The 69,346-nt window shown below is 52.8% G+C and overlaps 3 protein-coding genes across 7 annotated transcripts; all 3 read right to left on the bottom strand.

Moving 5' to 3' along the window:
• Nucleotides 1–10,913: 10,913 nt before the first annotated feature.
• CHST14 (carbohydrate sulfotransferase 14) lies at nt 10,914–13,259 on the bottom strand. Its single transcript, XM_069597813.1, has one exon. It carries the CDS (start codon nt 12,845–12,847, stop codon nt 11,717–11,719), a length of 1,131 nt encoding a protein of 376 aa, XP_069453914.1. The 5' UTR covers nt 12,848–13,259; the 3' UTR covers nt 10,914–11,716.
• Nucleotides 13,260–15,519: 2,260 nt separating this feature from the next.
• BAHD1 (bromo adjacent homology domain containing 1) lies at nt 15,520–38,841 on the bottom strand. 4 transcript variants are annotated; one of them, XM_069597812.2, is made up of 7 exons: nt 38,502–38,841; nt 22,897–24,336; nt 20,580–20,962; nt 19,478–19,637; nt 19,004–19,080; nt 18,153–18,253; nt 15,520–17,683 (listed from the first exon to the last, which is right to left on the bottom strand). In XM_069597812.2, the coding sequence occupies exons 2-7, from the start codon at nt 24,320–24,322 to the stop codon at nt 17,494–17,496; spliced, it is 2,337 nt and encodes a 778-aa protein (XP_069453913.1). In that variant the 5' UTR covers nt 24,323–24,336; nt 38,502–38,841; the 3' UTR covers nt 15,520–17,493. The 4 variants fall into 4 exon arrangements, with proteins under 4 accessions (XP_069453913.1, XP_069453911.1, XP_069453910.1 ...); XM_069597810.1 differs by having other exon boundaries at nt 18,153–18,244; nt 38,502–38,830; XM_069597809.1 differs by having other exon boundaries at nt 20,580–20,959; nt 38,502–38,641.
• A 17,026-nt stretch (nt 38,842–55,867) lies between these two features.
• Nucleotides 55,868–67,722, bottom strand: IVD (isovaleryl-CoA dehydrogenase). 2 transcript variants are annotated; one of them, XM_069597806.1, is made up of 12 exons: nt 67,474–67,722; nt 65,875–65,964; nt 65,584–65,635; nt 64,096–64,265; nt 63,414–63,507; nt 62,276–62,412; nt 60,904–61,000; nt 59,808–59,901; nt 59,261–59,342; nt 58,574–58,678; nt 58,397–58,469; nt 55,868–57,754 (listed from the first exon to the last, which is right to left on the bottom strand). In XM_069597806.1, exons 1-12 carry the CDS (start codon nt 67,624–67,626, stop codon nt 57,621–57,623), a joined length of 1,281 nt encoding a protein of 426 aa, XP_069453907.1. In that variant the 5' UTR covers nt 67,627–67,722; the 3' UTR covers nt 55,868–57,620. The 2 variants fall into 2 exon arrangements, with proteins under 2 accessions (XP_069453907.1, XP_069453909.1); XM_069597808.1 differs by lacking the exon at nt 58,574–58,678 and having other exon boundaries at nt 67,474–67,720.
• Between the last annotated feature and the right edge of the window lie 1,624 nt (nt 67,723–69,346).

Genomic DNA, 69,346 nt, shown 5'->3' with positions numbered 1-69,346 from the left:
ACTATGGAACTACAGAAAACATAACTTAAATGCCTTGCAAAGTAGATTAGGAAAGAAGGGCTATTTCACACATACCATATGCTCAGCCTGGCCTTTCTCCTTGACTTCATGAGAGTAAGGCACCTCCTGCCCTCTCCCCACCCCCCCACCACCCCTCCCCCCCCCCCGACCCCTTGCCACAGTGATTATTGCTCACATCATGAGGAAGCCATATCCTGGGAAAGTCATAACAGTCCAAAGCATTCCCCGGAATAAATGCACCTATACACTTCAGTCCTCACAATGTAGTCGTTTTGGATGAATCAAGGAATCACACATTTGACATTTCCAGAAATTACTAGGCAATTTGCTGTTTAATCCTGTATCTGGAAAGCCTTTGAAATTGAGTCACTCTAATGCTTGAGACCCTAACTCAGTTATTCTTCAAAAGGAAAAGGGTTAAGTTAGAGAGGGAAATGTGAAGAGTTACCAGTAAGTGCCAGGGCCCAGCATTTCACACTCTTGAGGAGCATACACCCAATTAAAAGAGAAAAAAAATTGCCCAGCTCTCTGGCATCCACTTGTTACTCAAGTAAGTATAAAACTAAGTAGATTTATGGAAATACTTATTATATTACTATAAAAAAAACACAAAATTACAGGTTCAAAGAAAATCACAGCTAAAAATCATTCAAATTAAAATCATTTATTTTATGTGATAAATGATGCTGTTATACTGAATTCTGTCCATCCGACTATGGTGCCAACTGCAAAGATGCAGGTTCTCTGAGTTCAGCTTGCTTCCTTCTACCAATTTCCACACCATTTTTTTGTCCTATCATCAGGGAAGAGCTCTGGTAGAGTTGCTTGCACCACCTCTGTTGTAAATGCAAACTTGGAAGCGGAGATGACACAGAAGCACTGGATTATAAGGTAGTGCTTCAAACCATCAGGAATATTATACGATAATTTGCTTAGGTCACCATCAAAGAACATTCAAAATTATAAGACTCCCCAGAACACATCTTTAGGTCATAGTCTGACAAAAATTTCCAAAGCCCAAACCTGAGGTACCTTTTCTGTACCACAGATCCCTTTGGTGGTCTGGTGAAGCTTCAGAATTGCATGTTGCATAAAAAAAAAAATCATAGGATTGCAAAGGAAACCAATTATATTGAAATTTAGCTATCAATATATTAAAAAATGAAAATGTGGTATTAATACATGCTTCTTTATGAATATATTATTCACAGGATCTAGTGGCAGGTCTGATAACATAATTTCTAAGTAGTAATGAGTATAATTGATAGTTTGTGATATCTTCAATGATGGTAAAGTGATATTAAAAATATCTGTGATGTCTTTAAATGTCAAAGTCACCAATTTTACTGATATTTCATAAAACTATGAATTTATAATATCTCATATATTTCAGAAGAGGTTAGAGAAAATAAAGATACAACTTTTCCCAAGATTAGCAACCTTTTGAAATCTGTCCTCAGACCTCTCAGGGGTCCCAAGGACTCTAGACAAGGACCTTGGTCTAAATCTTACCCAAATAAAATGGTTAAAATTATATACATGTATTCAAGATTAAAGGCAAGCTTGGATGATTAAGGAGCTGCCCTGGCCCAGACCCAAACCCAGCGCTCCTGGCCAGCAGATCCCTGAGCCATGGTGGCAACACACCATGAAGAGCTGAACTGTCCTGGCATGAGAAGGCTCTTACTTCGATCTTCTCCTTTACCTTTTTCTCTTCAAAGATTCACTGCAGGGTGAGGTATGTATCCGCCCCTTAGCCTTCAGGAACTCCTCCCTGGGAGGAGCCCAGCATTTTACAGTGCACTTGTATGGATCCCAAGTCAGGAAGAAAGGCCCTAAAGAGATTCTGCTCATTTCCTATGAGGGAGGGGGTAACTACATAGAGTACAGGGACCTCCTGGTTGTTAGGCAATGGGTCATGAGGAAGTGGGGGCCAGAAGACCTCCAGAGCAAGAGACACCCAGTCAGTCACCTGATTGTCCTCTCTACCCACCCTCTGGCTGGGAAGGGCTGAAATGCCCTAGGATTGCTAGGCAACAAGATAGAATTCACTGATGATGGTACCCAGAAATCTGTTACACCCTTGGTAGTCTGGCACGTGGTGTGTGTGTATGACGTGACCCATCCCTTCCATAGAGGTCTAGAAAAGGGCAGAAAAAGTCAAATTTCTAAAAGAACTTAAAGGGGAGTTTGGGGTTCCAACAAGGCTGACAATGAAGATTAGGCTTCATTGTAGTATGTTGAAGCCACCACTTCCCTCATCCCTTTGGGGTGTCCCTCTCCTTCCCACACTATTTTGACATCCTATCAAAATCTGCTCTCCAATCATGGTCAAGATGCTAAAAGTGACTAGTAAACAAATCCATTGTAAGAATCCAAGTGATAAGACTTCCCAGCTGCTTCCATCAGTGTGGAGAACAGGCAGACTGTGAAACAAGCTCTCTGCATCAACCCCGGGTCAGCCTCTCAGTAACTGTGTAACAGCCCTCTCTGACCCTCAGTCTCCATTTCTGTAACATAAAGAGGTAAATCCCATCAGAGAGTCACCAGGAGCACCAGACCTGCCAACCTGAATCTAACCAGGAGGAGCCCATCCGAAAATCTAAATTGAGGGACTTTCTGCAAACAACTGATTTGAATGCTTCAAAATGTCAACAGCATGAAAGACCAAAAAGGCGGGGGGTGGGGTGGGGGAGTGGGAGATTGTTTTAGATGAAAGCATACTAAGAAGTCATGATATGACTAAATACAGGGTGTGAGCCTTGATTTAAGAAATAAAAAGTCAAAACACGTTATCCAGTCTAATGGGAAAATTTGAATACGGACTTAATACTGTTGTATAAATGTAAAATGACCTAGACCCATTGATTGTAGTATGGGATTACCTGGCTGAATGTCCTTTTCCTCAGGAGATATATGCTGAAATACTTTGAGAGTGAAGCATTATGATGTCTGTAATCCATCCTGAAATGGTTCAGGAAAACATACACAGAGAGATAAAATAAATGTGGCAAAATGTGAACTGATGAATCCAGGTCTATGGGTGTTAACTGTATTAATTTGACAACTTTTATGTAGGTTTGTACATTTTCAAAATAAGAGGAGAAAAGGTGTACAGACATCTCTTCACACAGGGCCTGGTACAAGGAAGTAATTAATAAACTATGACTGACCTTTGCACCTACAAAGGAATGATTTCATAAACCAAAAAAATGACCATAGAAAATGGAATGACAGGCTCTCGCGCTGGATGGTGGCGGGACTTGGAGCGCTGGGGCCTCCCCGCTGTGCCGGCCCCCAAGGGGTGAGGACAGCGTCCCCGATACAGGCAAGGGCTCCTTCTCTCACCTCTGGGAGGAGGACGTCCCAGCCAGCCCAACCCAGGCCATTGGCTGTGTTTACAGCCTGGCCTTGAGACTTCTCCTCTAGGCAGGATAAGAGATTAGACCTGGAAACAACACTCTTAATCCCAGGCTTGACAGCTGTGGCCCCCTAGATGCAGAGCGGATGATACTTTTGTGAGAGTGAAAAACAGGTGCTCTTCCTCTGGGAGATCCAGCCTGCGTCCAGGCACCAGCCATGTGATTGCACACAGCAGCCCTGATTAATCCCTTCTATATAACCCTGAATATTCATTGAAAGGACTGGTGCTGAAGCTGAAGCTCCAACATTTTGGCCACCTGATGCAAAGAGCCTACTCATTGGAAAAGACCCCAGTGCTGGGAAAGATTGAGGGCAGGAGCAGAAGGGGGTGACAGAGGATGAGATGGTTGGATGTCATCACTGACTCAGTGGACATTGAGAAAACTCCAGGAGATGGTGAAGGACAAGGAAGCCTGGTGTGCGGCAGTTCATGGGTCGCAGAGTCGGACATGACTGAACGACTGAATAATGACAGTGTAATATTAGCTTTCATTTATTGAATGCCAGGCATGTTCTGTGACTTATTTTGAAACCTCACAACAACCCTTCAGGACAGATATCATTTTGCTCATTTCACTTGTGGGGGAAATGGTTCAGAGGCTGGTTTGATTGACCTAGCTAGTGAGTGTCTGAGCAAGAGGGCAAGCATCTGAAGCCAGGACTGCCTGACTCCTGAGCTCTCACCCCATGGATGACCACTCTCCAGCCTTCTGTTGGTACAGATTTATGCCGCGTCAAACTCCTTTCCTTGTGTGGTCTGCAAGTCCCCATAACTCCACAAAGTAGAGAAGATGACAAGTGAGCAAAGTGAGCCTTAGAGAAAGGCTTGCTCCAGATCATCAGAGGTGTGTGGCAGAATGTGGGCTGGAATTCAGGAATCCGGTCACTCTGTCCTCAGTACCCTAACTGTGTACGAGCATGCTCTGTCACGTCTGACTCTCTGCAGCCCCATGGACTGTAGCTTGCCAGTCTCCTCTGTCCATGCAATTCCCTAGGCAAGAACCCTGGAGTGGGTTGCCATTTCCTCCTCCAGGGGTACTCCAAGGTACTCCCTCCCTATTAACCCCTCGAGACTCCTACCTACCTCTTCTGGAAGCTTGGCTGGATTAGGAACAAACGAACAGGGCCTCCTTTCACCTCTGCTTTAGGGAAGCCATTCGACTGTTGAAAGTTTCTCCCTTTGGGGAGTTCACATGGTCACACTTCAACTCCCAGGCTTCTCTCAGTTTTACTTTTCATGACATCTGTCTCTTATCTATTTGCCTGCCAATCCTGGTAGCACTACTTTCCATCCTGCATCTCAGCAAACCTAGGGCCGAATCCTGGACTGCTTGCTCCATCTCACAAACCTCTGCCATCTCTTCCTTAGTGCAATATCTCTCCTTCCTTCTAGTTCTCTCCTTTTAAGAAGCAATATGCTAGCCACCAGGTAGATGTTCATTGCGATTCTTGATTTCTCCTCCTACAGAAGTTCCTCTATTCTCCTTGATGCTGTTTATCCATCCATCCATCCACGTACCCATCCATCCATTCATCCCGCCATCCACCCAATTACTTATCCATTTAGCCATTCATCCTCCCATTCAGAATGTACACACACACCTATCCATCCATCCATCTATCCATTCATCCATTTATTCACGTACTTATCCATTTATTCTGCTGACCTTCCACTTATTCAGCCTTTATTGAGCACCTACTATGTGCTACAAATACAAAGAGCAACAAAGTCTGACTCTTGCCTTTGAGAAACTCCCAGGCTATAGGGCAGGGGCAGACAAGTAACACCATGGGTAGAAAGCTCTCCTAGAAGTATGTACTAGGGACCATGGGACTTCAGAGGAGGAAGGGACTAACTAGTCAGTAGTTGAGAAAAGCTTCAGGGAGGGCCAGGTATCCGAGCTTTGACTCTGAGTCTTCTTCTTTGTTCTATCCTTCCTCTGAGCCCATTGTCCCACTGTCCTCCATCCATTTATTCTGTTATCTGTGTGCTTGGGCTGAGGGCAGTCCCCAAAAGCAAAAGACTCCTCCCCAAAAGTTGCACAGGGGCTGGGTTTAACCTCCTGGCTTTCTTGCTTTAGTTAGGCCAGCCTTCTCTTTCATCTCTCAGAAGAGCTCTCTTTTTATCACTGGACACTTGCAAACACTTGCACTCAGGCAGCAGGAGTTACCCCCACCTTCAGAGAACCAGCCTACTACTGCTGCTTTCCCAGTAGTTTCTGGGGAAGAGGTTCCTTACGGCTTCTCACTAGGTGGGTGATAGGAGGGGGGACGTGGGCTGGGTGTGTGTGTGTGTGTGATAGAGGCATGTCTGCGTTTCCAGGGATCAGTTGACTCCCAGTTTGGCTTAACTCCTCATTCAGAAAGCTTTGCCTCATTCCCCTCAACTAGCCAAACCAGCGTTCTTGGGCCTGCTTCCAGTGTGTTCCTCCAGGCAGCCCAAGGCCCTCAGCAGCAGTGTGCTCAGGGCCAGCCTGAAACTCGGTTCCCATGGACTCCTCTGCCCTGATGGTCCGTCTGACCACAGTGCTTGGACTCCTGGGACTCTGCTAGGGCTCTGGTGGGGGGTCTCAGATGCAGCTCAGCTCTCCAGGGCTGAGGACAGAGAAACGGTCCAGTGGAGGCTTCATGACTTCCCGGCTCCTAGGCTGCTGTGAGATGGATGGCTCCCTCCATCTGCAAATCGTCCCTGAGGTGGTGGCCCAGCAGATCCGGGGGCGGGCACTGCAGGGCCAGTGGAAGAAGTAACATAACAGGCACCTCCTCCCTAAGTTCCTCAAGCCCCTCATGTGTTTCTGTCTCCCAAGCCCTACCCAAAGGCTGAGGCCGGCAAAGTTTTCCTGCTGGAGGGTTGAGGAGCAGAAGACCAGGCCCAAATTTGGTCCTCCTGATCTCCCCACAAGGGCACCATCAGGATTAACACTGTGATTCTCTTTGTCTCCATGGGGACTCCTCTACAGAGGGGTCTGGGGCCAGGCAGTACAAAGAGCTCGGTAGAGGAGTCTACAGAGTACCTGGTACTCCTGGGCATGCGGGTCCCTAGAAGTTCTCTTTAGGGGAATTTGCTTCCCTCTCAAGCTGTCCTGCAGCTTAAGTCCATCTGGATGAGCCTATTGGGAGAAAATCTAAACTGTATGCCCTGGAGATCTGGGGCTCCATCACCCAGACTCAATCTCTGGGTGATTCTGCTCTCAGCTGAAAGGGTGAGCCTATGAGACATGAAAGCTAAGCAAAGATAATCATCAATATCCACCCAATCAATGATGAAGATGCAAAACAAAGATAACCCAAGCCTGCAGTGAGTTGGGTAAGTTTCAGAGAAAACATCATGAAAATTACAGTACAGGCACTTGGGAACAGTGATAGCACACATCTTCCAACACCCAGAGTTAGAGCAGGGGCAGTAGTCCTGCTATAAAGCCACGGAATGACCATGGGGAACAGTTTACTTCAAGATGCCCGACACCTGGAGGCTCTTGCTAGGCTAACAGCCGTTTTCTATTTGTGAAAAAGGTCGTTGTGTCAACAGAACCTATGGAGACCAGTGCCCACAGATTGGAGTAACCAGGTCTGTGTGGCAGCCGTGGAAGTGCCTGGCTCACATCTCCTTTCAAGAGAACCTGCTGTGAGAAGAGAATTGGCTGATAGGTCCCAGCTGCTGCACCTCAATCTGCTACGATGTTCGTGTCCCCCCATTTCTGTTCAGTGGAGGACTCTTCCAAAAAGCAGTCTTGGCCTGGGACTTCCCACTAGCCTTGCTGAGGCTTTCTTAGAGGGGCACTGTAATCTGAGACTCTTCCCACCCCATTTTTCCTTCCTGCTCTCCTTTCTCAAGGGTCAGGAGACACTGCCTGCCTATTTCTGCTCCTGTTCCTGCTCCCTTCCCCCTTCACAGCTGTTTTCTCCTATTAATCTCTTGCACATCTAATTCTGTCTTGGTATCTACTTCTCAGAAGACCCAAACTGAAAATCTACTATATTCAGTCTGGATCTACTGGAAAGTAGATTCTCAGGGTGGGCAATTCTGGACAGTTTTATAATAGCTGGAGAGGCCTGCAAACAGAATTGCTTGGGGAATGTTGGAAGGAGATTTGGAGGAAAAGGGCTCAAAAATTAGAGAAAATGAACACGATGCTTTGCAGCAAATCCAATGAGCTGGGTAACTTGTGATGCATGTTCACCTATGGAGGTTCAAACACTTGATGGGGCTGGGTTTTCATCTCAGCCCCACCACCTCTTTGGGTAACTCGTTTAGTCCTACTTTCTGGATCTATAAAATGGGAATACATTTACTTGTTGGGTGGTTGTTAAGAAGGGAAAGGATGATGAGTTAAAGTACTCCATTGTGCGGCTGGCACAGGTACTCTCAGTTCAGAGTAGCCATTGTGAATTCTTATTTCCCTTTAAGAAGAGAAAGAATGTCTTTTCTCTTGTTTGAGGCCAGGCAGGGACTGGCTCAATAAATAAATAAAAGCACTGGATTCACCTTGGGAGGGGGCCAGCAGGCTTGCTCTCCTTTTGGCCCCTGGGAAAGGTGAGGGCTCTGTATCCCCTGGGTCAGTGGTTCCACTTGGACTTCAGAGTTTCCTGCAGAGGGTCTGTGTGGTGGGTGGGACAGAGGTGGGAAGCGGAGGGGAAAGGACTTTAGAATTTAAGGTGACATGGTTTCTAGGCAATAGCTTCAGACGGTTGAAAGATGGATCAGAACTGAATCCTGGAGGTGAAGCCAGGACCCAGACCCAGAAGGCCAGGTCCCTTTGGGTTCCCCCTCTTTCCTTTGTTCATAACCCTCAGCTGAGAGAAGTTAAGCTGCCAATATCATGCTCTTGTGCCCAAGAGGACTCAGTGGTAGGGATGCAGTAAGTTTTAAAGGGGGCTTTGCCTTCAGGGTGGCTCAGAGGTTAAAGTGTCTGCCTGGAATGTGGGAGACCTGCGTTCAATCCCTGAGTCGGGAAGATCCCCTGGAGAAGGAAATGGCAACCCACTCCAGTACTCTTGCATGGAGAATCCCATGGAGGGAGGAGCCTGGTAGGCTACAGGCCATGGGGTCACAAAGAGTCGGACACAACTGAGCGACTTCACTCACTTGTCTTCAGAGTCACCAGGCAGTGGCGTAGGGCTTGGTTCCATGTGGGGATGAGGATGGACCCAGTGAAAGGGGGAATCCTGAGTAGACAGAGGCCAGGTGTCTAGACCCGAGAAGGCCCTCGGCCCCACCCTGATGACTCACAGCTCACCACACACCTCCAGCTCTGGCCTGGGTACCCAGTATAAGGCAAGCCCCACTAGGACTGGCCGCACCCACACAACTCTCTGCCACCACCATGGCAGCTTCTTTGAGGAAGTCCATTTTACTGAAAGGAAAGGTAGATCCCCAGTGAAGTTCCTCGCGGGCTGATTCTAGGCAGAAAAAGGACAGAAAGTGGCAGTTTATCTAAGCAGGACCTCTTTTACCTCAAACCCTCCTCCCACACTACAAGGTGTCTGGTTCTGGCTGTCAGGATGCTCTGCGGCCTGGCACCCTCCTCTGTCTAGTCAATAGTAGCCAATAAGCTAATCACATCAAGGACAGCATCTCCTCCAGGGCAGGGAATGGCAAATGTCAGCTGGGCTGAATTGGGTTCTCTGCAAATGAAGGAATGAAAGAACTGCGCAGGTAGAATGTGTGTGAATGCCCCTAGAGCCGCTCACATCCCCACCCCCACCCCTCCTTCATCTTCCTTAACCTTTCCAGCCCCTCTTCTCTCTACACCCTCACCTTCTACCATCTCTCCCTTTGTCACTCTGCACACTCATGCCCCTACAGTTTGGGAGGTCCAAATTAGAGGGGCTTCACCCAGGATACTTAACTCTCTCTGTGCCAGGTTCTGCATCTGTAGAACAGGCTAAAACCTGTAGCACCCGGCTGTTGTGGGGTTGAAAGGAGACAAGGCAAACACAGCAGCTGGGCTCGATGCTGCCAGGGCCTTGGGAGGAAGACTGAGGAGCTGCCTTGGATCTGGGGCTGCAGTTCCCAGCCAAGGAGCAAGACACTGGGGACAGAGTGGGGATGAGGGTGGGGGTAGGGGTGGGAGGTCCTGAAGGGCCGGAAGCTCAGAGAAGATCTGACCGGTTGGCAGAGGAAGTGAGTGGACACAGTGTCCTGGGTTCTCCTTGTCCCCATAGGCCTCCAAGGGATCAGGTGTTCAATTAGCATTTCAGAGAACATCTATCAAACCAGGTGCTGGGTTGGGCCTTTGACTCATTTTGTCTTCATTACTCCTCACAGCGATCTACGTGTAAGATAAGCATTATTATTCCCATGATACAGAGGAACATATGGACGGTCAGAGAGATGGTTGGGCAGCTGGTGAGGAGCAGAGGTGGGACTCAATCAATCAATCTAGGTGACTGCAAGCACAGTACTCTCTGTCCTGCGTCAAGATGACCACCTTGGTTCTGCTAAGGCCATCTACCTCCTGCTGGTCCCTTGGGCTAGGTCCTGGGAATGTCATGTGAACCCAGGAAATATTCAGTCTCACCTTCATGCAATTCACATTCTCCGTGGGAGAGACTGACAAGTAACTGGGCAGATATGGTGAGCACGGTAGGAGCTATCTGAGGTGGAACCTCCAGGAGCTGAGGATCCCACACAGGGGATCAGTTAAGGCCTCCTGCTGAGTCATGGCAAAGAAACATGAGTGCCCAAAGAAGCCCCTTCCCCCAAATGTGGTTAGTTTACTTCTCCAGTCAGGCCAGTAGCAAGGCCAGGTAAAAGTGACATCTGCAAGGAGGCCCTTCCCACCTCCCTCCCTCCCTCAGGCATCACCTCTCACCACAGCCCCAGGTCCCTGAAGCACAGCAGTTCCCATGTGGGACTTATGAACTAGGACTAGGGCCAGCTCTGGCCGTGACTCTCTCGCAGGGGCTTGGCAGGCCCTGCCACCTGTTCTTCAGGTCTGGGGGTCTCTGGAGAGAAGCTGAATGAGTCACACTGAGGCCTGTCCTCTACTACCCTGATAGTACTCCTCCCACATTGCTCACAACCTCCTCTGAATCTAAGTCAGCAAAAGCTGGCCCCTCCACTCAACCTTCCTTATAATTCTCCTCCTTGCCTTCCTTATAATTCTCAATGCCAGGAATAACCTCCCCCAGCTCATGCAATGATCCCCCTTTTCAACTGAGGGCCTCCTCAGTCAAGAAGTGTTCCTGCCTAAGAGGAGAAATATCTTTACTTACCTTCAGGGAATAATCATGTAGATGTGCTCTAAGCCTGGGGCCTTTCTTAATGGTGGCGCCCCAGAAACTGAGTCAGTGATTGGTATGGCCTATAGGAAGCTCTCAAAGGCTCCATGGTATGATGACGGCCCACTGCACTAGCCCTAGCAAGTGACAACTTTCTCTACCTGCAAGCTCTCTCTCCTGTTCTGGGGAGAGGGACATCAAGGTGGACACACAGGAGCTCAGAGGGAGAATCAGAGATACTGACCTTGTATACAAAATGGCTTTATTAAAAAATTCAGCTATTAGGAAAACAAAGCCTTCTCAAAGGTTCTATAAAAAAGTACAAATTTTAAATAAATGCATCAGAAAAGTGGCAGCCACATACATCAGCCACAGTCACAACCCTGGGGGATGGGAGAAAGTGCCCAGAGTCCCAAGAAGAGGCTGGGCACAGGGGTCTTTGGATGCTGTAGGGCCAGGTACTGGAGCTATCAGGCAGGGGCCCTTTCAGTTTTCCTTTCCTTGGAAAAAATGGAAAGAACCTGGCAAGCATAGGAAATTGTGTCTGAAGCAGAACGATACAGAAGTCATTTATAAGGCACAACTGACTCCAGCCCTAAGGCACAGGAAGTGGATGAACGGGAGATCAGAGCCACATGGCCCCTAGCTCTGGTCATGCTCCTGGTTGGCACCACCTCTGGGCTTGGCTACAGGTTAAATTAAGGTTGATCAAGTGGACAGTAAAATCCCTGCAGGCAGGGCCATGGAGCCGGTCTTGAGAAGAGATGTATTGCCTCACTAGAAAAACTGGCATCTTGCCCTGCCAGGGCAAGAAGGATCACACTGGCTCCCAAGAAACGCCCCTATGGAGAGCACCAGGCCACCTGTCCAACCTTGTCGTCTGAGCCACTGTGGGCACCCGCCCTGGACAAGGAACTTCCAAGGGCAGTCCTTTCCAGCTAGGCATTTAGACAAAGAGAAACGCTGGAGCCCGGGTTTCACTGTACGGCAACACAGAAGCTGGCATTGTCAAAACCAGTCCCCAACAACTGCTGGCCCACACCCATGGTCACTGGTGACAGGCCTCTCTGGTGACATTAGGCAATGGGTAGGCGAAGAGGGAGAAGTCCAGGATATACTTGGGCAGGACGTCCTGCAGCAGGGCCCGTGGGGCACTGCACAGGTGGTAGTGCAGGCTTTCAGGGCTGGCTGGCCTGTACCAGGCCTGGCGAGCTGGGAATCGGACATGGGGCGGTGCCCGCACCCACTCCAGCACCTGGTTGGCATCTGCCTCCAGCCGCTCATAGGAGCCCACAAAGTCATAGCGCACCGCACAAGGCTGGCACAGGTGGTACACGGGCATCCAATGCTCGTTCATGCGCTCGGGGTCCTCATCCGCCAGGTATCTCAGGAACTCGGGGAAGGTGACATCGTCCCCCGCAGGGCTGGGCCCCGCTCCAGCCCTGTACCGCTTCACGATCTCAACTCCGTAGCGCTGCTGGTACTCTCGGATCTCGCCAAACTTGTTGCGGTAGGCAGAGAGAAGGCGCTCCAAGGGGTCCCGCACAAACAGGAACTTGAAGTAGTGCTGGAGGCGGTAGCGAATCTCGTCAGGCCGCAGGTCGGCCAGGAACACCAGGTCGCTGCGGTGGTCCATCTTGAGGCGGACGTCCACGTTGTCCAGGACGCCCGCCAGCACCTTCAGAACCCGCTTCCAGTTGGAGCAGGCCACCTTGGGCACGTAGCAGTAAAGGAAGCGGTAGCGGTCACTCACTAGGATGTGGCGCAGCAGGGTGCGCCGCTGCCCCACCGGCAAGTCCCAGGGGTCCCGGGGCATGCCCGGTTGTCCACACACTGCCCGCAAGGTCCGGTTCCGGACGTCCTGCCTCACCTGCAGGTCCGAGTCCCCCGCATCCAGGGACAGCCTCCCAGGCCTGGGGATCGTCCCGCGCCAGACCGCATCCTCGCGGTTGGGAGGGTGCAGGGGAAGGGGCTTCATCTCGGCCAGGATGCCCCGCTCGATCATGAGCAGCAGCCCGCTGGAAGCCACGATCACCGCGAACATCAGCATGGACGGCAGCAGCAGGGGCGGACCGCCCAGCCCAGCCCGGGCCCTGCCCAGGGGCGCCCGCCTCAGCGCCCGGCCCAGGGGCTCGGCGCCATTTGGGGCCGCCAGCGGGGTCAGCGGGCGGGGGAACATCGTGCTCCCGGGGCGGGGGCCTGCGTGGGCCAGGCTGATCCGAGGGCTGTCTGGGAGGCGGGCTCGGGCTGGGGGCGGGCCCGGGGGCTTGGACCCGCGGAGCCCGGAAGGGATCGGGGAGAGCTACGCTGGCTGGAGGCCCCCGGCGCGCGCGGGGTGGCCCACTCCCGGGATGCGGCGCCGAAGCGGTCGGCGGGCAGCGGGCAGCGCGCGGGCGCGGCGAGGGACCTGGGCCGGATGTCCCGCCCGGCCGCTCTCCTCCCCCGGCCCCGCGGTGACACAGGCGCGGGGGCGGGCCCAGGCCAGGGGCGGGGAGAGGGGCGGGCCCCCCTGCAGTGAGCGGGCTGGAAGGGCGCGTGCGGACCCCTACCCTGGAAAGGACTGCCTGAGCAGGGTCGCTCTGGTCCTCTGGCCTTCGGGCACAAGAGCTGCCGAGGCCCCAAAGGCAGAAAACACCGAGGCCGCGGTTCCCTCTCCCGCGCAGCGCGTGCCCAGGAAGCTGGACAGAACCTGCACGCAATGCTTGGCCGCCGCACCCTATGACCTGGCAGAGCCCTTACTCCAACAGGTCTGGAGGCAAGGGGCCGCTGCACTCTTCTCCCAAATTTCTGGAGGTCCCAGTGTGCTCCCCTATCTGCTGTGTCGGGCTACTCCAACTAGACTGTCAGGCAGTGACCCTTGGGATTTAAAACAGCACCTGGTTAGTGTTTATCCATTTATCCAAGGGATGTCTTGAAATGGAATCTCCTGTCTTCCCTCCTCCAGGCCTGAAGAGCTGGGACACTCTCTTGTGAGGGGCCAGTGACAAGTTGGTACCTCATGACTACTGGTGTGATCAGCACACATTTGAAGGGTGAGGAGCTGGGGCCACTGAGTAGCAACTTCCTTGCCTGGAGCCAAACTGTGTTCAACCCCACCAGGCTAGCCATGTAGACTAGAGGCAGAGACAGGGAAAGACTTGGATGTCAGTGGACAGTTTGTATTGATCTGAACTGTATCCACACTTCACTCTTACAAGTAGGCAGCCAGCGAGGCTCTGAAACAGAGCGGGGTCCACAGTTGTTGAGACGGGTGTCGTCAGTGTTTTGTATTCATTATCTCTAGTTGTCACAGCCATGCTGCGCATTCCCATTGAGTAGCTCAAGAAACAAGAGAGGCTCAGGGAAGCTGAGACTCTACATGGATTGGTCTGATTCTCAAACCTAAATTCCCAATCACAATCCTGAGATTAATGGAGCACAAATGTGGAGGGAGAAAGCAGCTGACCCCAGAACACACAGTACTGAGGGGGCAATGGCAAAGAAGATGCCAGAGGCTCTGAGTTTAGTGAGTGATGAAAACAATTCAGAGGAGGAGGAGTCCTCAGGAATGGGAAGCCTGGAGGCCTTCAGCTCCTCAGAGCAGACTCACTACTCCCAGTCTGAATGCTAGAGTGTGTCTCAGGCTGCACCATTCACTGATTTAGAAGTTTGCATCACTAAACTCCTCCTTGTTTCCAAGAGCACCGAAGGTAGATTTATGGTAGTGGGTTTATTTCTACTGAAGTCTTTTTAAAAAAAGAAGCAAACAGTTAAGTACATCTTTTACGGGCTTTCCAGGTGGCTCAGTGGTAAAGAATCTGCCTGCCAACGCAGGAGACGCAGGTTCGATCTCTGGGTTGGGAACATCCACTGGAGAAGGAAATGGCAACCCACTCCGGTAGTCTTGTCTAGGAAATCCCATGGACAGAGGAGCCTGGCGGGCTAGTCTACGCGGTCGCAAAAGTCAGACACGACTAAAGTGACTGAACAACATCTTTTATACCAGGAGAGGAGAAAACAACTTTGAGAAAGTTTTTGCTAAATGGGTCACATGAGTTCATTTCTCTGAGCAGTTTTCTGTTAGCAGTCACAGTGAGGCAGTCTGAATACAGGAACAGCCACTTACTCTAAAGGAGTCTCTAGACAAAATACTTGTCTCCACACCAGTTTCCTGTCTGTAAAATGATAGGATACCACCCATCTCACGGGACTCTCGTGGGCAGCACACTGATGTCAGTGCTACAGTACATCCATGGTGGTGTTTGTGTCACCAGTAACCCCTATGGAAATGCACCTACCCAGACGTGCTTCCAAAATGCAGGGGACAGCTGAGCAGCATTAACTGCCTCCAAGGAACACCCCCAGCCTTAGACGACGTCCCACCTTGGACACAGTCAACACTGAGGCTTTGGGGCGAGGGCTGGATTGACTGAACCAATGGTCCAGGTTTGAGTCCCTGCCTCATGATGTGGCCTTCAATTCCTCGTGAGTGACAGGTGCAAGATGCCAAGGCCCTCCGTTTCTGTTGACCAGTTCTCCAGGGGCATGACCGAAGGTGATGAAATAGTATCTTCGCCATGCAACCAATTGGAGGCGAGTTCCCAGGTCACCAGCCAGGTAAGAACTGGTGACCCGAGGATTTCCCTCAGCCCAGGCAGGTGGCTTCAGCTACCGCGATGCGAAGAAATCAACTCCAAGTTGCCATTCCCTCTGTGTCCTCTCCTGCTGCTGCTCTCCACCCGCCCTCCTCTTTGCTGTGCTCTTGGCTTACTGGCCTCAGTGAGTCCTTGCACTGCAATAGTTAAGGAGCCCCTCCAAAATAAAGAGGTGTGAGCCCACACACAAAAAGATGACAGGACACGCAGAAAATGGTCCTTTTCTAAATCAATACAATTTCTCAAATTTATTTTTTTCTTAAAGAAGTACTTCTAATCTCTGTCAAAAGGGAGGTGAGGAAAGGCCCTCCCTCCCTTGTAAACACTGAAATACAGATCTGAGAAACCAGGGTCGACACACACAAAAAGTGCATTTTACAAAATATCAACTAAAATATATTTTACATGAATTATGCTTCCACTGAAATTCTACCAGCTGCATTTTCAGGTTCAAAAAATATTTCCACATCTAAGAGATTTCAAAAGCATTTAAGTTCTGGGCAATGGACCCCACCTCCCTGGAGGAGGCCTGACCTCCTCCTGCTGGGTGAGGCTGGGCTCCTTAGCAGCTCTCACTCTGCCACCCTCTTACTGCCCCACCCTCCTTGACTGATGTCTTCCTCCAAACAGCTTATTCAGTAAGAAGGGACCCAAGTTTCTTCCCTTGGGGTTTGAGATTGGGTTTCCCATGTGTGAATTCACCTCTGAATGGTCCAGGAGGAGCCGTCTGCGCAGGGACAGGGCAGGGCTGGGGACTGCTGGGTGTGCCCTCAGGATTTGCTTCCACCTGCCTCTCCAGCTCCTGCCCAACTGTCCTCACCCACTGCAACCTCCTCAGCCTGTGGGGTCTGTCTGCCCCTCTCTAGGGGAGGGGGACCCAGTCCTGCCCTGCTTGGCTCCTGTCCCCAAGGTGGTACCCTGCAGAATTGCTGAGCATGCGCCCAGCACCAGGCCCAAGCCACACTCCCTCTTCCCGTCAGGCTCCTCTTTGGTACAAATAGGAAAGAACCAGGCTGCTCCAGCCCCACAGAGTGCCCCAGGGCCAGGGCCTACTCCTGGCAAGGACAGCAGGGGGCTGAGCCTCCTAATCTACTCTGGGGAGTGGCATGAGGTGACAACAGGGCCCCTTGGCAACAGGAACAAACTAAAAGCGCAGGTCCTTAGCTCCTAGAGTGAGTGGCTGCAGCTCAGCAGGTCTGTGGACTGATACAGTGTTGATTCTTGCTGGGATGTAAATTAGTGCAATCTACAAAAGACTAGGGAAAGGGGTGTCAGGGGCAAAGAGAGCCACAGCACTCCTTTGGTTTGATTTCAGGTGGGTGTGGCTTGAAGAGTCATGTGTGAAGTTCTGCAAGAGGTTTCCTAGAACCTCCAAGTGTAAGGCAAGAGGAGAAGTCTTCAATAAATCAGGTAGCAATTTTCCTTGCCCCCTGCCCCCACCCCCTCCCAGCTCTCTTCTGCTCTCCCAGACATAACAAAGCCCGTGTTAATCAGTTAACTTCTGGGAAGCCAGACCTGCTGGGTGGCCTTCACCAGGAGGTGGACAGGAAGCTGACTCCCACGAGGGGGCCACACCCATGACTGTGAGGGCTGGTAACTTGTCCCAGCACCAAGGGCTACTGCAAGGGCAAAGGAGGAATGCCAGAGAAAGGCCCCAAGTCCAGGAAGAGAAAGTCAATGCTCTGGGAGCCAGACACTGGCTCTCCAGGCCTCAAAGGAATGGGCTCCGAGCTGTGCTAGAATCTGGGAGAGCCTGGTCCCAGGCTAATGGGGAGGCAGCGGGTCACAGTGGGTGAGGTAAAGCTGGCTCCCATGCCCCCTTGAAGGGCCCAGGGGAGGATCAAGAAGGGCATGGTTCCTGAAGGACCTTCCCCCAGTCCCTCCAGGGCCCATGCCCCTCAGGCTTGGCCCAGCCTCAGGGAAGACTGCTTCTTTAGGAGCCTCTGCCCATGGACCCCAGAGAGGCACCCTGGGCCAAGCTGAGGGTTCTGATGCTTTTGTTATACCCTGACCTCCCCTTCCCTCCCATGGGGCCCAATCCCACAGGGGCCCCTGCCCTCCCCCACAAGAGAACCACAGGCCAGCCACCTTGAGCTCCTGTGGCCCCTTAACCAAGTGCTGTGCTTCAAGCAGTGCCCCCTGCCGTGAGCCCCATTTGCCCGTGGGCAGCCCCAGCATGGGTGTGAGGAGGCTACTGGGGGTTCTTGAGGATGCGGCCATGGCGGAAGTCATAAACATGGCGGCAAAGAAACACCAGCTCAGGGTCCGTGTCCTCGGGCACTGTGCGGTGTGGCGGGGTGGAGTAGTCCGCAGATGGGGGCACCAGTGCTGTCTTTCGGCTGGGAAGCCCCTCGCCCCGGCGCTTGGCCATGGCACAGAATCTGCAGTGACACACCATTCACAGCTGTCTTAGCAGGAAGACCAGTTCCTTCCCCACCCTGCCCAGAGAGCTGGACATCCCCTCCAGCCTCCCCAAGGGCAGCTGCTGCCTCCATTCCTGTCCTGGGGCTTATGCCCTCTCTGCCAACCACCACTCCATCTTCTTGGTCCCTGGGGACCCACACCTACTGAACCTCCCTACCAAACACCTGCCAGTTCTCCTTGATTGCCTTCTGACAGCAGTACTGTAACCATCCCCAACCCTGAAACTCTGTCCCAATTCACTCTGCCTCAAAAGGGGAACAATTTTATTTTTTTTCCTATAAAAATCAGATGATGGAAGCAGACTGGAAAAAAGTTCTAGGAGGTCAGGTCCAATGAGTCAAATCCCCTTGGGGATCACAGGCAACCCACGAATAGTCTGGGGAGTCTGAGGGGAGAGGCAAGCCAGGGGTACAGGGCGCCACCCACCTGCAGTACTCGGCAAAGGTCAGCACGTAGCACTTCTCTTCGATGCAGGCTACACTGTTCTGGTCTTGATGTCGCGATGCAAAAACTTCATTCTGCAAAGGCTCAAGGGGAGACAGAAGGAGGTTGGCTACCAGGGTGGGAAGCACCTAACTCCAAGAGCAAGATGGACATGAACTCTGCTGGGACTCCTGACCCAAAATAGATTAACTCCAGCTAGCGCCCAGGAAGCCAAGGAGCTTTCCTGGAATTTCAGCCTAACTGATCCCATCAAACAGCCCAGGGCATTCCTCCTAGGTCCTGTCCTTCTCAGGAGGAGCCAGGTGCCTGCTCCAGCCCCTGACTAAGATCAGCCTCCTGACCCCCACCCCAGCCCAGGGGAGAAGAGAGGAGCTGGTGCACATCCTCCCGGTTAGAGGAAAAAGGTCCCAGCAAGGGGAAAAAGAGCAAAAGGGAGTCCAGTCTGGGGGTGGAGCAACCACACCCAGATGGCATCACCTCTCCGAGTGCAGAGCTTGGGAGATACCCGGGTGTGTCAGGAGAGTCTTTCCTCCCCTCCCTCTCACATCGCATGACACTAAAGGTGTGCATTCCCCCTTCTTGTCACCAGGAGGATGCATATACTTGTTCCCATTCTGGCACCCCCTGCCTTAGGGGCCCCTTTCTGCCCCGCCTTTTAGGGCAAAAGACCCACTGACACACGAACTGGGCAGTCTTAGGAAAAGAGGCTACAACTCTGGCCCCTCCCCAGGTTCTCTGGTGTCCCAGGTGACAAGTCCAGGGACCAGACCAGCCAGGCTGCTGCCCCACTCCATGCTCTCCATGCCCCTGCCTCCCGCCGCCAGGCAGCTCACCTCGTGCATGCTGGGACTACGGCCACCCTGTAAGTGCTCTGGTCTGTAATACCACAAGAGGCTCATCATCAGCTCTCCTGAGGGAAACAGAAGCAATCAGGGCTTGAGCTAGCAACTCCAGAATGACTGAGATGGGCAGGTGGGCTAGCCACCTGCCCTGGAGACTCATCCAACTTCAAAGCCTGGGCCAATCCTGCGAGCTCCGGCCACCCCATCCCCTGCCTTGGGCCAAGTCTGGTAACTCAGCGGCCGAGAATGCTGTTAGGTGGGGAGGAAGAAGGAGAAAAAGGCACTGACAGGTGAGGCAGGGTGATGGGTGCCCAGTCCCTGATAGCCGGAAAGATTAATGAGCTGATCCAAGCCCAGCCCAAGGCTGTCTCCCTGAGCAACAGACAAGACGCTGGCTTAGAGGGAGGCAGACTCTGCTAAGAACGCGGGACACTAGTGCCCAGCTGGACTCTAGGCAGGGGGTACCTGATTCGGGGTTCTCCCAGAGGGCAGAGATCTTGGCCACATAAGGTGTGGACGTCTTTCGAGGGCCTGACTTGAGCAGGACAGTGTCCCGGACTCGGATGGTCTCTCCATGCCGCTCCACTGCCTGGTAGCTCTTTCGAATGGCTGGTTCCGGTTCATCCTGAGCAACAAACCAGTGACACAAACAAGGCTTGTGGGGCCACACTCAGCATGGGGAGGGAGTGATGCTGTTTCCCTCTGTGATCTCCTCAGAGCAGTCAAACCACTGTGGACAGCAGACTACAAAAGCAGTGAGCACTCTGTCCCCTCCTCCCTGAGCCTGGCTTTTGGGGCATAGTGGGAGGAAGGGCGATAAACGAGAGCAGAGCTAAGAGAGTGACTCAAAACTTCTGGGGCTGTGTCTAAACACCTCACCCCTGATAGCCGGCTTTCACACTCCAAGCCCCCAGCACCGGGCAGTCCTCAAGTTTCCTAATGGACAGTCTGATTTTGACTCTTAAACCACCACGGTAAGTGGCGAAGCCTTGGGCAAATTACTTAATCTACTGCTAAGCCTGTCTTCAAATGAGGGTAGTTACAGGACCACAGGGTGCGGCGTAGCTCACAGGGCAGTGGCGGGGATGAAAGCAGATAATGCATGCAAAAATTTCACTCAGTTCTGGCCCCTCAGAAGTGCTCGATACATTTTAGCCAACATTCTTCTCATCATCCCAGACATTCCTGTGTCACTAATTTCCTATGCTTATCCCCATTTCCCATGTACATATTTATCCAAAAAGTCTCCAGGGAAGTCCTCTACTTTATAATCCAGGATGAGAGGTGAAGACTCATCAGGAGGCCTGAGAGTCAGCGATGGAGATGGCAGCCACCAGCTGTGACTGTGTATTCCCTGACTCCCCAAGGCACAGGACACCGGATCAGGAGGGGCTGGGGGAGCGGGCTGGGGCAGCGTGATCACCTCCCCAGGGTAAAACTGAGCTGGAACCCCTTGTCACCTCTCAAGAGTGGCCAGAGATGGGGTTCCTGGGATCCACCTCGCTGCAGGTCCTGTGTCCCTGCCACCACCCTCCCTTCTCCCCATCGGCTGGGAGCTGGCGCTCACCAAGACATAGACGGCCTTCTCGCAGGCAGCCCCGACGGGCACCCAGCCATTAGTGCGGCGGCGGCGACGGCGGCGGGGGCGTGGGCGCTGGACACGAGGCTGTTTAGGGTGGCTGGGCCTGCGGGCGGCCTTGCTCCGCGCAGTGTGCCTACAGCTGGAGCCTGTGCGCAGACCTGACTTGGAGCCACTAGGAGGCTTGGCGCTCTGAGGGCACGCGCGGGCTACTGTCTGGGGCTCCGAGGTGGGTGTCTGAAGATGGGGGACGGGCTCTGCTGCAGGTGGCACGCTGGGCACAGGGCACCCCAGGAGGGGGTGGGCAGGCGAGGCAGGGTGGCCGGCTGCCGGGAGAGGAAATTCCAGCTGGCCCAGGGATCTGCAGCCTTCTGGGAAAATGAGAGAGGGAATCAAGGCACGTAAGGACAAGCAGTGAATCCCCAGCACGTCTGCTTTCAGAGTCTGAAAGTGAAAGTCGCTCAGTAGTGTCCGACTCTGCGACCCCATGGACCATACAGTCCGTGGAATTCCCCAGGCCAGAATACTGGAGTGGATAGCCTTTCCCTTCTCCAGGGGATCTTCCCAACCCAGGGACTGAACCCAGGTCTCCTGCATTGCAGGCAGATTCTTTACCAGCTGAGCTATCAGGGAAACCTGCTTCCATCTTAATTCTAAGTGTGAACCCAAAGGTCAATGCAGTGGCGGGTGGGGTCAGAGGCCCTTGAGGTAGATGATCAGTGACTGCCAAGGGTGTTCCTTGACCTTGGGAGACTGGCCCACAGACATCTCCACCTCCTCTTCTAGCCTGAAAGAAGGAGAATGGGAACAGCATCTCTAGCTCTGACTTAATATTCCTTTTCTAAAGGCCTCCACAGTGCTTGGGAGCAGGGGATCTGAAGCTAGATGAGGATCTGAGTCCCTGATCTGCCACTCGCCAGCTGTGTGACCTCAGGCAAGTCCCTTTAACTCTCAGTGCCTTGCCACAGAAGCAGTAGTTTCGAGTATCATGTAGTATGTCCTAAGTATTTTTCTATCAATTCATCTCATCCTTACCACAAGCCCATGAGGTGGGTACCACTACTCTCATTTTACAATTAAGGAAACTGAGACCCAGAGCGCTTACTGGTTTGTCACACAATCAATCACATGGTTGGGGAGAACACTTCAGTCTGGCCACAGACTCTGTGCTCAATTAACATGCTGTATGGCCTCCCATATATAAAGCACCAAGAACAAGCACCTGGCACATGGTGCTTACTGGTGTCCCAGGGCAAAGGGCTAAGGGTCTAGGGTCCCACGGGTTAGGTGACTAAACTTAGGGAGTGGTACAGAAGAGAAATAAAAGCCTGTTCTCATTTCTCCAGAGCTACTCACGCCAGAACCTGAAACAACAAGTCTGGCGAGAGTCAAGCGGTCTATTAAGTTGTTTTATAGACCCCTTAGAGAAAGGCTGTGGAGAAGGCAGAAAGCCCTGAGAAGGCATGGCCCCTCACTTCACCAGCAGCACGGCAGACGTGCTGGCCAGCATGGCTCTGGTTGTGTCATTTCCGCCCGGAAGGGAGCCTGGAGAGGCATGTGAAGACACTCCTGCCAGTGTGGGGGCAGAGAGATCACTTAGGGCTGTCTCATCAGCTACAGCATGAGACTCTCAGGTGTCTGATCTTGCTGGGAAGGTATACACCAAAGCCACAGGCCCCAACAGCAGCCTGTCTGTTCTCCGGGTGTGCCCACCTGGTCCACATCTAGCAAGGCGATGCTAAGTGTGAGCATTACTTCTCCTTCAAGGCCTGTAGAGCCAGGATGAAACTGTCCTGATACAGCTGGCACCTCCTACCAGGCCTGGTATCCACCATCCCTCCCATGGATACTGCACTTGGTGGGCAAGCAGATGGTCTGGGTTCCTGGGAAGTAAGGAATTCTAGTTTTCCTCAAGGAAGGCAAAAGGGACATGGGAACAACATGGCACAAGCACTAATTTCAACATCTAACTTGCTACTCAAAGTCTAAGAATGGGTATCCCAGAGGAGAGGCAGGAGAGACTGTCCTTGCCCTTTCTACCACCACAGTGCTGCCAACTGCCAAGTCTAGAAACCTCTACAGACAGCAGGGACACAGCAGGGCTGCTGAGAACTAAACATGGGCCTCTTTCCTGGAATTTCCTAGGCTGATCACACAAAATCAGGGGAATCCGCCCTTCTCAAAACCCCTAGCCTTCCCATGCAGTTGTAGATGCCAAGGCACCCCACCCCAGTCCATGGCCCACCCTCCTGGGACACCGCATCTCAGAGATGCCCTGGGAAACCCCACCTCTAGGAAGGCATACCTGCTGCAAAAGGCATTTTGTAGGGGCAGCCGCCACAGGTAGTGCCGAAGTGGGTAAGAGACGTGGACAACATTTCACAGATGCTGTAGCCATTCGCTCCAGTATCCTCATCGGAGCAATAGCGAGAACCCCATGGAGGGTGCTGGAAAGGGGTGCCTGCAGGCACTGAGCTTGGAGCCAAGAGAAGCCCCTCATTAGGTGCAGCCACTGGGGACAGCTTGCCCTCGGGGAGCATGGGGCAGGAAGAGTAGCCCCCACACTGCAGCCCGTCTTGGCTGCAGTACAGATAGAAGTTGCCCAATGCGGTGAGCTCAGGCCGACCATACAGGCCATTGTAGTCAGCAGGGTTGCCAGGCATCGGGAGCGGGGAGAGTTGTGGTGTGGGGAACGAGGGCTGGTGCAGTTCCTGCTTGGGGGCAGGTGACTCCTCCCCTGGGCGCCCAGGCTCCGGCTTCAGGGCTGCCTGGCCCCCCATCAGCAGGGGCAGCTGTGGCCGCAGCCCCAAGGGGCTCTCCAGAGCCTTGCTCAGGGGCTGGTAAGGTGGCTGGCTGGCTGGCCCACGATGGGGAGCAGATGGCCAAGGCTCCTCGGGGCACCCTTGCCAGCTAGGTGGGCCTGCAGCCTCCCCAGAGCCAGCCCCTTGTCGGGCCTTGGGATAGTTCTTGCCATTGACCTTGGCCCACTTAGGCCTCAGGCCCTTGGGTGCTGGTGGCTCCGCAGAGTGCCCATCTGCTTCAGGGTGGGCACGAGGCGGGCGCAGGGGGAGCTCCCGCTCCTGGCTCAGCTTCAGGAAGGCAGCTGCATTCAGGCTGGCCAGTCTCTTGGGAGTTGGATCACCATCTCTGCGGGCCCCTTCATCTGGTGCCAGCTCTGGAGACAGGTCCCGACTTCCTTCTCCGAGGTTCCCAAGCCGGGGCCGCTTCTTAGAGGAGGCCCAGCCTCCAGCGGCCCGGTCACGGTCCCGGCTGCGGTGGGGGTCTCCCCCTCGGCTGCGGCGGGTGCCCACCAGGCTGCTGGTCTCCTCCCGCTCCAGCAGCAGGTTATTGAGGGCCTCGGCGTTGAGGGAGGCCAGGCGCCGCTTGCGGGGCTGTGAGAGGCCAGTGTCCTCGCTGGATGGGGTTGGGCTAGGGGGCTTGGGCAGGTCGGGGGGCAGCTCATCAGCCTCATCTGCACTCTGTGGACCGGCTACGTTCTCCAGGCGGGTCAGCAGCACTTTGCAGGCCTTGGGCTTCTCGGGAACTAACGGGCGCTTCCGCAGTGGGTAGTTCTTGCGGCGCCCTGTAAGGTGCTCTGTGCTCTCAGGAGGACCGGGCTCCACGCCCTCTCCCTGCTGCTCCACACTGCTGCCTTCCATTTGCAGGGGCTCCTGGCGGCCTGTGGGGCCTGAACTCAGCATGGGCAGAGACTTCCTCCGAGTGTGTGTCATGGAGTATCTCCAACCTGCAGGACGGAAGCAGGCAATGAGAAAAGTCTGTCCTGGTCTGCCTTCTCCCCAGCTGGAGCCCTTCCAGCACCTGCTACAATAACTCTGGCCTACCCTCACTTTATTTCCAGCCTGGATTTTCTTAGGACCCCTCTTCCAGAGTGCAAAAGTCTAGTGGGGTTAGGCTACCAGCAGCTGTGCGTGGACTGGCTACCCCACACTCCTCTGAACCGAGCACCTGGGGAGCCTATGGCGCAATGCAAACCCAGAATCAGAAGACAGAAAAGGCTGGGGACAAAATTTGCAGCTGTTCCCACCTGTTTTTCTCCCACTGGATATTCATCACAGGACAGGAAGAGACTCTGAGAACACTGAGGCAGGATAGGGGCTTGGGTGGTGGGAGTCCATTTAGTCCCTCAAAGACATGATCAATCCTCCCCTTTCCTGGGGCCTCTGAGATTGGCCAAGGAGGACAAGGAGATGGACAGTGAGAAGCTGAGATGAGGAACCTGCCTGCTGGGCTGTGGAGAAGGCCAAGTCTAGTCTGTGGGGACACCTGCCTGGCAAGTACAGTGGACAGCCATAACCTGGGTATTGCTGCAAAGCCCCCTGAAGGATGAAGGCCTGGCTGTGAGGAGCCCGTGATGGGACGTATCACCCAGCCCCTGGAGCCAGCCCCACCTTAGTTCAGATTCCAAACAGCCCAGTACCTGGGGGAGGGATGGCAGTAAGGTTGGGGCCAGTGTTCCCAGGTAGGAGACCCACGGACCACACTCTAGACCTGTGGTACAGCTTTAAAAGTCCACCAGCCACCAAGAGCTGGGAAAAGAAAGTACCAAAGGGAAGAACTGATTCGGGACAAAGCTGCTTTTAGTCCAGCCCTTTTTACCAGGACTCCCTCCAGGTAGGCAAGATGCCAGAAAGGGGCAGGATGGAGGAGAGAATCACAGGAAACCTAGAGCCCCAGGACAATGCCCATGACCAGACATCACCCCCTAAATGTACATGGCAGATACCCCTACCTCCCACATACCTGGGGGCCCCTGAGTCTCCCCCTAAATGAAAAAGGCCAAAGTAGGCTGTGTGCAGGAAGGTGGCATGGCATAGGCAATGAAGAATTGAGGGGCGGGGTGGGAGGCGCCCTTCCCCGGGTGGTGGTCTGTTCATTTTCTACCTATACTCCAACAAAGCAAGGTGATGCCAAGTAAGATGTCAGACTGGGCTCTGCCCTCGCCAGCATTCTGCGACCCCCTTCTGGCTTTTCAATTTAATTTCCCTACTGCTATTGTTATTCACTCTCACTCCACAAGAGGAGCTGGGAGCAGTCCCTGCAGGGCCAGGATTTAACCCTGAAAGTCCCAAGCCTGAGGGCTCCCAGGGAGTCCAGAGCCCTTCCAGTAGCTCCTGTGGCCTTGGGCCAATGTCTGGGATCACTGGGTCTCTTCTCTCCAGAGATAAACCAGACTAGGTGAGAAACAGTGCTTCAAAAACCAGGCTGAGGGCAGCGTGGGTTTCCCTCAGCCCTGAGAAAGAACTTGGAAAACTGGAAAAGGGAGGCAGCATGCCAGGCATTGCTCTGGCCACGTGCGGGGACCTGCATATCCAGAGACCAGGCCCCAGGCAGGACAGAGAGTCACAGAAGGCAAATCCATTCATTCCTGAAGCACAGACTGCAGTGCTCCTGAAAAATTCCAGGCATCTGCTAGGCTCCCTAAGACTCTTTCTTGCTTCTCATCAGGGGGACCACCCATCCCTGATTGCTCAGCACGCTTATTAGCAATGCCTCATTTCACCTTCAAAAGCATCCCAGGTGCTTACAACCCCAGGCCCTTCCCTCACTGGCAGGGCACCCCTGTGCCGGAGGTGAAGGAGCAAGGACAAGGAGAAGGACTCCTGTATTTCCTGGGGAAGTCTGCACCCAGGCCTCCTCCACTCCCAGAAGGCCTGGAGAACAGTGAACAGACCACACAGCTGAGCAGGGGCCAGAGCCCCTCAACAGGCCCCAAGTGACTACAGCAATCAGCCTGGGAATGGCTGGTGGCCAAGGCTGAGGTCACCTGGCCTTTAAGGACATGGACACCAAGTGTAGAATAAGGAGGGGTAGATGGGAAATGGAAAGCCAACAGAGGGAGGTGTTTTCAAGTCCGGTCAATGAAGAATTCTTAGACCGAGGAAGGACTTGGTCTGTTCACCACCCCTAGTTGGCTGGTAGACCGGCCACATGCGTGGATGGCCCAGGGATTCTGGGATACTTGGTCCCACTCAGTCTTCCCCTCTCAACATGGAAGATTAGGAGAGGAGCCTTCCACTTTCTGGAGCTGTCCCCAGAACCTGAGAACTTGTTTCCTGCAGAGGATCTCACTCTTGCATCTCCCTCTCAGCCCTCCAGTCCCTCAGGGACACTCACTATCCCTGAGGCTAACGCTCCAGGGAAGCCTAGTAAATCACAGGGTGCAAGTCACATTTCCAAATCAAGCATAAAGGCCTCCTGCGAGCCTCCCCTGAATCTGCCAAATCTCGTCACCCACAGAACAACTCCCAGCTCTCATGTGGTGCCTAAGGCAGCCACGGCACCCCCCCCCCAACAACCCCCCAGAAGAGGCTGGGGTCTCTGCTGCCTACCGCACTCACTCCAGGCTGAAGAGAGTGAGTCATGCTTTGAAGCCAGATGGACGTGTGAGAACTTTGGCAGCAACTTTTCCCTGGGGTGGGGCTGGGTGGAGGGGGCACCCAGCCTGCCAGGGCCCCTCTAACCTGCAGGGGGGCCTAGCTTAATGGGGGAAGATCCCATTGAACCAGGAAAGCTTGGTTTCCCTTCCAGCTCTGCCAAGCTCCCCTGTCTGTCTCTCCCACTTACAGACTAGCTCAACCAGGAACTTCTTACCACTGCCAACACACCACCAGGGTGCCTAGGTTCTCGGACTACCTTCCTTTTCTTTGGGAAGCCCTGTCCTCCCAGGGACAGGTAGTCTGGGCCCCCTTGGGAGACGGTTCCTAGGAGAGACTCCCCAGGGCATATTACAGCTTGCCGAGACCATGTCAAGCACGCTCTTACTGAAGAAAACCAGTCTGACAGCTGCCTTGAAGCATAGTGGCTGTTTGGTGGTCTTCAGAGCTGAAGACCCATTGAATCACAAGCTGAATCCAAAATCACAAGTCTGCCTGGCTGTGTGAAGTTATCTCCACAGAAACAGAAAAAGGAGAGTTTATCCTCAAACTGTAGAAGCACCTTGTACCCAGCCCCCACCACCCACCAGGCCAGGTGGAGCACACCCCAAGGTACTGTGTGTGAGAGCAGGTCAAAGGCCTGGAGGAGATGGGCCACGGGCACCAGAGGGGAAAGGAGCGGGGTGGGGGCCTGAGTGAGCAGGTCAAGTCTGCTTCACTCCTGCAGAGGCTGCACTAGGCTGGAAAGCGGCCCTTAGCCCTGCCAGGGGGTCTCCCTACATTACCCGGCTCTAGACCATGCCCCCACCTCACCCTTAGGGGTTCAGGACCCATGCCCCACCCCACCCCACCCCACCCCCGCCCCAATGCTCTTCCTGAAACTTCTCTTACCACTGCACTTTAAATTCTGGCTTTTTAGTTTATTCTTAATGGGAGGGAGTACTTGGAGGGGGTGTCTTAGTTAGGCAAGAGCTGACCCAGGTGGCCCCTTGGGTGAGGGTCAAGAAAGGCCCTGTCCCAAGCCACCTCCCTACAATTACACCTAAAGCCAGGCAGCTGGCACAGAGCTAAGCACTGCCCACCTCTGCAATCTCTTTTGGAATAATCCCCACCTCTCAAAGAAGTAATACTTTTTCATGGACACTGAGTTTCTTGAAGCTTCTATCAGAGAAGAAGAGCAGCAAGAGCACAAAGGCAAGCTACTGTTCTTTTAAACTCAGTTGCTATTACTTCATGGAAAAACAGAAAGGTGAAGCTGCCGAAATTCTTGTGATAAAGCCAAATAAAGATGCGGCTGTTATCTCTTGAATCCCCCAGAGCTGGTAAAATGGAAAAAACCAAAGCTTTAAGTCAGGCAGACCTGGATTTAAACGCCAAGTCTGCCCATCATGAATAACTTACTTAAATTTGCTGAACGTCAGATTCCTCATCCCAAAGAGACACATCAGAAGGAAGCTTACTTAAGAGTGGTGGTGAGAATGATACTAGTCACCATGCAGGAGCCAAGCAGGCCAACATCCCGGGGATCCCCCTCTTTCAGATCCACAGACAGGCGAGGGCAGCCCAACCGTGGCCCTCAAATCCCCACACTAGGAGGCCAGAGCCAGCGGGGGTGGTGAGAACTCTGAAAACGGAGCCTGCATCTGAACCCTGCCCTGCAACTGTTCCACTGAAAACACCCTAGAGTCCACCCCGGGGAACTCGGCAGCGCCACTGCTTTCCCGAGAGGGACCCAGTGCGAGGTGACGGTGAGGGGCTCCGTTTACAATGCAGCCAGAGGGCAGGGGCAGAAACTGTATCCCACAGACCCTGAACAACAGCTCCAGGCCTCCAAGAAACAAGAAAGGCGAGATCTTCAGATGCTCAAGACCCGGGGGATGGGTCAGAGAGCATGCACTGCCTGCTGCCACCATCTGACTGTGGCTTCAGCACAGGCACCCAGAGAGAGCAGGAGTCTTAGCTCTGGCAGCGCAGAGCTCAAGCCCCAGGGTTCTGTCCCTGAGGAGAGAAGGCCTCCCTGGTGCCCATTCAGCCTCACTTGCTGTGGGTACTCGATTCACTCTGCAGTCAGGCTGGGCTCCTACAAACTCCTGGGCAGGAAGCACCGTGGCCGACCAAAGAGAACTGGCCTGCCCCGTCTGGATGCGGCTGGTTTTACAGGCTGCCCCGGGGTCTGGCGGCCATCTGAGGAGCTGGGTTCGCCTGCCCTGGAGGCACCAAGCCTATCTCTTGTCTGTCAGACCACCTGCTCCTCACACTTCACACTGGGGGCTCCCAAAAGCCCAGCGAGGTGGGAGCAGTGGTACAGGAAAGGTCCACCCCTACCCGACACAAGGTCCAGGGTGCCAACCAGCCCAGTCCCACAGCCCCAGCGTTGGCTACTCCTGTCCACTCTGACCCTCCCTGCAGGAGCGCCCAGACACACAGGTGTCTAGAACCTCCATGAACTTCTGGCTCTGGACACAAAGTCAGATGTCATGCACATGTGTGCTAAGTTGATCTGTATCCGACTGGTAAAGAACCCGCCTGTCAATGCAGGATATGTAAGAGACGATGGTTCAACCCATGGGTTGGGATGATTTCCCTGGAGGAGAGTATGGCAACCCATTCCAGTGTTCTTGCCTGGAGAATCCCATGGGCAGAGAAGCCTGGCAGGCTACAGTCCATAGGGTTTCAAAAGAGTCAGACGTGACTGAGAGATTTAGCATGCACACACAATACAGGAACAGTAGAATAGGTGGAATCTCCTCCTTCTCACTGGAAACAGTCAGTTCCTAGTCTCAGGGCAAGGCCCCTCCTGCAGGGAGGAGGCTGAGAGTAAGGCAGACAAGACCTACCCCTTGGATCTAGAATCAATCTATACACACAGCCCCCTGAGCTGGGACAGTGGGCAGAGAGCATTGTATTTTAGTCATATTGCAGTGCTCTGCTCTAAGAAACTCAAATCTGACAAATTAGGAGGTAATCACATGCAATACAAAACTAGTCTTTAGAGGCTTTCTTTTAAAGGCACAAGTCCTTGCCAAAGGCGACTTGCCTCCCCTAGTTTCTTTCAGGGGCCCTGCTCCAGTGTGCACCAGGCAGACCTCTCAGGGCAGGCGTCGGTCTAGCTAAGCCAGAGTGCCCGCCACTCACGCCCGGGCACACGGCACCTCTTGTGACCTTTGCTCATTCGGCCAACATTTTGCTGGCCCCTCGCCACAACACAGCGAGGTGAGACCCACACAGGGCTGGAAGCCACTTTATGTTGCCACTAATCCCAAGTGGGCTCGATCAACGAACAGCTTGAACTTCCTGAACCTTGGTTTCCTGATCGACACAGCAGAGTTGTGAGCACCCGGTTAAATAAGAATGGTATACAACAGGCGATCAACACAAGCTCATTCTTGCCCCCTACATATCAAGTTATCAGGCTAAGAGCTGAGGGAAAGTGCAAAACAGACTGGGCAACTGGAACTTGAGCTGTTAGGAAGATAGAGGACAAGAGTCTGTGAGAGGGCTGTGGCAGAGTGCTCAGAGCTTGGCGGAGAGAACTTAGCTCCAAAGCAGCTTCCCAGAGGGCACACCCGAGCCACGACTTCCAGCTTCTTCCTGAGGGTCTACTTCATGCCAGGTGTACCAAGCCCAGTGGGAAATGGGTAGCACCCTAGAAAATTTGCTTCACAAACATTTGGAAAGAGCAGGAGACGAAGGCAACTTTCCCCAGACTGCCCACCACTGGCTCCATACAGAATTGCTCCAGGCTGAGGGACAGTGGAGCTCTGGGCTAAGTCTCCGGCAGACCCTCCCCTTCTCAGACTCCACAGTGCCCAGACCAAAAGCAAATCTCCCGCTGGGGCAGGACCTATTTGTTCCTGGCAGTGAAAGTGTGGAAGAGATACAGCAGGAACAGGGCCACGGAGCCTCAAGGCTCAGCAACAGGCCCACCAGGAGGAAGCCTCAAGGACTGATGCCCCGTTCTCCAAAAAACACATCAGCTCACCAGCCTGCTCCAGGCACTTGCCAAAGAATGGCAAAGGGTATGTGGCTGGTTCAACCACCAGGACACTCCAGAAACCAATAACTTAGATGTCTAAGATGGCTTGCCAAGACCAGAGGTGCTATCTAGTGTCTTGAATGAAGAAACTGGCCAGCCAGGCCAACATGGGAGCTCTGCCCTCGGCCTTCCCAGCGAAGTGCTGACCTCCCTGAATGAAACAGCCATGGGGAACAAGACCCAAGACCAGGCCTTCCCAACATTCCGCCAGCGCAAACAGAACCACAGGCAGCCCCTACTAGAGTTACAGGCACCTAACCTGAACATCTCACTAATTAACTAAGTGTTTAGTGCCACTCCCATTATGCAAGCTCTACCAGGGCAGGCGGGGTCTGCCTTCCTTACCAGTAAATCTCATCCACAGGGCTTACGAAGAGCTTGCTGAACAAATGAAGATCTGGCTGCCCACCTGCTCCCCTTCATATAACATTTCTACCCTAGGCTGATGGCACCACTTGGAGCCGAGGACAAGAAACTCTGACCTCAAAGCTCTCCCTCATCCCTAGGAGTCCACCATGCCTCTTTAGTGTAATCCACAGTTCAATGGGCTACTTTAGGAATTCTCTCATGTTATACAGCACAACCTTCTTCCACTACCATCCTTCTCCCTCCCAACCTGCCCAGCTATCTCAGGAGAATATTTCTCTCATTCCATATCTTACAGTCACCATCACTCTCATTCATCCTTGCCACTCCCCACCCCCTGGGGGCTGTTATCATCTCATCCTAACAAGGAGAAAACAGAAGCACAGAGAGGTAAGAGAACTTGCCCACACTCCCGCACCATCAAGGGCGGAGGCAGGGCAGCTGCTGTCAGTCCCCAAGTCCACGCCCCGAACCGCAACACAGGATGGCTGCTGGCTGAGTCACAGGCCAATAATCCTGCATGTGCGATTTTGCTTTTCTGAGCTGTTTTTAAGTATTGGCATTAACACATTATTAGTTTTTCTTGATTTTCCACCACAAAGGAATTGAAGATGTACTACGATTAAATGGCATCTATGTACTGGCCAGGGAACATATACATAGTTTTACAGACTGTTTCTACAGAAGAGTCTACTCAAAGTTCCCAGTATGTTCTTAGATGTACTTCTAAAACAAACCCATTTTATATCTTTGAAAAGGGTAGGGGCTGCAAAGACAGGTTTTCTTGATTTTACAGTAAATCTAGGAAAAGAATCCACTCCCCGCCCCCCGCCATCCTAACCACGTCTCTTGAATCAGATGAAATCTCCAGCACGAACTGCAATGAAGACTGAAATTCGGTCAACACACTCCAATCAGTCATCTTAATATTCAAAGACATATTACCTGACCTCTTGGCTACCTCTTTGGGCTGAATAAATTCAAGTCCTTCCAATTCTCCCTGATGATCATCTCTTGCAGTCATTTTATCCATTTTACAATTTTTTCTACACTCTGTCCAAACTGTGTGAACCCCTCCAGGCAGAGAACAGCTCTGCCCCCAATACTGAGACAGGCTTGCCAAACCTGACTCCATCTTCCATTCTGACATACACATCACAATATCCTGGCATCAAGCAGCACCCTAATACCTTTCCTGTGATATCTACAAAGGTCCTCTAAAAACTAATAATTCAACTCTAGGGCATTCCCTGGCAGTCCAGCAGTTAGGATGTGATGCTTCCACTGCAGGGCTGGGGTTCAAATCCTGGTTGGAGGACTAAAGTCACATGGCATGGCCAATAACAATACACCTCTAAACCATCTGACCAGATGAAAACGTGATTAACAAACTGAATTTTCTCCAGACACTTTTAGACATGCAGCTGCAGTTGGAGAAGGGCTTGAGTGTGGGCCACCCCTCTCCTCTTCAGGCAGGAAACTGAAAGAGCTGCATCTAAGGAGGGTGAAGGCTTGAACAGGCATTGAGAATGGAAGGGACAGTGGAGCTCTGGGCTAAGTCTCCCACAGACCCTCCCCTTCTCAGACTCCACAGTGCCCAGGCCAGAAGCAAATCTCCCGCTGGGGCCATCACCACTCCAGATGAGGCCTGGGGGTCACAAGAGACAGCAACACACCAAAAAACATAGGCCCTGAGTGTCTGCCTGGCTTGATCCTGTTAACTAAGACGAGTTACTGTGATTTTTTTGTCCTGGTAACTTGGTTATTATGGTGTCTCAGAAATAAGTTCCCGTTTCAAAACCTCAGGGAGGCTGAGAGAAAAAGCCATTCTTTTACTCCTGATGCTTGCAGAGGATCTATCTCAAGGGTATTATTATTATTATTATTATTTGGTGGGAGGCTGAGTCAGGTTAATAACCACCCAACTTTGCAGGTGTTTCTCACTGGGAAAAATGGAATCTGGATGAAAATCCTTCCTAGGACATGACACAAAGTCCTGGACATGACTTTGCCCTGAGGCCTGCTCACCAAACCCACAATCCTCAGACCCTCAGCTTCCAGACCAAGTTGCCTAGGGCAGGACAGCAATCCCTCCGTTGGAACCCCAGGGCCAGGCTAGTGCTCAGCCGCTCTGCAAAGCCAGCTCAGTGGAGCGAAGGGCACTTGTCTGGCCCTGAGCAGGCAGCCTGCAGCACCCCCGACTGCTGCTGCTCTTCGTCCCTTCTCCCTATTAGCTGGTTTACTGCTCATTAGTGGCAGAACCAGGAGGTGGGCAGGGGAAACAAAGGAGCTGAAATTCAAACCAGTCTATTTTACTCCAGTTAGGTGCCTCCCATAAAACCGGGCAGGATTTCATCACCAGGACCTCCCTGTCCCTTGTTCCTTGGAGGTCGAAGCAGCCTGAAGGTGAAGCGGGAACCTGCAGAATCTCAGGACCCCAGGCCCCAGGAGCCTACGCTTCTAATCACTACAGGCTCTTGACTCCATCTTCTCAGGGTGAGCTGGCCCATCAAGGCTGGGGACCCGCAGAGCAGAGTGCTGGGGCTGCCCTCTGTGTCCAAGCGCACTCTTCTTGTCCCTCCAAAGTCCCCAGCACAATGGCAAGTTCACAAAGGAAGTGAGTCCTGCCAGACTATGCTAGCAAATTCCCATAAATGCTTGGGCCAGGGTAGTACTGCTTATGTAAAATGCTTCCCCATTGAGAGATGCTGCTTTATTTACATTCCTCACAACCCATTCATAAAACGGAGGCCCTTTAATGTTGGGGCTGTTCGTATAATGCTCCATAAACCCGGCAGCTTCAACTGGCAGCCTTAGTTCGACACAGGCTGCCTCTTAACTTTTTCCCCTTAAGATTTTTTTTTCCCCTCTTTAATGACTCACCTTGCGACAGGGCGCTCAGGCCAGATGTTGCCGGAGCAAGGCCAAGAGGAGTAAGAACAGATAAAAATGAAAACACACAAGTCCTCCTGAGTGCTGGGACAGAGAGGTGGGGAGGAATGAAAATAAATCGAAAATCCCCATAGAACTCCAATGTGAACTACTCATGTTGAAGGTTGAATCCCTTCCAGGTTTACTGAAACTTCCTTTAAGGATGTCAGAATGCTCCCGAACTTAAGCCTCTACAAACTAGAGATGGTGTGGAGGGACTGTTTTTTTTTAACCCCAAAGGAAAAGATAGAAGAAGATTCTTTGTGGTTTTTAATCTACATTGTGGATGAATAAAAAGGCAGAAAATTTCTCTGCTTCTTTGTAACAGTGTTCCATGGGCTGCTGGATCTAAGAGGGGCACGATTTGTTCAGAGTGAAGAAACTCAGACGAACCTCAGAAAAGAGGAAGGGCTGTGTTTTAGGACACACAGAGAAAACAGCCTGGGCAGCTGAGAAGAGAGGCCAGGATATTCATTCAGAGGTAGCCTGTCTCCTGCTACTGTAGAAGCAAGGAGGAGAGAACTAGTACAGATTTTTTTTTTTAATTGACGGGGGAGCGGTCTGCATTGCCATGGCAACTGTGAGGGGTGGCTTTCCCGCTTAGAAGGGAAATGCTGGTCCATTAATCATCAAACTGGGGCACAAAGGGGAGGTTTGGGGGAAAGGGGGTGGATGCAGAATTTATTTTTTCCACTGTTTAGACTCAAACCAGTCACCAGCCCTCTCTCCCATCTCCCCATGGTCCAGGGTTGGTAGTAAACAAAAAATGGAAGTTCTGAGAGAGCTGGGATCATAAGCTGTCCTTTCTAATGGGTCCAGTGTGGGGCTGATCATGCCTCCCATGTCAGCGATGCCCCTATAAACATCTCCTCCAACATCAGTCCCCAAAGCCCCATTCACAGGCCAGAACAGGAATCTTTCTCTTCTGCTCTCAGCACCCCATTTTCTCCCATATTTACACCCAGGATTGAGAAGAGATAAAACATATGGATTCATTTAGCACGGACAACAAGGAAAATTGCATAAGAGCAGCAAAGCCGGGTGGGGAGAATGGCCTGGTGAGGTAGGAGGAAAACAGGATTACAGCCCTTTTCCAATTCATGTCTATATGGTGTCATGTGAGCAATCCACAGGACAGACTCTTCACCAGCTGGAAAATCAGAAGCAATCATTTGCTCCCCACGCTAAAGCACCCCAAACACGCCCTATGTATGTGCCTTAGGCAGAAAAGGTCGGAAACCACCGAGGACTCCATATTATCTGGAGTTCTGGTGAAACAGAAGGGCAGGTTTCCCCTCTGCTCCCACTCAACTAAGCAGTCAACTGCTTTTATTCATTCAATAAAAATGACATGCACAGCACTGTATCACAAATCCTGGAATACTCATGCACACACAGGTTTAATACTCATACTGTCCTTATCCTTAAGAAACTTCCAAAGAACAAAAGCACTCAAGAGGATGCCATGTTATAAAACCCAGGGTCACAATCTCAGAGGCAAGCAACGCTGGCCTGGAGTGGTCTGAAATGAAGAATGAGTAGGGTTCAGGCAGGAGAAGGAGGCGGCAAGGGACTCTTAACTGGGGACAACTGGGGAAGTCAAGAGGAGCAAAGAGGCAGGGTGATAAACCTGTTCAGCACATCGGGGCTAGGGGAAAACCTTAAGGGACACTGTCCAGGATGAGACTGCAGGAAACAGGGAGTCACTGTAAGTTTGTGGGGAGGGGAGTGACATAGGGGAAGGAGCGCTTTATGAAGAATGATCTAGCAGCTGTGTATGGAAATGGATCAGAAGGGCCAGTACAAACAAGAGGGAAAGGAAGGCCATGACAACAACATAGGCCTGACATGGGAACAGCAGGGCAACAGAAAGGAAGAAAGAGAGGGAGATAGAAAGAAGAGAAACTCTTCACTGGCTAAACTCTACAGAGCAAACTCTTAACTACTTGATCTGACTTGCATGAGTCTCCTGCCAGGTGAGAGCCAAAGAGGGAACCATTGTTTTGGCCATTCTCCTTTCAGTTCTGGTGGCCAGACCAGGTCACCCCCTTCTGATGCCCCCAAAAGAATCACATGCACACTGGGTAGCCCTGCAGAAGACACAAAGACCTTGAGATGCTTCATCATTCTCTGGACCTTAGACATACAATTAAATTCCCTCAGAAAAAAACTTTAAGTCTCCTGCATGAGGTAATACCTCCCTTTCTTTCCCACAAGCCTCAACTCCACCCAGGCTGGGGTCTAGACCCTCCTGGGGAGAGGGACAGAGGGCGGCCATGAATTAACTCCATGCTCAGACTAAGAGGGGTGACAGGCTGCTTTCCCAAAGAGGGATTACACTCAACCACAGCTGGGAGCAGCTCATCATCAAAACCTTCCCCAGGTGGGACTCGGATTTTTAATAAAAGTCTACACTCTAAACACCCTGAGTCTGTTTTTGTGGTCCCAACTCTTCCATTAAGCATGGGATCACAGGATAGAGCACTGGAACACTGAGTGGGTTTTTACAACTGGAAAACCAGCACCCAGCTTGGTCACTGGTGGGGTAAGAGGGGCTCACGGCTTAAGCCACTGGTTCCCAAATGTCCTCTAGTTGGTCAAGGACAGTGGTGTTCCTCCAGAACACACAGTCTCTCTGGGGCCCTTTTCGCTCTTTTTCAGAAGGAACGGCCGTGGAAAGGGTGGGAGGAAAGTCTCTCAGGGAATAGGAAACGTTTTAAACTTAATCATTAAATTCCTCCCTCAACTCAGCTTCTCCTTTCTCTCTGTGAGCACCTTCTTTCGCTAAAGAAAAGTGCTGAAGACGGTTGTCCAGGAGCACTTCTGGGAGGTATCTCCTAGTCCCCAGTCCAGCTGGTCTTCTGCCCTCTTAAGACCAGTGACAACGGGAGACTAGGAGATGTCCCAGGTGGGATTAACCTTTTGGGCAGACTCTTCTCGCCGAAACACCTCATTCCTGGCAGGCTCTAGAGCTCCTCACCGAACTGTCTCTTGGGCAAGTCCAGCAACCGGGTCGCCACTGGCCAAGCCCACTGCGTGCACACCCCCACCTCTGCCCCACTGGCTCGACCCCACTCTTTCCAGAACAGCAAGTCGATCCGAGACTGGAATCATGAGCCAGTGCCGCAGCTCCTCCCGGCGGTCGCCCCGGCCCCCGCAATCCCCGGGGCAGAGTCCGGCCCGGTCGCCCGCCCCTCGGGGTGGGTGGCTCGGACCCGCTCCCCTCCCCGACGCCACCACCTGCGCCCGCTCCGGCGCCGCCTTTGTCCGGCGCTTCGCCGCCAAGCGGGCCCCTCGGGCCCGACCTGACCCGGCCCCCGGCCCCGGAGAAGAGGCGGCGAGGCGGGCAGGGCAGGGCCAGGCCCGGCCGCGAGCACTGGGTCCCGCTGTCACTTGGAGGCGGTCTGACAACTTCGATCCCCCCGCCCCACCTCGGACTCGGCCGCCGCTCGGCACGGTCCTCGCCGGGCCTCCCGCGGCCCACACTCGCTTCTCGAACCGGTTCCTTTCCTTCTTCGGCGCCTCCCTTCCTCCCAGTCCGATCAGGTCGAGTCTATACTACCCCCGCCCTGGCGTGGCCCCCACCCCCTGCCCCCCATCCAGCAATAACCGGTCAGCTCCCAGCGCGGGAGGGCGCCCCCCACCCTGTGCGGGAGATCCCGCGGCGCCGCCCCCGGCCGCGGCCCCTTGCCTCAGGGACCGCGATGGGGGGAGGGGGCACGGGGGGGCGGGGGCCTCGCCGCCCGCGCACTCGGAGGCGAGCCGGCTCCTCCGAGGCCAAGAAACGACCGGCGTCCTCCCGCCCTCCGCGGCCCGGGACGCCCGCGCCGCCGCCACCCGGCCAAGCTGCCACCCGGCGGCCGCCACCCACCCCGCCCCCGGCCTGCGAAGCGGGCGGCCCCCGGGGGCTGTCACCTCGAGGCGCTCCGCGCTCCCCGATGGCGGGACCGTGGCGCCGGACCCGGGGGAGAGAGGCGGCGCGAGCGAGCGAGCGGCCGCACCTGCTTCGCGTCGTCCGTCCGTCCGTCCCCTCCCGGGCTGGCGGGGGCGGCGGCGCTGCGCGCTCGGTGGGGCGCGCTGACGGGCGACCGGTCCTCTCCCCTTCACTCATCTGCCTCCCTCGTTTGCTCCCGCCCGCCTGCTCGCCCCTTCCCCCCTCCTCGACCGAGGCCCCTAGCTCACCGGGACGGCGGCGCGGACGGCGCGGCTCTGGGCGCCCGCAGGCCCCGGCCGGGCTGGAATCCGGCGGCTGGAACCCCCCGGGGGCGCTCAATTCCCGGGCTCCACGCTGCTGCGTCAGCGCCTCCTCCTGGGGGCCGGGGCCGGGCGGGCGGAGCGGGGGCCGCAGCCGGGCGGGGCCGTCGGGGGGGCGGGCGCGCCTGGCCGGGGCGGGCGGACGGCGGGGGCCGGACGGGCGGGGCAGGCAGCCGGACGGGCGGGCGGCGGGGGCCGGGCTCCGGGATCCGCTACGCCGCTCGCGGTTCCCCCACAAACTCCCCGAGAGCTGAGCCTCCGCCGCCCTCCTTCCTGCTTCCTCGTCCCCAGCCAATCAGCAGCGCGCCCCTCTGCCAGCTCCGCCAATCAGCCGCCCCGCCCTGCGCTGGCCCCGCCAGCCAATCCGGCCCTCGGCTCCCCCTCCCGGTCTCCAACCAATCAGAACCGTGGGTCGGTCGTCCCAACGCAGGGGGCAGCACGAGGCGGCCGGGGGAGGCGGTGCGGGGAGTGGTGGGGCCTGGGGGGAGGGGTACGGTGCCAAGGGTGGTGGAGGAAGGTGGTTTTCTTTGCCGGCTTCTTGGATTTTCTCATCTCCGGAACATGAGCCAGTATCCCATGGTGACCCGACCCTGGAGCCCCAATCCCCTAGCTGATACCCCCACCCCGAAATCTAATCTCACCCCCCTGGCGGTCACCTCTCTACATCCCTCGTCCCCCTTCTCCTCTCCGACACCCTCGAGAGAAAACTGCGGGCCGAGGACCACCCCCACGCTCGCCAGCGGCTGCTGCCCCTAGGGCAAAGCTTCGGGAAGACCAGCTGAAAATCAAGCGAGGACAACCCCCCTTTCCTGCAGAAAGGGCCCCAGACTCCAACGAAAGGGCCCCGACTGCTGAGAAGCCCCTCCCGCCCTTGCCTCATCTTTCCGACTTCCCTGCCTGCCACGTCTCCTTTCCTTTCAAGCAAGGTCGGTCCTGGCTTGGTAACCCCTCACCCGCATCTCTTTTTTCTCTTTCTCCCCTTCACCTACCACCCCCGATTCCAGCTCCTAATTCACCCTTCTTAGAAGCAGAGTGTGGAACCCTCATCCATTTGCAGCCGACAGCAGAGCCTGGTCTGTGAGTCCTTGACACCCACACACCCTCTTCCACTACCGCGGGGAACATCCGAGCTCTCCCGGGGAGGGAGGTGGGGGCGGGCAGCCTGACAGCCCAGGCTGGACTCCCTCCCTCGCGTCCCCAAGCGAGGATGGGACCAAGTGTGGACACTTACCTGGCTTCCCCCTAGTCACCGAATGCTGTGGCTCCGTCTCACACCCACAGACGTGCCTTTCCAAGCCCGAGCACGCTCCGCGGGGTCAGCGGGGTGGGTGGGCACAGCAGGCTGAGGTCACATGGAGGTGTGGGAGTCCCTGGGAGGTGCGGGAAGGGACTGTGTCTTGGGCACCTTGTAGTGCCAGAGCCGGCAAAGGGCTTCACTTCAGCAAGCCCTGGATGCGCACATAGTAGGTTCTTGAGTAATGCTGAGTCCACCCTAGAACAAAGCCTCATTCCCAATTCAGGCGGGGGAGGGGAGCTTTAGGAGGTAAAAGGAGGCGCAGCAAAAAGGGTAGTATCGAGTCACTAGAGCCTGGGAGTAGCCCAGGGAGAGACTGGGTGGAGGAACACCTCTGACAGAGAGAAGGACCCCAGTGCTGGGGCTCCTAGGCAAGAGGAGAAACCCAGCCTTGGCATGTTTCTCCTGCACCACACATTGTGCCTTGCTTTTCCTAGACCTTGAGACTCAGCTCTCTATTGAAGATCAGGGCGGCCAGCCCCTGTGGCTGGGAAATAGTTGTTTGCCTGTAGAGCTATCGATGGGGCCCAGACTGTCTTTGCTGTGTTGGGGGACATGTTTAAAGAAGGAGGCCACTGAGCAGGGTGTGAATGGAAGCTGAAAGCTAAGACAGTGGCACAACCTCTTCTCAAAGGGCCAGGTCCTTCTCAGACAACTGTCCCCTACTTCTCCTACTTCACACCCTTATGGAAAGCAATGTCTCTAAACCTATAAAAGTAGAACAACACTAAGGGATTTTCCCCCTCTCTGAGCCTCCCAGGACAAAGATTCCTAGTGGTCTCCCCATTACCATCAGGCCAGCCCTACCCTCACATCACAAAATACCCCATCCCCCTGTCACAGTCTGTCCTTTAGGATGACACCCCCCACCCCTCATAAGAGCCCAGTGGTAGAGGGTAACAGCAGAGGTGACCGTGGAGCTAAGCCACACCATTCTGGCAGCCTAGAACCAAGGCGGAACAGGGGAAGGGACCCCTGTCAGCAGCTCAGCCTATGGTGACCTTGGCTTCATGCCCACTAATGGGCAGAGATCGAGGCCAAGAGGTTCAGAAAAATGTACCTAGTCAAAGGGAAGGAGACCCAAGTGGCAGGAAGCCCGAGCTCGGCCTAAGAAGTAGTTGCAGGGTGAAGATGGAGGACTGGACTTTTCCCCAACATCTAGGAGTGAAGATCTAATGGCCCTGGGCTGGGATAGTGGGGAAAGAGTTGTCTTTATCTGGGGCCCTGGTGGAAGGAATAAAAGGGACCAATGATTGGAGAGGAGGCAGAGTGGTCATGAGAGCCCATTCCAGCCTACCTAGCCTGCCCAGCCTGCCCAGCAGCTGGAGGAATTCTACTCTCAGAGCCTCCCCCATGTGGGTGGCTGTCTCCTTTGCCCCAGGAGGCTCCGAGTGAGCTATGGTTTGGAGACAGGCTGGTGAAAGGCACTTCATGTTCCTCCTATGTCAGCCCCCAATCTACCTCTGTTCCGCATCCCCTTTGTCAGTGCTGGTCAACAAGCCAGCCAAGAAGCCAGGGGCTGCACACCATGCCTGTTCCCCAAGGGACCTTTTGGTCTTCCTTCTCCTTCACCCCACTTCCAGGGACCTCTTCACCTGGGCTTCCTTCCTTTCCAGTCCCAGGTGTAGAAGGGCTCCACCTCTTCCTCTAAACCTTTCCTGAATGAATGCTGCCCCCACCCCATTCCACCAAGGCTGTGCCAAAGCCAGGGGGAACCCTCACCTTTCCTCACCCTGGCACACCCAGCAGCCCAACAGGTCCCCCACTGAAAAGGATTTGTTGCTTCATCTGGAGAGAGGACTGGATTCATCAGGTCTCCAGAGCCTGGAGCCTGGAGGCAGGGACTCTCCCTGCCCCTTCAGACCCATCACGAAGGGTTAACTGCCTCAGAACGGGAGAGCAGTGAGGGAGATGCGAGAGGGAAAACATCCAGGGCTGAGAGAAAACACGCTGCACACCCCTCCCCCACCACGTACGACCAGACTGACAGCCGGGACAGACTGGCTGCTCCGTCATCTCCAGTCCAGCCGCCAGGCACCTCCCCCACTGCCCGCCGCAGTCCCTGCAGACCGCCTGCCCTCAGTTCCAACCACCTGGCACCGGGCAAGGCACCCCACCGGGGCAGCGCAGTCATTGCAGTGGTGGCGGTAACCACTTTCCCCTCCATTCCACGCCCTGGTCCCATCTTTCCTGAGAGTGGGGCAGCAGCTCCCTTGCATTCCCCCTTCACCTCCCTCCCCCCGCCCAAGAATGCCTGAACTCTAGGAGTCAGGATCACTAACTGAGCTACCTAGTCCCTCAGCCCCACTGGACAAACTGGAGGTCAAGGTGCCTTGGGGCAGGGATACCAGCACACCATTTAAAAGCGGCCGCAGCACTTGCCCCCCTCCCCCATCATGGGGGGTGGGTGTTGGGAAATAAAGGAAGCTGGACTTTTATAGTCCTTTTTATCTGACCCACTCCCTCTTAAAGGGATCGAAACCCCCTCCTTAAAGGGATCTCCAGAAATTATTTGCCCCCAGGCAAATCCACGTGCTGCCGTCTGTTTGGTCTTTACCTGGTGGGGCCCCTTCCCCTAGGGATAGGGGAGACCGTAGTGCTCTCCCTGTGACTCTGAGCTGGAGGGGCAAAGCCTCCCCCGCGCTGCCAAAGAGCCAGGTGTTGAGTGCCTAGCTAGGAAGAGGACCTCTGTTTCCTCTAATGGCACCCACTGCCACAGGATGAGGGGAAGGTCAAGGTGAGGCAGCGGCCCGTGTGGGCCCAGTGTCTGCACAAGGAACAAGGGGGGCCGGGGGCGGGGGGAGGGCTTCCTGCACCAGACCTTGGGGAACACGTCCATGGCGCGGTGTCCAAAACCCCCATCTGTCCAGTGCTAGTCTCCAGATTGCTGGCCAGGGGAAGTCTTTGCAGGCTGCCCTCCCGCCCCCGAAAAAGCTGTTTCTTCATTCTCCTTCCTTCTCACAACTCCCGACTCCCACCCTCTTTAGGGCCCCAGGCCTTCCCCTTGGGGTGCCCTTTCTGCCCCTTATCCTAATTGCCTCCACCAAAGCCCCAACAATTGCAGATCAAACCCCATTTCAGGTTCTTTCCTGTTCTTGTCGCCGAGTCCCGGGGGTTCGTGTCACCCCTGTGCGCCCTCCAACCCCACTTCCAGCCAAGGGGGTGGGGGATGGGCAGATCTCGGCTCTTCGGAGCCCAGCCGAGCGGCATCCTCTCCCCACCCCGCTTACTCGGCACCTAGTCCCACCGGGCCCTTGGGGTTCGAGAAGGGTGGATATGACGGGGGGAGGGGGTTCCGAGGGTACTCCAGACCGAGAGGGAGAGTCGGAAGCAGGCTCCCAATGAAGCCACCCCTATGCCCCTCCTCCCTTCGCCCGCGGAGGGTCGAGGCTGCCGCCTGAGGGCTTCCCGGGCTCCTAGGACCCGCCTAGGCCCCCACCCGTGCCACTCCCTGGAGGAGAGGCTCCCCCAAGGACCGGAGCTGCGAGCCCTCCGCCCCCCACCCCGCACCTCCCGCAGCTGCTGCAGCCTCCGGCTGAGGTCAGGCTCCACCTCCTTTCTCCGGAGGGAGAGCGCGAGGGTTGTTTGTTGTTGGGGTGTGAGAGGGAGAAGGTTCGAGATCACCTGGCCCAGTGGGCACCGGCCCCGGGAGCGAGAGAGGGAGCGGGGCTGGGTGGGCTGGGTTCTGCGGGCGCAGACTGCAGAGGGTCAAGGACTCACCTCATCCACCCCCACCCCGCCGGTTCTGCAAAAGCGGCCCCATCCGTCGTTCTAGTTCTTCCATCTAGCCACCCACTCGCCCTCGCCTCTGCCCAGCCGTCCACCCCTTGAGGGATTCTTGAGGGACCAGAATGCCCCTACCCAAAGGGCTAGCCCTTGGGTTACCACGAGTAACTAGACCGATTTTTTTTTTTTTTTTAATTTTTCTGCTCTCGAGAAGCTTTCAGTCGGGAGCTGAGATGTGTTCGGGGTAGAAGGACAAGTAGGCAGAAAACAGCTTGACAAACAATTTGTTGACTGGAACTCGCAGTGGCTGCTGAGGAAGCCAAAGGAGAGGTGCCAAGGTCTCCCCTGGTGTGGCGCTGGGGTGAGGTGCGAGAACGTTCGAGAAGGGGCTAAGCCGTGAGCAACGTCTTTATGAAGGAGCAGGCATTCTCCACGCAGACCTGCCTTCTGTAGGGGCAAAGTTAAGGACGCCCCGGGCAGGGGTTCTGGCTTGAGCAAAGGCTCAGAGCTGTGAAGTAGGGGGTGAGTCGGAAGTTGAGGTCAGAGAAGCGGCAAGAGCCACGCGGGTTTGTAAGCCCTGCCAGTGGGCTTCCTCCCAAAGCATCGCGCACCGGAGGCTTTTAAAGGGAAGGAAGGTCCTGGTCAGTTCTGGGTATGCCAGAGACCTGGAGTAGCAGAGCAGGTTGGGGGTTGGAGTGGTGTGATATTGTCCCTCTGTTTCCCCCCAGCGCTGGCTTCTCAGAGGGATGTTTTACCTCGGATCTCCCGGCTCCCTTCCAGAAGCACTGGGAGGAAAAGGTCTGCCCTTGGGGAAGAGCCCTCTCTCAACGCGGCTCTCACCGTCCAGCACGGGTTGGTCTGTCCTTGGGGAAGAGTCCTCTCTCAACGCGGCTCCCACCGCCCAGCACGGGTTCTACCCGAAAGGGATGGGGAGTGTCCAATGCCTCCATCTCCTCCCTCACCCATTCAAAGCAGTCCTGCCATTTCCTGGAGCAGCGGCAGGAGAGATGTCGGCAGGCAGGGAGACCGCCTTTACCCTCCTGCTTGCCACTAGGGACTGGAACTCTCAGGCAGTGGACATTGATGATAAAAACCCTATTGAGCTGGTTGCATCCTCATCCCAATCCCAGGAGACAGGCATGATCACTGGCACCATTTCACAGATTAGAAAACTGAGGCTTAAAGCAGTTAATGCCTGTCTCAAGTGGCACAGGTGAGACTTATACCCCAGTTTGCCCGACTTTCAGGTCAGGGTTGGGTCCCCTGGAAGCAGCCCACAGCACTGCTTTCTATGAGTCTGGACAGCCATGTGGGCTGTGTGCCCCTCTGGACCAAGACCATTGCTGGTATTGCCAGATAGAGTAGGACAGGGTGGGAGGTATCAGTGAAGCTTCATACTATAGCCCTGCACTTTCTAGCCAGCCTTTCCCCATGATATCTGGAATCAAACTTTACAGGGCTTTTCTTTAGCGTCTCCAGAAAAGTTTGTTCCTAGATCTCCCCGGGCTCTCTGCCTCTGGAATCCTTATCCTCAGAGTCTCAAGCCTGACTTCCTGGAAGTATCTTCTGAAGCTCAGGTGAAGTTCTCCCAAAGCTTAGGAATGCCTTGCTCCATAATGTCCTGGACTCCCAGGGGCCCCACATTGCCTCCTGCTATGCCTTCCTGACCGTCTGCCTCTTTGCCTGGGTCTCAGTGTTGAGACTGTAAGCCCCTGGAAGGCAGCACTGTGGCTTTGACTTCCTCTTTATGGTATCCTGTGTGTCTTGCACACCTTTGGTTTCAAAGAAGAATGGCATTCTAGGTCCCTCAGAACCTAGCTCCAGTACAGCCCTTGACCTTTCCCCTTGAACGGATCCACTCAGGGGCCCCAATTTGGCAACCTTTGAGCAGATTTTAGCAGGCAGGAAAGTTCCTTTTGACAAGCTTTTTCTTTCTCACAAGCCTTTTAAAAAAGATTAAAATTAGGAATCAATGCTGAAATGTTTGGAGATTTCAAATAAAAATCCAGATTTACAGTTCCTCTGTAAAGCGTCTACCTGCAATGCGGGAGACCCGGGTTCTATTCCTGGGTCGGAAAGATCTCCTGGAGAAGGAAATGGCAATCCACTCCAGCACTCTTGCCTGGAAAATCTCATGGACGGAGGAGCCTGATAGGCTACAGTCCATGGGGTCGCAAAGAGTCGGACATGACTGAGCGACTTCACTTACTCACTCACTTGGAAAGTCAGAAGATCTGGCTATCTTTGGCCCCTATTTCCACTTGCAACAATAGGCTAGTGCCAAGTAGCAAATGCCATCTTTACAGGGCAGGTGTGCTCCAGTGTGCCATGATTCCACCTTGCTCTCTTCCAGCATTTCTGTGTGGCTGATCCTTGAAAATCTTCAGGTTGTGATCCTTGCATTGTGACTACAGAGACAGAGGTGGGTGTCATGGTCTAGGCCTTTGGAGTGTCTGCCTCTCTGGGCCCTGCTGGGAGAGCCTCATTACATCCAGACAGCCTGTTTCTCATAATACCTTTATTGTTGTTTACTGAGCACACTCTAAGACCCATGGACCCAGGCTGCAGATGAAAAGATAATTTCAGTGTGGTCCAGAGTGTGTGGACTCCTCTGGTGACTACTTTGAAGAACATGGTGTAATGCTTGGCAAATAGTAGGTGCCTAATAATGTTTGATGAGTTAGATAGTAAATGGCAACTGAATAAATTAATGGAATGATTCCAAGAAACCTGAAATGTCTGTGACAATCTGGGTCACTTGGGACCTCAGCTTCCTCAGGGTCACTGCTATCAGAACAGGACCCTCATCCACTCAGATGTCAAATGGGAGTATGTTAAGGGGACCCCATTTATGAGGAACCAGAAGACTGTGAACTGGAAATGCAAGGGTGTACCCACTGTGATTCCTTGAATCACCTGCAGGGACCATGAGAAAACACAGATCTGGAATGGACCATGTCCTCCAAAGCCAGGAAACTTACTGAAGGTGTAGGTAGACACTCAGCATACATTTCTTTCTTTAACCTTTTTGGTTAATATTATTCTCAAGTTTACAAATGAATAAGGACACTGAGACCTGTAGAGTCTTAAGTAACAGCTCAGGAGCACACAGGCTTGGAGTGGTTCCAAACCTTTGCTTTTTTAAGTATAGCACTTAGCATAAAGGGTTAACAGAGAGAGGTCTCACCCTTTGTGGGTCTAAAACCTTTGCTCTTTCCACATTTCACTTAGTGTAGCGATTAAAGTATACAGACTTTTTTTAGCCCCAGATTCCTTGAGTTGGAGTCCTGGCTCTACAGCTTTTTAAAACATGAGAAGTACTTAGAACAGTGCCTGACCCTCAGTGAATCCCCTCAAAGCACTAGCAGTTATGAATCGACTTTATCATTCCCCCATCCTGCCATCTGCCCTGTTTCTGTATTGGTACTGGAATGCAGTCCTGCAACCTCTGTTTGCCCCCTCCCACCCCCAGCCTCGCCCCCTCACCGGTCCCACGTGGGGAGCCCCTACTACATGGTACCCATGGCTGTATTCTGTCTGCCCTACTGCAGCATGTCCCACTCTGGTCTCAGGTGGCTGGGTGCCTCTCTGCTGCATCTGGGGGAGGAGCCAGCTGCTTTCCCCGTGGCTTTCCCACTTTACCCTCGCAACACCAGAGCAGTCTCCATGATTACAGCCATCTTCTTCTGCATTTGGAAAGATTTTCCATGGCATTGCTGATCACATCCCCCAAGCCTCCTTCTCCTATAGGCTCTTAGCCATAGCCACGGATCCCTCCCCGCCAATCTTCTGAAACCTAGAGCAGAGGCAGAATCACTGGTGGCTAATTGCCATCTTCCTTTAACCTCAGTGAACGCACGGGAGCCCAGAATCAGCTCCTCCCAGCAGAGACAGCTCCTGGAGAAGTCCCCAAACTAAAGTCTGGGCCATAAGGGCAGTGCTGACCAACCACAGCACCACTGATACTTGGCACCAGTGGACCTGGAACGTGATGGCAATTATATCACGTCTGACTTGGACAGCCTCCCCTCGACGCAGCAAAGAAGAGTCCCTCTGAAACTGAAGAATCCAGCTGAGCACATGACCCAAGCGAGACTGAGCCAGCGAGTAAGTAGCGGGGCAGGTGACAGACTCAGGCATGAGGTCTGACAAGCACTTCCCCTGATTTGGGAATACTATCCTAATTTTTAAACATCTTATGAGGAGATTTGCAAAAATCATGATTGGTTATATGGGCAACTCTTCTTTACTGAAATGCATATGGGGAAGTCAGTAACTTCCATTTTCATTTGTTTCTCTCTGTTGGAGGGTGTTCTGTAGTGAAAGATAACATTTTCAGAGAGATTCCATGAGCTAAGTTCTTTATATACTCTCTTGCAATCTTCAGCCAGTCTTATGAAACAGGAAGATATTATTCCCATTTCACTGATGAAGAAACTGAGGCAGAGAGGTTTGATAGCTTGCCCAGAGTCACACAGTTAATAAGTAGCAGAGTCAGGAGTCAAATTCCAGCCTTGCCACTTTTAATTGTTCCTTCATCTCTTGTTCCTAAAAGAGCTTTTCCCAACAATTCCCTATTCTTGTGTTTTCCAAATGTCTGTTAGCAACTAGTTTGAATTTTACACATGAAGCTGCTGTGAGCAACATTCATCTCACTATTAGACTGGAAGGCAAAATGTTGTGAGTGTATTATCATATTTCTTTATAACAAGAATATTCCTTTTGCAAAGCCTTATCAAAAATACCCTTTCCTTGCCCTCTGCACTCATTTTGACATTGAAATAATGTAGTCTTTCAAGGACATCAGATACACCTTAACCAGCTTCAACTACAGGCAAACCCAGCCAGCACTCTCTCAGGGTTTCAGGAACCTGCGAGTCATCCTTGGAACCTCCCTCTCCCTTCTCAGCCACCATCCATGTCTAATCCATCACCGCAACCTGATTGTCATTTACCTCTACTCCTTGCACCGCCTCCCCACCCCAGCGACAGCAGCCATGGCATCTGCTCAGACCAACCCCATCCCCCCACCCAATCCCGCAGCCTGTTCTCCACGCAGCAGCTGGAGGGATCTTTCCAAACGGATCACATCGCCTCCTTCTCCTGCTTAAACTCTTCTGTGGTTCCTGCTAGCTTGTCAGGATAAAATCCGAATCTGGGACAGAAAAGTGAGGCTGCTCCAGCTGGGAAGCTCTCTGATCCCTACCCCCGTACCTCTTCCAGCTGCACCCCTGAGCCGGCAGTGCTCCCCCACCACCAAGCCTTGCTGGGCCACTGAGGGTAAGGCCTGGGGTGAAGACCATGCCTGCACTGGGTCTTACTGTTTCCCCACAGCTTGGCAGGGTACCTGCACACACGAGTTCTCAGTAGCAGTTTGAATGAATAAATGAATGACTGGCAGAAAAAGACTGCAGCAGCAGCTCTGTGGTCTGCCTGCTTTGACAGGGGTCACAGTGCTGGACTTTCATATCAGCTTAGAAAACTCTGTCCTGTAGCCACACTGTGTGCCAGGCCCTGCTGCTGGCCTTACACTCTCTCCTCCCAGCCCGGTTTCCTGTATGCGGGAGTAATTGTGATGTTACCTTGGCCTCTAAGTTTCCAACGTATGTGGGTTTTATGATTTGTGTATATTCTTCCTATAAAATTTTCTGATGATTAATTCAGCGCTTGGATTACAATACCTGTGGGTTCCACAGGGAAGACTCTTTGAAATCTGGAGACAAAAACATTACGGTGCTGACTTTGGCAGTCCAGATGGCTTCGCAGAGAAGTTAGAATCTGTGGCCCCAGAATCCTGTTCTTTTAGCTGCTACTGAAAAGATTGGAGAACTCAGTTCAAGGCAAAGCCTTGGGATTCCCCTGCCGTCTTCTGCCCCTCCCCCTGCAAGTCCACTCTGGATATTTTAGTTAAATGTGACTTCATTTAAATGAGCTTGGTGGAGGTTGACAGGAAGAGAGGTGGTCCCCTCCTGCAGCCCCCCAAGGAAGGCATTCATTATGCAAGTATTTAATGGTGGGTACCTCTGTTAAGCTAGGCTCAATGCTGGGGATTCAGCAGCAAGCCAGATACGTAATATTTGGATGAGTAGTGCTCATGCTGGGTCTTAAGGAATGGATAACAGTAGAACACACTGCGGGGACTTCCCTGGTGGTCCAGTGGTTAAGAGTCTGCCTGCCAGTCTGGGGGACACAGGTTTGATCCCTGGACTGGGACTACGCCACGTGCTGTGAAGCAACTAAACCAGTGTGCTGTAACTACTGAAGCCAACGTACCTAGAGCCTGTGCTTTGCAACAAGAGATGCCACTGAAATGAGAAACCTGAGCAGTGCAGCTAGGGAATAGCACCTGCTCTCCGCAACTGGAGAAAGCCCGCAAGCAGCAACGAAGAGTGCTGCCAAAAATAATAATGATAAAAAATAAAATAAAATATACTTTGAAAAAGAACTAATTGGGGTGATTAAGTGCTTATCAGTGTTTTCACATCTATCTCCCCAAGTAGACTGCAAACTCCTTTGGCCCCATAACTGTTCCTTGCCTTTGAATCCTGGCACCCCTAAATGAAGGTTGTTCTTCATTGACCTGGAGATTGGGGGGATGGAGAGGTGGGTCACTCAAGTGTTCTGAGCCTAGGGTGCCAGGCTGAGGGGCAGGACGAGACTGGATAAGCTGGTCCATCCACCAACAGATGCTGGGACTGGGTGGTGGACCCCAGGAAACCCTTGCAAGACTCTGAGGTGCAGAGTGATGGAGTTTCCATGAGGCTGCAGGGAAATGAGTTGACTGGCTTTTCCTGGTGACTGGGGCAGGCTGGGGTGGCAAGGAGTGGTGGGAAGGGGCAGATCAGAGAATCTATTGGAGAAGAAAAATGGCTGAGCCACTTGGGGCTCCCATCCTCAGAGCAGAGGGGAACATGGAAGTTTAAGGAATGCAGAATATGGGATACTTTTTCTTTTTTTCAGTTCAGTTCAGTTCAGTCGCTCAGTCGTGTCCGACTCTTTGCGACCCCATGAATTGCAGCACACCAGGCCTCCCTGTCTGTGCCTAGTCATAGTTCCAGGACGTGGGATCTTTAGAGTTGTAGAGTGCAAACTCTTGGTTGTGGGATGTGGGATCTAGTTCCCTGACCAGGGATTGAACTCAGGCCCTCTGCCTTGCAAGCAGAATCTTAGCCACTGAACTAGCAGGGAAGTCCCAAATATGGGATACTCTGAGGCATCTCCAGGGCATCTTCAGGGCTCAGGAGTCCAGGATATGAGTCTCTAGTCCGCTTGGAAGTTTGGATAATCAGGCGGGGAGGGCCAAAAAATTGCAGCATGAAACTCTGAAAGAACCCTAGGAATCAGTGAATGGGGTTTAGGAGTATGTGTGGCAGGGTTTCAAGCACCAGGGCATCCTGCATAGGAGAAGACAAGAGAGGTCCCAGTTGCTTTCCAGTTAGGATTTCATCTTCCTTCTCTCTGGAGCCAGGCAGTCTCCCAGGAAAGGAGGGTGTGCAGGCAGGTGGAGATCCCAACGACCCTCTTCTCAGCCTTGCAGGACCTACCACAAGGTGTACTGTGCCCAGAGGCACCCAGGAGGTGGGGGCAGAAAGAGGTAGTGAGAGGGGCCAGCTCTTGCTGGATCTACACATCTAGGTGATGATTCTTTAACTGAAACTGTTAACTGCTAGCTCTGGACCTTGGAAATAGTCTCAGTATTGGAGAGCAGATCCCTGCTCTCCCCAGCCAGTGTGGTCATACAAAATTCACATCCCTGCAGTCTTCATGAACAACCTTGCAATGGCCCCAACCCCACCCTTCCACTCTGGGCCAACAGCAGGATTCTGGAAAGAAAGAAAGGGCTGGGTAGGCTGCAGGCCAGTTAGGAAGGATGTAAGGTCTCACATCCCTAGCCTCTTCTCATTTCTGATTCCTCCTCCCCTGATTTAGATCTTAGAATTTAGATCTTAATTCATCTTACAATACATTTAAGTAAATCATTTTATTTTAGCAAGTAAAAAGACTTAACGTATACCCAACCTTGCCCAACCTGGCAGTATCAGGCAAGGTACACAGGTATGGACAGAAACTTTGCTACTCTGTTCCCATAAATAGAACCAGCATTTGGGGTGGGTCCTGGTTGCCCTGAAAATACTCAACTTTGCAGAGGCTGCCTCCTGAAACCCAGGCAGATGCACCCCAGGGACTCTCAAGGCAGGCCAGGCAAGTGGCCCCCATTGCAGGGCTTATCTCCCTCGGGCAGCTGCCAGCTCACGCTCCTTGCCTCCATTCCTGTGGCACATCTAACAGCCTGTCTGCTGGTGAGTGCAGCCATGTGAGCGTCTGTATGTATGCATGCATGTTTGCCCAGTGGGCACAGGGCACGGGTGTGTTTGGATGGAGATGGGCCTATCTCTGGGGCTCCCTGCATGGCCCTGCTTTTCTCTCTTCTTGTCCCTCGGTCTATTGCTGGTGAGGGAAGCCCTCTGTACTTCCTCCATTGAGCCCCTGTCCTCTGCAGAGGGAAGATATTGCCTGTGCTGAGATATCCCTGGGCCTGGAATATCGTTCCTCTCTCCAAGACAACTCCCACTTACCTGTTTAGCCTGTACTCTTCCATGTCTTCCAGGGTAAAGCTACATCAGGCTGCCTGGCAGAGTAAGTGAAACTAAAACTGTCCCTCTCTGAGGCTGGTCTGTGCTAATTCAGTGCTGGTCCAGGGCATGATTCTCAGCTTGTCCATAAAGGTTTGTTGACTATGGCTTATAGGCCTGGGCAGGAAAGCAGTGATGCACAGTCTTTTGTTATCTGACTATTCCTTTTGCTGAAAAGAAGCTCATGGTATTGGCCACGGGGCTGGTGTGCCACCTGTACCTTGGGCCACTTCTGGTGGCATCACTGTAAAAAATATAGGCATACAACAGCTTTGGAAAACAATTTGGAATTACCTAATAAAGGTGATCACGTATACCTACAACATAGAAATCCCATTCCTGGGAATGTACCTGGAGACTTGTACACATAAACCAGGAGACACATACAGAATATTTTAGAATAGCCCCAAACTGGAACCCACCCAAGTGTCCATCAACACAAGAATGGATAATTAAATTGTAGTTTCACACAATGAAACATATGATACAGGGCAAAAGTGACCAAATTAAAGCTCCACTCATTAACGGGAATGAATCTTTAAAAACTACACAATGATGAGCCAGAGAAGCAAGACAGAAGAATATATTTAATATGAGTCCCATTGCACAAAGCTTTAACAGATGATCAAAATAATACTGTTAAGGGAGACAAACAGAGGGAGGAAATCATAAAAGTGAGGAGAGGACTGTCACTAAATTCAGGATCATGAGGCACACAGGCTCCTAAAATACTCAGAATGTTCTCTTCATTGGCCTGGGTGCTGGGTACAAAGGAGTTTATTGTTGTTTTTCACACTGCATACATACATGTTATATACTCTTCTGTATATATTCAATACTATATGTTTTATTTAAGAAAAAAAAAAAAAGGATGGCGTGTGCCCTGACTCTGCCCTCTTTTCATATCCAATCTCTACGCTTGTCTTCAGCTGGCAGAGATGGAGCCGGGGTCCCTCATCACAGTTCGTTTCTGTTTCTGAGGGGGTCAGAGGACTATGGGAGGTGAGGGCCTTCCCTCTGCAGCTGGGCCCTGCTACTCCAGAGTGGGAAGGCCTGGGGGAAGCAGGGCCAGGCGAGGCCGGCTGGCTCTGCTGTCTCTGCCAACTCTGGGGATTAGGCCAGGGCTCTGGCCCACCTGTTGTTTCACTCATTCAGCATGAACATAGCCACTGAGCACTTACTGTGAGTACTGGGTGCTGTTGGGAGGGTTCAGATAAGTGAGAAATGGTCTTTGACCTCAAAGATCTGTACCATATACAGAGGTAATCACATATACAAATAACTATGATATCAATACAGGCAAAATGTGAGCTAAGTATCACATGACCTCTCATTTGCACTTTCAGTAAATGTTTGTTGAACAGCTATTATGTGCTAGAAACTGTGCTGGATAGTGAACGTAAAAAGGCAGTTCAATCACAACCTTGACCCTTAAGTTCTTAGTCTAATGCATGGGAACAGACACAGATGAGATAAATACGACAGTGGGGAAAGCCCCTGATGTAGAGATGCCCAGGAGAAGCAGGAAGAGGCCCCACTCAGAATGGGTGAGATGAGGACAGAAGACTAGGGAAGGTTGGAGAAGGGAGGCCTTTCTGAAGGAGGCAGTCCCTGAACTGAAGCTTCAGGGATGAGGAAACAAGACCAAGATGAAGGGCTAGGACATCCTCCGCAGAGGGATAAGCTGGAGCAAAGGTACAGGGTAAGAAACAGTGTCAGGAGGACTGTTTCCAGCCAGAATACAAGTACTCAGCAGGGATGGGAGAGGAGCAGCTGGAAGGGATGGCCAAGGCAGATCAGGGTCACATTTGCCTTGCAAACCTTAGATCTTATAAGTGCTGGGAGCCACTGGAGGCTTTAGGGGAGCTTGATAGTTACAATAGCTCAATACAGAGGAAGGGTTGAGGTGTATGAATTGGAAGAAGACAGGCAAGTTGTCAGGTTGATGTGGATCAAAGAACTATTCTGAAAGGCTAGCTGTGTCTGAGAGTGGGTGGTGGATGCAGGAGAGGCCATTTTCAGGAACAGCTCCTTGCCAGAGTGACCAGGTGTGTCACACAGGGCTCCCCTCTGGGACTAGTGTGGGCAGAGGCAGGGACAGCCAGAAATGTGGATGGGGCTTTGAATCATCTGATCCCAGGGCCCCACATGCTGGCCTGTGGACATGAGGCAGGTAGTGAACTTCTCATCAGTCAAACGTGTGCACTTTAAAGATCTATCTGCAATCAAACCAGTAAAGTAGCCATATCGCTTAAAAGCATGAAGTGAATTACCAACTGAAAGCTCTTAAAGATTCAAAAGGAGTTTCACCGTGGAACTGGGTGGAGGGGGGGTTTGCAGTTTTTGTTTCTTTAAATTATCATAGTTCAAAAACCATTCACATAAAACAAATAACCCCCACCCCCGCCCAAACCGGCCTTTGTTCTGAATTTATGTTCTTTTTAAATGGATAAAAAGTGGCCTTTCTTGTATGAAGCGATACAAGATAGAGAATAGTAGGCTGTCGTTGAGCCCTATGCATCTTGAGATACGAGGCTGGGAGCCGCCAGTCGCAAGCACCCTGCAGTTGTGGCGAGCGGCCGACAGGGGTCAGGAGAGCTCCACGCAGGGCTGGTGGAGCCGCGCCCGAGCCCGAGCTCGCGAGCCAGAGCCGAGCTCCGCGGTGCGCGCGACGCCTCTGGTGAGACGATCTGGCAGAGGGAGGGCCCTGGACCCTGCACCCTGGACCTGCCTTAGCCTGAGGTTCTCGACTGAGGGTCCCGGGTCTCGGTTCCGTCAGGCGGACGTGGACTGGGCGTCCGTCCCCAAATCAAAAAGAGGCGCTCCTTTCTCAGTCCCCCACGCTTGGCTGACACCAGCCTTGGCTCCACGTCTGGGCGTGGCCGGTTCACCTACGGTCTTTTCGCCTACGGTGGGCAACTCACCTGTCTTCCGGAAGCGGGCGGCGCCAACTTTGTGTCTTGCATAGGACTGTCATGATCAAGGAGTTAGTATGTCAAAATGAGACTTGAAATATTTATATAGGTGAAGAAGCATCATTACCAGGTTATGAGTTTGGGACTCAGGCCGCTGGAAGCATGTCCTCTAGGCCCCAGCTCAGCTGTTCTAAAAGGTTGCCTGTACCTCCTCATTATCCCTGGAGGTGTGATTAGGTCTGGGGCCCATATGCTGCTGCTGCTGCTGCTGCTGCTAAGTCGCTTCAGTGGTGTCCGACTCTGTGCGACCCCATGGACTGTAGCCTACCAGGCTCCTCCGTCCATGGGATTTTCCAGGCAAGAGTACTGGAGTGGGGTGCCATTGCCTTCTCTGCTGGGGTCCATATAGGAGTCCATTTTTTTTTTTCAACAGGTTGCCAAGTTTTGACAAAGGGTGTGTGCCCAGATCACACTTGGAAAACCATTCCCTTAGCTTCTGTTGCCATCAGGACAGACAGGCAAGTAGGAAAACGAAGAACGGGATGGTCGTCAGCACGGGAACTGGGCTGATAGTGACCTGCCTAAAACTGGAGTGGAAGGAGGCAGCCCCAGGAAGGAGAGGTGCTGGCAGCTAGTGCTGCAGAGTTGCACAATGCATGTAATCAACCCCACACTCCAAGAACCGCGTGGCCCCTGCTTTCCCATTGTTCACGACTCAGACTTCACTTTTTTGGCTTTACTTTAAAATATTTTTATTTCACATACAGCATCTGGAAAATCATTGTTCTCCCCACGCTGGAGGCAGAGCTACATTATCCTCACTGACTGGCTGAAATACCCCATTCTGACGTCTTTGGGCTTCCAGCCACACTTTATTATTTTGAAAAATTTATTATTATTTATTTTCTGTCTGCACCATGCGGCATGTGGGATCTTAATTCTCCAATCAGGGATTAAACTTGCACCCACTGCATTGCAAGCACAGAGTCTTAACCATTGGATTGCCAGGGAAGTCCCCAGTTACATTTTAAGCCCAGCAAGACCACCATTTTAGCCACATTCATCTCCAGCACAGTAGGGAGCAGGGTGGGAAACTAAAGGGACAGGGCCACAAGCCTCTCAGCATAGGTCTGGGCTGGGGTTGGCAAGGAACCGATAGCACCTGTCACAAGCATCAGGCTGGGAACAGCTCCTGGCTACAGGCCAGGACCAAAAGTCAGAACAGGCGCTGCTGGGCTGCGGACCAAGAAAACCAGGTCTTTTAGGGAACTCAGATGGGGTGGAACAACCCAAAACTGTCATACCCTGACTGTGCTCCATCCAAGCCCCAAGTGGGGCTCCATGCTGGCATTCTCAGAACCCCTATTTCTGCTGATCTGGATTCTAACTCCAGTTCTGATTTGGGGAAAACCAAATTGTCTTGGTCTTTTAAAAAAAACACGGGGATAGTTTCTGGCAATTTATAAGTTTCCTTCTGGCTCCAAGACTTTTTCCACTCTGGGATCCCTCCTTTCTTTAAAAATCACTGCAAGATCTGGAAAAGGGGGACTGAGTACTCCTCTCTCTTGTGGGTTGATTCCACCCCTGTGTCTCCCATCACCAGTGAGCAGGCCGGAAGCAGGGCCTGGATCAGCTGTGCTCCAAGGACACAGGGCTGGAGCCAGACAGAAGGCAGGAACAAGTAGACTGCTTCTCTCCCAAAACACCAGTTTAGAAGCAGATGGGTTTGCTTCATGATATGTTTAATACAAAATGGCAGCAGCCACTGTGGAGTGGTAACAAATAGCCACAGGGTGTCCAGAGACATGTGTGCAGGCAGCCTTGGCTGGAGTCGGGCCAGCCAACCCAGGCCTGCTGCCCAGTCAGCTGGGGGCTGTCACATGGCCAGGAATGGACAGTGGCACTGGCAGGGTAGTGCTGGAGGCATCGAGCCCAGCCTTCACGAGCATGCAGACCTCTGCCCACTGTGGATTCTGGGTGGCACAGGTGTTCTGAAATGCCTGTTCCTAGAGCTCTGCCCCAGAGTGATGGAATTCCAGCTCTAAAAAATGAGGGACGGAGGAGGCTGCAGTGGGAGTTCCCACTCACACACTGATGAAAGTTAATGCCTCATAGAAACTGGTAGAAACAAAGGCTGGGTTTTGTGGGTATTTTTCCCCATAAAGAAAAGAGACTACCAAGTTCAAATTAATGAACTTGGTAATACTTCTGGTGTACTTGAGCAGAGGGTTCCCTGACACAGGCTCATCCAAGGAAAAGGTGCCCCTCCTGGGAGGGGGAGCACCAGGCTTGGAAGTTAGAGAGCAAGGGCACAGTCACCAAAGCCCCAGAGAAGCCAGCCTGTTTCCTGAGGACTCCTTGTTAAGTCACTGCACACTTCTGAGCCGGTGGGTGGGGCCTGCTGGGAGGAGACCTGCGGCAGCTGTCCTTCCAGAGAAAGGCCTCAAGGTGCTGGGAAGCAGGGTGAAGGGTCTAGGGGTTAGCGGAAGTCTGCATTGAAAGCTCTGCCAATGACGAGCCGCCTCACTTCACTGGTCCCAGCCCCGATCTCATATAGCTTGGCATCTCTCAGAAAGCGGCCCATGGGAAAGTCATTGATGTAGCCATTGCCACCTGCAGCCATGGATGGGGCAGAGAAAAAGACAATGGGAAAAGTGATAGGCAGTGGGCAAAGCAAGGGAAGCAAACAAGATCAAGCATCTAGAAATGGGCCAGGAGGAGAGACTGATTGAAGAGAAGCAGCAAAAGGTGGTGAGAGGGAGGGTGGACGGGGATGGGGGGTGGCCGGAAGGCCACTCAAGAGTGCTGAGGACGCCAGGCAGAGGCAGGGGAACCACTGGCGGACATGGAGAAGGCAGGGGGAAGAAACTACTGACTAGTGCTTATTGGGTGCCAGGCCCAGAGAGGGGAAGTAATCTGCACCAGCCACAAAGCCAGTCAGTGGTGGAGCCAGGATTTGAACCCAGCCATCTGGCCCAAGCCTGTGCTCTTAACCACTGTGCAGCAGTGAACTGAGGCTGTTCCACCTCTGAAGTGTCTCCTTTCCCCCATTTCCCGGTGACAGGACCAGGCTGGGGAGATAAGAGGACAGTAGCAATCTGCGGCCTCTGGTGGTTTCCCATTTGCTTTTCCATGTCCTCCCGGTAACTGTACTAAAAGTACAGTTCAGCTACAGCACAGAATGAGGAGTGGAGGGGAGCCTCTTCCTGGAGGCAGCCACAGGCTCTGGGAGTAGGGAGCGGGAGGGGCACTCACCCAAACACTGGATGCCGTCCAGGGCTACCTGTGTGGCACACTCGGCCGAGTAAAGAATCACCCCTGCACAGTCCTGCGGGCGGAGGCTCCAGGTCAGCAGGGTCAGCCAGGACTGCGTGGAGGGGGCCCACCCTGCCCCTTCCCTGGTGTGTGCCATCCCCTGGGGCCGGCCCTCACCTTGGCAGTGCAGTGGCCCTCATCACAGGCCTTGGCAACATTGTAGACGTACTGACGGCAGGCCATGAGACGGGTATACATATCTGCCATCTTCCCCTGCATCAGCTGTGCCCAAAAGTAGGCCACAGGTCAGTGTGCTGGAGACAAGCTCCTCTCAGAATCGCTCCTTTGTCCGCAGTAGCAACCTGACAGCTAGGACTGGGGGCTGTCAGGCACAGAGAGGCGAGGGGACTTGCCTAGGAGGGCGACACGGCAGCGGGCCTGGAGTTCAGGCCAGAGAGCCACCGCTGAATCGCAGACCTGGTCGTCCACTCACAGACCAGAAAGCGTGCCTTGGAATTACTCCCTCCCCATGACCAACTGGGCTTCACCCTCCAACCCTCCTGGGTTAATTCACCTCAAACAAGCAGGAAGGCGACAGGAGACGGACTGCCTGACAGCTTCCAAAGCTGGGTAGCAGGCTGAGGAAACCAGGGCCCCAAGTATTCAAATTCATTTTTGTTCGTTTTTTTTCTTTTTTTGGCCACACCTCAAGGCTTGCTGGATCTTGCCGAGGCTTGCTCAGGGAACTCCTTCAAGCTCATTTTTGGACAAAGAGTAAATGCCCACAGCACATGCCCCATTTGCTCATTTGTTAAAACTTGAAACCAGAGAATGAGTACATCTTCACAAAACCATCCCACTCACCTGGAAGTGGCCTATCTTCTGGCCAAAGGCCTCCCTCATGTGCAGGTAGGGAATAGTGTGGTCGAGGACGGCCTGCATGATCCTGCGAGGAGAGAAACACTGAGGAGGGGCTTCGCTCTCATCCCACTGCCGGCTGTGTGTGTGTGGCGGGGGATGCTAGTGTGGAAACACCTGAGCGGGGGCAGCCAGGGGAAACAAGGAGCTGGTGTCCGAGGCAGGAGTAAGGAGCCTGAGGACGCTCGTTGCCCCTGCTCAGTCACCGCACTGATGCCCCAGCACCTGTGTCCCTTCCCCTGAGACCAGGTGGAGTGATGGGACCCTGCAGAGATCTAACCCAGGCATCCTGCTGCTTCAAGTTCTGAGTAACTAGTCAGGATGGCTCCTCAGGTTTTTTTGTCTGTCACCTAATGATATTTGCCTTCAGTGTGAAGACAGCAAATATGACAGGAAAGGTAAATTTTTGTCTCCGGGAGAGGATGCGCAGCAGCTGGGAGGTGGCCTGCCAAGGAGCTGTGAGAGTCCCCCCACCCCCAAGCCTTGCACTCACCCAAGGGGCCCACCGGCCAGCACCAGCCGCTCCAGGTCCAGCCCACTCATCAGCACATAGACGCCCTTACCTAGGTGGCCCAGGATGTTGGCAGCTATGGGGAAAAGTGCCGGTCAGAGGGGAGCAGGCAGTCCACAGCCTCTTCATTTTTAGAAAAGCTGCTGGGTTTAGTAACAGGGCTCTCTCACAAGCCAGGTTATGTTGAGATGGCTCAGGTCAATACAACCTTCCTCCCTCCCCAGCGAGGTCCATGGACAAAGCTGTCCAGGAGATGGGCCGTTTGGAGCTGGTGACGGAAACTGCTGAGCACATCCCCACCCTGGAAGTGAGGACACTGGGTGGCCTGGGGGGCTGTGGGCAAGAAGCTGAGTGCAAAGGGTTGACACCCCTGACCCGTCTTTAACACCAGTGGAGTTTTTTCTTGCCGACAGAGGAGCATCTGCACCGATCGCCCCTCCCTAGATGCACCTTATAATCAAAGTGCCTTCTCTCAGATGGTGGACTGCAGCAGGGAAGGGGTGGCTTCTGGCTAAGGTACAGAGCCAGCCTAACCGATCAAGTCTGTGCCCTCCGTCTCCTCAGTGCATCACAGGCTGCTGGCTCTCCCACAGCATGGCACATTTTCACTTCAGGGCAGAAACACTCATAGACTGAACTGCCTTTCCTTCACTGAGTCCAGTTCCACCCATTTATTCAGACGGCTTTTCAGCATCATTAATGATTACCTCACACTGGCTCTACCGGCAACTGTACGTACGAGGCAGTCCAAAGGATGCGAGTAGGGGAGGGCAGAGCATACCTTTCGACCCCAGAGACTGCAATGCCAGCCCCAGGCACAGTGTGTGTCCACACAGGGAGCGTCACCCATCCGTGCAGCCACAGTTGGACATGCAGCTGCAGGGGCTCTGGCCAGGAAGGATAGCTGTCCACCCTGAGACCCACACCTCTGGGCTAGCAGGCCAGGGCACAGTGGCAGGCCTACTGACTGGCCACATGCGGTTGGTGAGCTAACACTGGTGAGGCTCTCTGACCAAGAGTCAGGCTTTCTCAGCGTGTGACGGGGTCAGGACAGGGCCTCCCGCATTTTCAGACTCACCAGGAACCTCGCAGTCTTCGAAGACCAGCTCACAGGTGTTGGAGCCCCTCATCCCTAGCTTGTCCAGCTTCTTGGAGGTGCTGAAGCCCGGCATCCCCTTTATGGGAATAAAAGGAGGTCCTAATTACAGAGCACCCCCCAGGGGCCAAGGAAAGGGAAGACCCCTGGTAAGCATCCATCTTCCCATCCAGTCCCCATCCTTGCCTGATACACCAGCGTTCTACTCACCAGGCCCCTACTCTGTATGTGACTGCCCCATTCCTGGAGAAGCCGGCCCTAACACCTTACCCCAGCCTCCCTGCCATTAGCTGCATTTCCCCCAGTTCTCACAGGAGCAGTTTTTTTTCCCAGTTAAATACCTGATCCCCGGGGGCCTCCTGACTCTTCCTGGCGGTGGTTCCTTTCCTCTGGGGAAGTCACTTCTAAGACACTGCCCCAGCCCACTCAGTTCCTTTGCCCTCCTTGTCCCTCTGCTACCTGCACCTCATGGAGCCCCACCTGGGGTCAACTCAACCACCTGTGTGCTTTGCACACATCAGATGCAGAACGGTCAGGCAGGTGCCCAGCGGAGCAATGCCCTCCAGGAGGGCACTTCCCTCTCCTCCAGGAGACACATACACCTCGGCTCAGCCAGGAGAGTTCTTGTCTCGGCCACATCCATGTTCTCCAGTCCCTGTTGGACAATCTCCATCCTCTCTCCACGCAGAGTACTAGAAACCTTTACAACACTCATTCTTGGAACTGTCCACTCCCCTGTCCACCCTCCCTGGGGCCCTGGCCTCCTCCTTAGGAACCATTGGGCAGCTGGTTCCTCCACTAACACTGGCCCCCCTACCCCGCCTTGCTTCTTCTCCCTCAGTTCACCATTGTGCTTTGCTTACTCGCTCTCACATATCTCACTTTCTCCCTCTCCTATTTTGTTTTTCTCTTTACCAAAAAAAAATGGTTCAGTTTTCTCCCATTCCTAAAAGCCAACTGAAACTGCCAACTTTTCACTCTAACTCCTGCTGTCTCCCCTGTGCCTCTACTGACAATTCTTGGAACGTGCACTCTCTGGTCCCCACCAGCATCCTCCCGCTCTCATCCTGCGGGCAGCTCGCTCCAGGTCCACCCCTGATACCCCAATGGCCCTCATCTTTCAGGACATCCAGACAACCTGGCTCTGTGGACGGTTCCACTGTCCTCGGATTTGACCCCTCCTCCCCAGACTCCACTTTTTGGCTACCCTCCCTTCAGTCTCCTCTCTTGCCCCAGCCCTGTCCCAGGAGGGAGCCTTGGCAGAGCACACCACACTGATGGTGTGTACAATCACTTGAAGGAGGTCATCTCTGGTGCCATTCTCAGCCTCTCACCATAACTCCTCCACATTCACCTTCTCCACAATGAAGGCTGTGATGCCCCGAGAAGCTGGCACAACAGTCACATCAGTCTTGGCATAGACAACTAGGACATCTGCATCAGGACCGTTGGTGATCCAGAACTTGTTGCCATTCAGGACATAGTGATCTCCTAAGGAGATTGCCAGAAGAAATATCAATAATCTCAGATATGCAGATGACACCATCCTTATGGCAGAAAGCAGAGAACTAAAGAGCCTCTTGGTGAAAGTGAAAGAAGAGAGTGAAAAAGTTGGCTTAAAACTCAACATTCAAAAAACTAAGATCAAGACATCGGGTCCCATCACTTCATGGCAAATAGATGGGGAAACAAACGGAAACAGTGAGAGACTTTATTTTGGGGGGGGGCTCCAAAATCACTGCAAATGGTGACTGCAGCCATGAAATTAAGGGAAGAAAAGCTATGACTAACAGCATATTAAAAAGCAGAGACATTACTTTGCCAACAAATGTCCGTCTAGTCAAAGCTATGGTTTTTCTAGCAGTTGTGTATGGATGTGAGAGTTGGACTATAAAGAAAGCTGAGCACCAAAGAATTGATGCTTTTGAACTGTGGTGTTGCAGAAGACTCTTGAGAGTCCCTTGGACTGCAAGGAGAGCCAACCAGTCCATCCTACAGGAGATCAGTCCTGGGTGTTCATTGGAGGGACTGATGCTGAAGATGAAACTCTAATACTCTGGCCATCTGATGTGAAGAGTTGACTCATTGGGAAAGACCCTGATGCTGGGAAAGATTGAAGGAGGAAAGAGAAGGGGACGACAGAGGATGAGATGGTTGGATGGCATCACCGACTTGATGGACATGAATTTAAGCAAGCTCCAGGAGTTGGTGATGAACAGGGAACCATGGCATGCTGCAGACCACAGGGTTGCAAAGTCAGACATAACTGAGCAACTGAACTGAACTGAACTGAACTGAACTGAAGGAGAGGAAGTTGGCTACTTATACAAGCGGTGTGGGCCTGTCTTTGCCAGTCAGTCCACCATGACTTCTGTTGAGAAAAAAACTGTCCAGCTGGCAAATGCTTCTGGAAACCCAGCAGAGGCACCTCCAATCAACCCATAGGTCTGTCCCTCTGCCCATTTCAGCTCCCAAATCAAGAGCAGCCTCACCTTTCTTTTCTGCTTTCAGCTTCATGGAGACAACATCAGAGCCAGCATTGGGCTCACTCATGGCCAGGGCTCCAATGTATTCACCACTTATCAGCTGCAAGAAAAACCCCAAAGGGCCTCATTATGACCTGAAGTACCCAGTAGGGGCTCATTGGGACCACTTCTGGCCTGGTCATGTGACACCCCTACAAGTCCTCTCAGATCCGGGTACAGGAAAAGTCCTAGAAGAGAAGCTCTGTATCCACAAGGCTGAAGCTCTCTCTCCTTTTCCCATCATTCCCCTTGCAAGGGAAGCTAGTTTGAGGCTTCTGTTTCTTAAAATGCTCAAGTAAACGTTGTTCAGTGATGACTTGGGTGTTCTGGTCCTGTTTATTTTTTTGACTGAAGCATTTTAATTTTAATTTTATTTTTTTTAAAGTTTTATTTATTTATTTTTTTGCCATACCACGGGGCATATGGGATCTTCGTTCCCCCACCAGGGATTGAACCTGCGCCCCCTACAGTAGGAGCACAGAGTTTTAACTGCTGGACCACCAGGGAAAGCCCTGACTGAAGCATTTTAAAGCAAATCTCTGAGCCCTTCCTAGCCCTAGCAGGTTCAGGGCAGCCCACTACAGAAAGCAAGTCTGACCAGCCCTCCCCAGTGGGAGAGGAGTGTGTTCCTCCAGCCCCATTTCCTCACCTTGGGGAGGTACTTCTCCTTCTGGGTCTCGTTTCCATTCCGCACAATTTGGTTGATACAGAGGTTGGAGTGGGCTCCATAACTGAGCCCCACTGCTCCAGACACTCGGGATATCTCCTCCATCACCAGCACGTGTTCCAGGAAGCCCAGGCCAGAACCACCATACTGAACTGGGGGTGGGGGGTGCAGGGGAGTGGAAAAGGCAGACCAGGTTAAATGCAGACACTGTCTTACATGCTGTAGAGGAATACTGTGACAGCACCTATTCCAAGTTCCCTCTAGCAAAGTCAATAGGCTGATGGCTGTGGGCCCTGCTTGCAAGCTCACAGGATTCGTTTTAGTTTTTTCTGCCGCCTCTGGTCAACTAAGGTGTGATTCAGAAAACAGTCATTGCAACTCCTGCTTTATCTCAAACAGAGCTCTTTTTAAAAATGATTTTATTTATTTATTTGGCCACACCATGCAGTTTTTGGGATCTTAATTCCCCAACCAGGGATTGAACCCAGGCCCTTGGCAGTAAAAGCACGGAGTCCTAACCAGTGGATCACTGGGGAATTCCGTATTTCAGACAGATCTCTTAGTGAAGACAAGAAGACCTGAGCATCCACTACTCAAGAGAGCTTAAGAAGTGCATAAGTCTATATTAATTTTTAAGTGATTACATCATTACTCATGATGTAAAATTTCTACAATCAGCTTAAAATCCCAAGAATTGTCTCCAAGTGGTGAGGGGGCAGTGTAAGGAGAATATTGTGGTCCACTGTTACTCTAATGCCCAGTGAACGCAGGCCAGAGCAGGGTGGGCCATCCAGGTTTTGGCTGGTGAAGCTGCAGGCTTATCTCTTTACTGGGCACTGTAAGCCAGGCTGGCATTTGCATCAGAGGCTAACATCTGAAACAAAGCCCACCAGTTCCTTGCCTTCATCTCCTGGAAACAAGTAGGCCTATAGGAGACTTTGGACGGGCCGAGGGATAGTCTATTAAATATACCATCTGGCCACCTCACATGGAGGCTCAGATGGTTGTCCCTCTCCCAAACACCTCCCAATCTGCTTCCAAATAAGCTCTTGGGCCAAGCTGTGGGCAGAGGACACACAGGCATCCCCTACAGGGACACACTGCCCTGAGCGGTTCTGCCTTCACACTACCGGTAGGGCAGAACTTAGGGACTAGGGGAGGCAGGAAGCCTGGGGTATTAAGATCACTGCTCAATCTGGGTTTTTCTAAACTCCCCAGATCATTTGGGGGAACTTCTTAAGTGTGCAGAGTTCAAGAGTCTGGGTGACCCAAGTGAACCACACTGACCTAAATCCTTTCTCTTCTTAACATCATTGCCTAAAGAAACAGACCAGCTCATTCTTGTCTGGGTGAGACTCTGGGTTACTCTGAGTAAGAGCTTTCCTCTCTTTTCCTTCTTCTTTGGGGAATGTGTTAAAGGGCATGCAAAAAAAAAAAAAAGCTCTCTATTTGGAAAGAAACCACACTCACCAGGAGCTGTGATGCCCAAGACTCCCAGGTTCCCCAGCTGCTTCCAAAATTCCTGCCAACAGAACAGAGACGCACAGTGGGTTGTGAGAAGGCAGCCAGTCACAGGTGCCAGGCACCTCTGGAACAATGAGATGCAAGGGCTTCCCAAAAAGGGGCTGCATTCTTAGGGGCTTTTATTCACCAGAAGACTGTGTGAGTCTTGCCAGGCAACAGTACAATGCCCAGCCCAGCCCAGCCCAGCTCCCAGACTGCCCCACCCCCGTCCCTCTCAGTCTGGGCCTCACGACTTACTCGCAGGTTCTTGAACTCATTACTTTGGTCAATCTCCTGGGCCTGGGGGGCTAGATGCTCCTGAAGGAACTTAGCCACGGTCTGACGAAGCTAGAGGGAGAGAGGTGGATGGATGTTGCTGAAACAGTACATAATTGCCGCTGAGGACAGTGTCTCCACTACTGAGGCCACCTTCAGGGAAACAGGACACAAATAGCCTCACCAAACAGCATCCAACTGAGAGGCCCCACTAGTTTATGCTTCCTTAGAGGTGATCCTCACCTCTCTTTTTAAAGACTATTTTTTAAATGTCACTCCCCTATGTATATCATTCCATGGGCTTCCATTGTCTTTAAAAGACAAACTCCTTATACATGTATAATGGAATCACTTTGCCATACACCTGAAACTAACACAACGTTGTAAATTAACTATACTTCAATTTTTAATTGTAAAAAAAAAAAAAAAGACAAGCTCCTTATCCAGGACCAGAAGGCCCTGTGAGGTAAGTCCTGCAGCTCTTCTAGCCTTCCCCAGTACCCTTCTCATCTCCCATTCACTGTGCTCCAGACATGCTCCCTTCAGTTCATGGCACGTGTCAGGCTTTTTTTTTTGCTCATTAACTTTTGACTAAAAGGGATAATTCAAAAAGAGAGTAGAGCTTGTTCCTTTGAAGGAAAGCTATGACAAATCTAGATAGCATATGTTCGTTCGAAGGACTGATGCTGAAGCTGAAGCTCCAATACTCTGGCCACCTGATGCAAGGAACTGACTCACTGGAAAAGACCCTGATACTGGGAAAGATTGAAGGCGGGAGAAGGGGACGACAGAGGATGAGACGGTTGGATGGCATCACCGACTCAATGGACACAAGTTTGAGCAAACTCCAGGAGATATTGAAGGACAGGGATAACAACAACAAAAGAGACTAGAAACTCCTTCTGGCAGGAAATCTTGAGAGCTGGGATTGGCACTTCCTGCCTGAGATGATTCAAAGCTGGGTCTGCTGCCTAATGCAACTGGATTTTTGGAGTTTTCAGCAAGCTTAGGCACCTGCTGAGGACCACCGGAGAATCACATTTCTTGTAAATTCAAGTCAGTGTCCAAGTGAACAGTCTCCTTCCACCAGGAATAACTCTGGTTCCGCTTCATTTGTAACAACCTCTTTCAAGTTTTTTCAGCTTTGTACTTTGACCCCATAGGTCGAAGAAATAGCCAAACTCCCTTGTTCATTTCAACTCCACCCTCAACCCCAAGGTGTGTATTTGAAAACGATTTAATGGTGATGACTAACCAGGTTTGAGAACCACAGCCTTAGACAGTAGTGAGGTGTAAGAGGACTTCAGAGAGACTGACGGTCCTATTGGCAAACGAGGGTAATCCTCTGCCGATTCACCAAAACATCCCCTCATGCTCCCCCCACTCCTGTCTCCTCGCCTAACTTCCGTAACCAGGCCTTGATACTTCCACAGACGGGAGGCTCGGGCCCGCGGCCGCCCCCCGCGCTGGCGCGCTCAGAGTCCCCAGATCATTCATTGCTACTGGGTGAGCGCCAGGCAGAAAAGCGCCCGGGTGACCACCGACCACGGTAAGGGGCAGAAGGAGGGTGAACCTCCCTACCTGCTTCTGCTCCTCGTTCAGCCCATTGATTGCATCGTCTACGGGCAACAGCGAGTTGGTCCGCTGGGTAATCAGTCCAGCAAGCGACTGCAGCGGCGGTCGTATCCTCCAGCTCGCCACACGCCGACCCAGTAACCAAGCTGCAGTCGCCATTTCTGCCTTGTCCCTGGAGCGGGAGCCCACGCAGCTGAGACTCAGCTCTGCTAGCTCCACCAATCCCGACTTCGCTGCCGCCACCCAATCGGCGAGGGGGTGGGGGGTCTCCAGGAGCCAATCATCCTCAGCTGACTGCCAAAGCACAAGCTATCCAGGCACCAGCCAATCAGGCACAAACCCGGCGAGGTGGGTGTGCTCTGTGGGGAAGCTGGATCTGCCAGCGACTTGTCCGGGTTGCGTTGTTGTTTTTTTTTAAGTGGAAGAGCAGAAAGTCTTTTTGAGTAGAGGATGCAGTATCTCCGCGGCGTTAAAAATAGCAGTACCAGCATGCTTGGGGCTGGTGCATGGGGATGACCCAGAAAGATGTTATGGGGAGGGAGGTGGGAGGGGGGTTCATGTTTGGGAATGCATGTAAGAATTAAAGATTTTAAAATTAAAAAAAAAAAAAAAAGCTTTTCTCACTAAAAAAAAAAAAAATAGCAGTACCTAACTGCAGACATCTGTGGGAAAACAACTGTTAAAACCATAATCAGGAAATTCGCTGAACGACCCTCAACGCTTCCACTCACCGAGGAAGGTTCGATTCCTGGTGGGAGAAATAGGATCTCGCCCGCCAGAGACCCAGGTTTGATCCCTGGGTGGGGAAGGTCCCCTGGAGAAGAGAATGGTAACCCTCTCCAGTATTCTTGCCTGGAGAATTCCACGGACAGCGGAGCCTGGAGGGCTAGAGTTCACAGGGTCGCAAAGAGTCGGAGAAGACTGAGCGACTAACACTCACTTTTTCACTTTTGACGCTGGCGGGGCCAAAATAGTTAATAACCACAGTTCAGTTCAGTTCAGTCGCTCAGTCGTGTCCGACTCTTTGCGACCCCATGAATTGCAGCACGCCAGGCCTCGCTGTCCATCACCAACTCCCGAAGTCCACCCAAACCCATGTCCGTTGAGTTGGTGATTCCATCCAACCATCTCATCCTCTGTCGTCCCCTTCTCCTGCCCTCAATCTTTCCCAGCATCAGGGTCTTTTCAAATGAGTCAGCTCTTCACATGAGGTGGCCAAAGTATTGGAGTTTCAGCTTTAACATCAGTCCTACCAATGAACACCCAGGGCTGATCTCCTTCAGAATGGACTGGTTGGATCTCCTTGCAGTCCAAAGGACTCTCAAGAGTCTTCTCCAACAGCACAGTTCAAAAGCATCAATTCTTCGGCGCTCAGCTTTCTTTATAGTCTAACTCTCACATCCATACATGACCACTGGAAAAACCATAGCCTTGACTAAACAGACCTTTGTTGACAAAGTAATATCTCTGCTTTTTAATAGGCTGTCTAGCTTGGTCATAACTTTCCTTCCAAGGAGTAAGTGTCTTTTAATTTCATGGCTGCAATCACCATCTACAGTGATTTTGGAGCCCAGAAAAATTAAGTCAGCCACTGTTTCCCTATCTGTTTGCCATCAAGTGATGGGACCAGATGCCATGATCTTAGTTTTCTGAATGTTGAGCTTTAAACCAACTTTTTCACTCTCCTCTTTCACTTTCATCAAGAGGCTCTTTAGTTCTTCACTTTCTGCCCTAACAGCCACAACAAAACTGCAAATGGAAAAAGACAGAATGCCCCGTCCTTGGCAATACATTGTCAGAGTAAATCTAGGAGAAGAACCCTTGCTCTAGGGTGCATGCTGGTTATAACTCAGGAAAACTTGCTTTATTATGTAGCAGA

Source organism: Ovis canadensis, chromosome 7 (genome assembly GCF_042477335.2).
Source record: "Ovis canadensis isolate MfBH-ARS-UI-01 breed Bighorn chromosome 7, ARS-UI_OviCan_v2, whole genome shotgun sequence".
Lineage (NCBI taxonomy): Eukaryota > Metazoa > Chordata > Mammalia > Artiodactyla > Bovidae > Ovis > Ovis canadensis.
The sequence above is the reverse complement of the archived record's forward strand: the minus strand, read 5'-3'. Positions and strand labels throughout refer to the sequence as shown.

Coding starts and splice junctions, on each gene's coding strand:
- CHST14 (XM_069597813.1), bottom strand. CDS start 12,847: ATGTTCCCCCGCCCGCTGACCCCGCTGGCGGCCCCAAATGGCGCCGAG.
- BAHD1 (XM_069597812.2), bottom strand. CDS start 24,322: ATGACACACACTCGGAGGAAGTCTCTGCCCATGCTGAGTTCAGGCCCC. Junction 20,963..22,896: donor CAAAATGCCTTTTGCAGCAG/GTATGCCTTCCT, acceptor TCATTTTCCCAG/AAGGCTGCAGATCCCTGGGC. Junction 19,638..20,579: donor AGAAGGCCGTCTATGTCTTG/GTGAGCGCCAGC, acceptor TTTGTTGCTCAG/GATGAACCGGAACCAGCCAT.
- IVD (XM_069597806.1), bottom strand. CDS start 67,626: ATGGCGACTGCAGCTTGGTTACTGGGTCGGCGTGTGGCGAGCTGGAGG. Junction 59,902..60,903: donor CGAAGACTGCGAGGTTCCTG/GTGAGTCTGAAA, acceptor TTTTCCCCATAG/CTGCCAACATCCTGGGCCAC. Junction 59,343..59,807: donor CTGGCCGGTGGGCCCCTTGG/GTGAGTGCAAGG, acceptor CTCTCCTCGCAG/GATCATGCAGGCCGTCCTCG.